At 44.1% G+C, this 67,760-nt stretch overlaps 3 protein-coding genes and 1 long non-coding RNA gene across 7 annotated transcripts in view; 2 read left to right on the top strand and 2 right to left on the bottom strand.

The window, feature by feature from the left end:
* The window catches only part of LOC310762509, a 2,604-nt gene extending 179 nt beyond the window's left edge, over positions 1–2,425 (bottom strand). The window contains exons 1-2 of the long non-coding RNA XR_014548042.1: positions 1,903–2,425; positions 1–113 (exon numbers count right to left, since the gene is read on the bottom strand). The exon at positions 1–113 is cut by the window's left edge and continues 179 nt beyond it. This is a non-coding gene — a long non-coding RNA (uncharacterized lncRNA). The remainder of the gene's footprint in view (positions 114–1,902) is intronic.
* WWTR1 (WW domain containing transcription regulator 1) overlaps positions 1–13,591 on the top strand; it is a 91,418-nt gene extending 77,827 nt beyond the window's left edge. The window contains exons 4-6 of the mRNA XM_083613502.1: positions 3,856–3,992; positions 5,751–5,863; positions 6,965–13,591. Coding sequence (XP_083469628.1) covers positions 3,856–3,992; positions 5,751–5,863; positions 6,965–7,149 — 435 coding nt within the window. The 3' untranslated portion in view covers positions 7,150–13,591. The remainder of the gene's footprint in view (positions 1–3,855; positions 3,993–5,750; positions 5,864–6,964) is intronic.
* A 1,841-nt stretch (positions 13,592–15,432) lies between these two features.
* On the bottom strand, positions 15,433–23,599 carry TM4SF4 (transmembrane 4 L six family member 4). The gene is made up of 5 exons (XM_083613597.1): positions 23,181–23,599; positions 22,058–22,147; positions 21,344–21,480; positions 19,638–19,824; positions 15,433–17,284 (listed from the first exon to the last, which is right to left on the bottom strand). Exons 1-5 carry the CDS (start codon positions 23,349–23,351, stop codon positions 17,267–17,269), a joined length of 603 nt encoding a protein of 200 aa, XP_083469723.1. The 5' UTR covers positions 23,352–23,599; the 3' UTR covers positions 15,433–17,266.
* A 6,007-nt stretch (positions 23,600–29,606) lies between these two features.
* LOC310762367 (glutathione hydrolase-like YwrD proenzyme) lies at positions 29,607–58,693 on the top strand. Of its 4 annotated transcripts, none has more exons than XM_083613325.1 (12): positions 29,607–29,714; positions 32,613–32,710; positions 33,104–33,257; positions 37,547–37,700; positions 38,198–38,404; positions 45,305–45,487; positions 49,887–49,974; positions 51,298–51,469; positions 54,209–54,371; positions 55,530–55,700; positions 56,276–56,360; positions 56,961–58,693. In XM_083613325.1, the coding sequence occupies exons 2-12, from the start codon at positions 32,614–32,616 to the stop codon at positions 57,197–57,199; spliced, it is 1,713 nt and encodes a 570-aa protein (XP_083469451.1). In that variant the 5' UTR covers positions 29,607–29,714; position 32,613; the 3' UTR covers positions 57,200–58,693. The 4 variants fall into 4 exon arrangements, with proteins under 4 accessions (XP_083469451.1, XP_083469452.1, XP_083469453.1 ...); XM_083613326.1 differs by having other exon boundaries at positions 45,335–45,487; XM_083613327.1 differs by lacking the exon at positions 29,607–29,714 and adding an exon at positions 30,496–30,965 and having other exon boundaries at positions 45,335–45,487.
* Positions 58,694–67,760: the final 9,067 nt, after the last annotated feature.

Consider the following 67,760-nt stretch of genomic DNA (forward strand, 5'->3'; position numbering starts at 1 on the left):
AGCAGACCCAAAACACCCCTCATTAAAGTCTTCTTTTGCTGCAAAGCAGGGGTGAAGAAGGCTTTTCACCTGAGGGACGCATTCCCTTCCAGAATAGGAGGTGGGACACATTCCTGCGGTGCAAAAGAGGGTAGAGGAATGAATTTGAGTTCTACCTTCTGTACAGTAGGCTAGTTTCTTCTCTCTCTCTCTCAATCTCTCTCTCTCCTGAATCAGACTTCAGGCGTACAGTCCACACAGGCAGAGAAACACTCTTGAGGTTTTCCCATACGTTCTGTAAACTCTGATGTTGACTAGCCCTACCACGAGGCAGAGTGAGGCCTTGCATTTAAAGCAGCGTCATACTACCACAACTTCCCCCAAAGAATCCTGGGGTCCCCTAACAACACTCTGCACCCTTAACAAAAGCCACTCTGTGAGTGGGAATTTCGAAGCCTGGTCACTTGAATCCTAGTCTAACACTCGATAACTCACCCTTCCCAACAAGATGCTTTGGACTACAACTCCCACAATCCCTTGCTGTTGGTTGCATTTGCTCAGGCTGATGGGAGCTGTAGTCCAGCAACCTCTGGAATGACAAAAGTTGCCCTGTGGCCAGAGTTCTTCGACCTTGGCTCCCCAGATGTTGCTGGACTCAGACCCCCACCAGCACCAGCCTGCATAGCCAGCGGATGATGAAAGGTAGTCCAACAACATCTGGAGGCAGAAGATCGAGGGATGCTACTATAGGCAAGGCTTTCGGCCTAGTTCAAGAGTGCCACAAAGCTTCCACTGCTTGTATTACAGAAGGTACCTGAGCTTTATAGCCACGGGGGTGGGCAACCTGTGGCCCATGACCTAATTCCATGTGAGGGGTTGAGGGGGGGGAAAGGTTAGCAGAGAGGGGGGGTGCCCTGCCCTGTTTTCTCCTCTGGCCCAACCCATCTCTGGCATGTGCCCACCCCCTGAAACATCACCCCCTTAGAGAATGCGCCACTGGCAGGGAAAAAGGTCTCCCACCCTTACTTTAAATGGGGAGCACGTAATAAGGAAGTCTGCCAGCTGAAATTTAGGTGGCAGCCTTTGAACATCATTGTGTGAAGCAGCCCCAGGCAAGCAGACTAGCCTTGCCAGCGATGCAAGCGAGTAACCCAGCCCTACACCACATTCCGCGTGTTAAGTTGCAAATTATTTGTGTGTTCTCCAATTTTGCAAATCTGCGCAACGGAGGCAACAGCCCTGCTCATAGATCCTAGGCCACAGCTTCCCCAAGAGCTCCTGAGAAGAGCAAAGGAAGGGAAAGTCAATGTGTGTGTTGGGCTTGGGGGTGGGGAGAGGCATTGGCTGGCTTCATTTTTTCCCCGTATCGTGATTTTTGCCATTCCTTCTCTTGTGATTTGCTGCCTACTGCAAGGAGGCAGGGGAGAACTGAGCTGGTAGAGGGGCTGCAGGAATTGAGAGAAGCATTGGCTAGCTTCACAGTTTTTCCCACATTGCGATTTTTGCATAGCGCGCGCGCACACACACACACACACACACACACATCATGATTCATAATATATTGCCAGGTCAAAAAATATGAAACCGATATCATGATATGGACTTCAAACCAGTTTGGATGATATATCGCCTAGCCCCCTTCAATTAAAACACAAGCACTTATTGACATACATTAAGTGATTTTGGTGAAAGCATGAAAACGACAGGTTTCTCTGAAGTCTCAAAGGCACAGTTTGAATTTAGCAATCCGAGAGGAGGCTGCCAGATGTACCGCGTCAGCATCCCAAACTAGGTTTGGTTCCCATTTGCATTCCGAAAGCAGCGTCATTAGATTTCCAGGGTGAGAAGTAAATAAATCTGCTCGGCTGGACAACAGGAAATAGCCAGTGATATTATATTTCATATACATACTGTGATACTTACTGCCACTTCATTAGGTGTAGTACACACAGCAGGTTTGAGCAAATGTGAGCCGTCTGATATTCCTTTGTGCTGGGAGAAAAGAAGGGGGAAGCGGGTTTTAATTGTTTGATAGTTACCTTGTCCTGAAGTGGCGAAGAGCTTGAATGTAAAGGTATAGAGACACATGCAACTGCCCCCCCCCCCGGCAGGTTTTGTGTTATTTCTAACTGTTGCTGCTGTTAGTCAACGGGTGCAAGTGTAAAATTATATATGGAGTGAAGCAATAACAAGTATTCAATTGCCCACATTCCCATCATACATTCACAGGGAACTCTGGGAATTGTTGCCCTGTGAGTTTATGCAGGAGAAATTCCCAGTGGATTATGCCCACAGACAAACTTGCAGACCTGTAAACTTAGAATTGCAATGTGCTATATTTTTTAACTTTTCATATTTTTTTTGCTACAATCTGTAGTTGGATCGGTATGCAATCAGTTGTGTAGACGACTCTCAAGAGAAATAGGGATTCTCTGCTCTTTCCTATTACAGTAATAGAAGTTCCTTTTGTATTTTTCTTTAGGGAATACAAGTATAAATGGGAACACACCCTGTGTCATCATCTTTTCCCCCACTTGGTGTCACTGTCACACTACAAAAAACAACAACAACACAGACATTCCTGGCATTCTCTCATGTACTTCCTGTATAGAAGTTTTGCATGCTTACTTCCTCCTTAGTCAGTTATTATATTCCGAATAAAGGAAAGGAAACAAGGTGTGCTGCTGCACATTAACTGTAGGTCATCCTGGCACAAATTGTACCCACTTGTTAGTTCCTGGGTATGAGCGGCAAACTCCATGTATTGAATCAAATGATGCATGCATGCTGTCTTAACTTTCGTATCATGGGCTTCCTGCATTGTCTTACATCAGAAGTTGCTCCAGGAAATAATGATGCACCTACTGAGATCAGTATGTGGACATTTTTTAATGGCTTCTTTGGGACTGCCTGTTGAGAAGCTTATATCTGTGTTAGTGAAATTCTGTAATGTAATGAATCACCTCTTTCCCCAACCCCTCTGCCTTCCTTTTCTAGCCTGTGAAATAACGGAGGGTATTTGTTTCCAGCAAAAGGGGCCAGAGTTTGGAAAAAGAAACTGGGCAGATCTAGCAATCCTAACCTCATTTTGTTGTTGCATGTTTGTTTGTTGTTATTAATTTGATTTATTACCCGCCTTTTGCCACACCGTCCCAGGGAAGGTCACAACGATTTAAAATGCAACATTAAACACAGTTTACGTGGGAGTAAGGCCCATTGAATTCAGTGGGCCCATTAAATTCAGTTAGGATCGCCGCTTAAAATATTTGCAATGCCTTGTAACATTTGTGATCTGCAGGCCGTTAGTAAGTCACGGCAATTTTGTGTATATGCATGTGTATGCCTTGTACACTTCAGCGGTAGTTCCCAAACTCCCCTTGTCCCCACAGATCACTTGGAACATTCCTAATGGACCGCTTACTGATTTTGTTTTGCCTGTTGTAGCAACTGCAAGGTGCAGTGCTAGATCCTGTATGATTTTAAATGGTGCTTTTGCAGACAATGCCGCTGAACACCTGAAAGAAGTTTGTGGACCACTGGTGATCCACAGACCACCTGCGCTGGAGCTAAGATGCCTTGGTTCCTGACTTAGACATTTTATCATCTAGAGGTTGGAGATGTGGGGCAAGCCGAACCCTACAGAATTCTACAGCACATATGTGTCTGCCAGCAGTTTTTTTATTTTTTATTTGTTTAAAGACATGCACAAAATGTCTCCCCAAAGCAAACCAGACCAAGCTGCAGGAAATAGGCACCATCCCTGGTAAATAGGGATGGATGGGGCATACGTGGGACTCGTACTTCTAGAAACCTGTTTTCCAGGCCCCCCCCCCCCGGCCCCAGCACTGACAGTTATGTATTCATTTTCTACTTTAGGAAGCTGATTTGTACAGACAACTTCCCATGGAGTCTGAGAACATGGCTCCAGTTCAGACTGCTGTGAGCACACCTCCTAACATGACACAAGACATGAGGTCTGTTACAAATAATGGTTCGGATCCCTTCCTGAACAGGCAAGTACACTGTTTGCTCACAAACATTTTTTATGTTCTGCAGTGTAGGCCGCATTTGAAATTCTCAAACCTGCTAAGGCATGTGATTTCTTAGCAAAAGCATTTAGCTTTTCGGGTTGTAGTCTGAGACAGAAGCCACCAGCTTTGCTTGTAAGATGCAAACACTTTAATAAAGCAGGTGTTTGATCCTTCTGATCCAGTTCCCACGTCACATTAAGCCATAGTTAAAAGCAAACCATGGTTTAATGTGGCAGTGCAGTGTGCTCATGCTCAGTGCTGAAAAGTTCTCACTCTGATCCTTCCCTGCTCCTGTTGCAGCCACGCCACTGAGATGCAAGCCAGAGTCTGGCTTGTCATGACGTTCAAACTTGGGTTTGTGGTCTGTTCTTCTCCAAACAAATCACAAGCAGTAGCTAAGGTTTGTTCTTGGCTTAGTGATTAAGGTTTGTTTGGAAATATACAAACCATGAGCCGCCGTTTTGGCATCACAACATACTAGGCTGACTTTTTCCCCAGCAGCAAGGGGGGAGTGGAGCGGGATCTTTTCAGCAGCGTCTATAAGCATGCTGCATATTCACAATAAACCATAGTTTACTTTTAACTATGGTTTAACGTTAGATACAAACCAGGCCTCTATGACCAATTCTGATCTTACTGTGTATGACTCACACCTTATAAATGTATATCAGCTGGAACCTGGCCAAAGATCCTTGTGATTTGGGAACATTCCAGTGTGACAGGACAGGACTGGCATCTGTTCTGAGGACAACTTTGGCGTAATTGGGGAGCATGTACACCGTATTAAGAACCTTGGCTGGTCCTAATAAGCTTGCTGGGAACTTTGCTTTAGCAGACCAACATGGCTGCTTTTCAACAGTTGGCATCATTTCGTATTTGTGGAGGTGTGATTCCCTAGCATGGAGATCATTGCTATTGACTCCCAGTTAAAGTACTGGGTGTGGCGTGTCCCCCACCCCCCAAAAAAGCCTTTGTTGCTGCCAAGAGGAGAATGGGTTGGAACAGATTTGGTTACTTGCAAATCACCATGCACTTCTGCTTGCAATGCCTACTTATTCTGTGGATAAGCTTTCTCCTAAGAATCTGGCTATTGATAAATTTGGAATTCTTGGCAAAGAGTGGGAGGGGGAGGGCAGATGGGAAGGAGGGAGCCTGGCCAGAGCAATTGGGACAGTGCAGGTATGGAGAGGGAGCTGTGCAGTGCACAAAGTACAGTATATGAATATATGAAGCTTTCTTATGCCAGGTCAGAATATATGTCCATCTGGCCCAGAATGGCCTACTGCAGAGATGGGGATCTCCTGTGGCACTCCAGACATTGTTGGGCTGCCTCTCCCATCATCCCTGACCTTTGACTGTGCTGGCAAAGGCTGAAGAGAGCCAGGAACGAGAGAGATTACAGGGATCAGACCTGGAACCTTTTGCATGCAAAGCACCGAATTACGATCCTTTTCCTTAACGCATACTTACAGTAGCTCCGTTTGGCTTCTGAGCTCTCGCCATGTTCTGCTCACCTGCCTAAACCACAGGGGTTAGAAGATTTGCTTTTATCGCCCTATTCTGCGCTAGGTAGCAGATTTTAGGCTGGTGAGCTGGAACCCGCAAACAAATGGGAGTACATTCAGGCCTATCTAGGGCATTCAGGCCTAGCTGCAGGCTGTCCTTCCCTAAAGCCATTCTGGTGACATATATCTGATGAGCGCTTCCTTGACCGAGGTTTCTTCATGTTTCGATTCATAGTGGGCCATACCATTCCAGGGAGCAGAGCACAGACAGTGGCCTAGGCTTAGGATGTTACAGCATACCAACTACACCTGAAGACTACCTCAGCAATGTAGATGAGATGGACACAGGTAGGAATGAGAAGCATTTTGATTTTTTGGGGAAAAAATATATACTTCTTAGCAACGCCCTAAGAGATCCTCTTGACTGTCAATGTTACTTTTGCATTTGTGCAGAGCACATGCTTTCGTGTGGGCACAAGAAGACTGGGGTTCTGGGGTTCAAACTTTCCTATACATTATTGCGGGGGGGAGGTAGGGAGGCCCTTAATAAAACCCACAAGTGTCCCTCCTTGACTCCCTCCAGTTTTAACCAAACCATAGCTCCCTACACCCTTCTAAAACTGAGAGCAAAGGGACCATTGCAAAGGTGAAGGAACCCTATTCTGACCCCACCTGTAATTTGAGCTATCAGTCCTTCCATTAACCCCTTGGCATGGGTGGGGCTGGCACTGGCGACACAGGAGTGCAGAACAGGCACTCTGCACATGATCAGAGGTGCTCTCTTCTCCAGCTGGTCGTTTACATGAGAGAACCTGATTCCATGTTCAGCAAGAACTTCTGAAACAGATTTGAGGGTTTGCCTCTGGAAGGTATTCTCCGGCCTACTAGAAATCAAAAGTTGTGATGGTCTTACGGAAATGTGATCCCCGACGGGTCTTCACAGATACCGACACAGGGAAACCTCTGTCCTGTAACTACATTTGGTGTTAGTGAGAAGTGAAGTGTGGTTTTGCCATCCAAGCACTGATTAGGGTGTGAGCTATATCGTTTTGAAAGTTGAGCACCACCAAATATTTATTATTATTATTATTATTATTATTATTATTATTATTATTATTATTATTGGCACTCCACCTTTTCTCCAAAGAGCTCATACATGGTTCTCCCCCTCCCCATTTTATCCTCACAACAACCCTGTGAGGTAGGCTGAGCTACATAATCACCCAGTGAGCTTCATGGCTGAGTGGGGATTTGAGCAGAGGTCTCCCAGGTCGAACACTGTGACCACTAAGCCACACTAAAGTACCCAGGGCGTTTGGATTGGGAGATGGAAGCTGAGAGAGCAACAAAGTCTACCAGTAGCTAACAGTGGCTGATTTGCCATCAAAGGCCGAATAATTTCCTGGTTAAGAAGCTCCCACCTCACTGATTCCTTCTCTTCTTTTGCAGGAGATAATGTAGCACAGACTCCCCTGAATATCAACCCACCACAGACCCGTTTCCCCGACTTCCTTGACTGTCTTCCAGGAACAAACGTTGACCTTGGGACATTGGAATCTGAAGACCTGATCCCCATCCTCAACGACGTAGAATCGGTCCTCAACAAAAACGAGCCCTTTCTCACCTGGCTGTAACTGATAATGCAACGTTTTCTTTTCCTCCTAGCAAAACAAAAAATAAGGGCAGAGCATCCTCAAGCCTCTCAGTTAGCCATCCTTGGTGCCTTACCGACGTCTGCGAGACCCTTTTAATCAGTGAATCTCGGTCTAGATTTCACTGACAGCAACTTAAGTATGAAATATATAGATATATAGATATATATTTTTAAGTAGAACTGCTTATATACGCATCTATAACCTTTCCTCTTTAGTTACATATGAGCGGTTCTCTTTGTCTTTTGGTGCACAGCTGAACTTAACAGCCATCAGTTACACACAACAAGTTTAGCAAATAATAAGAAAAGAAAATAAATCTGACCAGAAGAAGCTTTAGATTGTAAGAAGGCAGCTTAGTTCCAAAAGTCCTGCACGTTATCAGGTTGAGTGCAGTTCTACAGCTGTATTTATGACAATAGTACCAAATGCTTCTCATCTTATATAACTTGAGCTTTAAAAATCATTGCATTTTTAAAAGTGAACTTGTGCTGTATGGAAAACAGATTTTTTTTTTTAAAAAAATCCTAATCAGCCACAAGGCTCCAGATCCAGATTTTTTGCAAATACACAAATAGTACTATTTGCATTTCCTCCCCACCTCACCCCCACAGTATATTATTGAATGGTTTGTAGGTGAAATGTTCTAATTACAATTTTATTTTTACACTACTACAATATTGTAAAATAGACCAGTTTGGTACTAATTGCTGCCATTTTATATATACACACGCACAGACATATATATATAAAACACTAAAAATGTGATTATGAAAGTGTTTTTTCCCCTAAGAAGTACACTTTATATGTAGCTGCTTAATATTCACTACAATTCTGCAACAGAACATGGTTTTCTTGCAGCTTTTAGTCTGCACAAAGCGGACACTCAACAGAACACCTTCCCCCTCCCCCTCCAAAATTCAGGATTAAAAATACGGCACAAGTTTGACACTTCTGAATGCAGTAAGAATTAATTTTGTAAAGCCTCATTATCTTCTCTTTATTTTTAGTAATTATTTTGTCATTGAAATTTTAAAGAAGCTAGAAACAGGAGTCTCACATTATCATATAGGTGATAAGCCAGCATCTATTTGTCAGCCTGGCAAAGTTGCTGAGGATTCTTTACCCAATGGCTTTTTTTTATTCTTGACTTAATGGGACACAAGGCACTATACATGTTGTACTCCATACCTATAATATTCATATATAGGGTTGCTTTATTAAAAACAGCTTGATATGTGGGACTGAGAATGCATCAAGGACTTCAATCTCCACTTCCCCTGAAATGCAAATGACGTCCTGAGATCCTTAAGTATTTTTAACTGATATTATTTATAATTATGAATTTTAAGCTTTTTTTTATATTGAAAAAAAATCATCTTTTTATAGAAGGCATTATAATTGGTGCAAGCCTCTTAATACACAATAGGCAGGGCAGGCAAGAGGCATAGCACTTTGCTGTGCATTAGTTTTAAGAGTAAGAAACCATTGCTGTAGCATACTAACCTTGGCCAACTCATGCTGGCTGAAGCCGATGGGAATTCTAGTCTAAAACACCTGGCGGGCACCAGCTTGGCGAAGGGATGCTATAGCACAATGTTGGACAGTGGATGGGTCCCCTCTGCCCACCCCTCTCTTTGGACTAGTTGAAGAAAAAAGGCAGGTGAAATGGGTGGGGAGGTTGAAGTCGTCAGAATTTGGGCTTGGAAGGAGAATGTTTGTAACGGGAAATAGCAGTGCTGGACTGTTTAGAAGTGCAGGTCGGGGAAACTGACTATATGTGGAACCACCACTGATCAAATCAATACCTGTGAATACTACCTTATGGGAGAATTGTTGCTTGAAGGTAGCTGAACTGACAGCACCAGGCTTGTTAGGTTTATTATTACTATTATTATTATAAATATTTTAAGATGTGGATGATGAAAGGTAAAAAGTTCATTATTTGACTCACAGAGCCAGGGTGGGTGAGAAAACAGGTAGAAAGATAGGCATTTGTGAGTTTCGTTCCTTTCAGCAGATCGTTGCACCCACAGAGTATATTTTCAGTTAATGGGCATTCCCTGTGCCCTTCTTTCAAAGGGCTTTCCTCTCCTTGGCTGGCTTACCGTATATAGTTGGTTATTAACAAAGTAGAAAGCACATCTTCAAACAGTGACCCTGGGTTTTCCTATTATTTATAGATATCGGCCATAAAATGCAAATCAGGCAGTCCTAAGGTGTTTATTCTCTTAGTATTTTTTTGGGGGGGGGCTGAAGATGCTCAGAAAGCAGACAATATCCAGGGCCAGCTCCAAATCTAATGTAAATCATTGTTCTCCAGTTAGGGGCTTCGTGCTCGCTTACAATATGTGAAAACAACCCCATGGTTCCCTGCTGCATCCAAGATAAGATCTGGCCATACTTGGACGATCATATCTGAGATTTGAGGCTTGAATGAAGAGGGGCTGGCTTATCCATGGGGGGTGGGGATCTGACCACATAAGTTTAGACTTGAAAGACCAGCTCCAAATTTTCATTAGCCATAGGAAAAGGGGAAAGGGCTTCACGTGCCGGTTTGTACATCCAAAATACCCACCAACAATTTGTTTCAGGGAGTGGAAAATCCCCTTCGCTCATTTCCCAGAAAGTGTTCACATCTATATAAAGCGGGGGTCAGGTTAGAGAAGGAACTTGGTGGCAGAAGAGGTGCTCGAGAAATTCCGGGTCAGAGGTTGCAACAGCAAGGATAATTAATGTATTGCCTTGTGCCAAGGACACCATCCCAAAGAGGGAGGCAAAATTCAGGGCAAGTGGTGCCATTTCTAGAACAAACCTGATTTAGAAGCAGCATATCCTGTGTGTGAACCACATGGTATGCACCAAGGTCTTTCCCATTCATTTCTGTGGAAGGGACATCTCCATCCCTGCATCCCTTTGACCCAGCAGAGCGAACTCCTCCATAGAAGTCAATGGGGATGTTCATTTTATTATTGGAGCACCTCCAGATCCTTGGACGGGGGGCTGTGAACATGGGAAAACCTGGGAGAAAGTAATTATGCTGTTCTTTGCTCCACTTCCCTCTTGTCTGAAGTAGCTTAAAGTGAAGAGGGGCACATTTTGATTAGGAAAGTATGCTTGGTTTAAGTTTGCAGTTCTAAGCACATTTACCTGGAAGCAAGTCCTGTGGAGCTCAGTGGGGCTTATTTACTTTCCAGTAGAGACGCTTAGGATTGTAGAATAAGGAGTATCTCCACTGGAGAGTTTAGAGCAACCTTCTCCATCCTGGGGGCTGTCAGATGTTTGCTCCAGTCATCCCTGAGCATCAGCCAGGCTGGCTGAGGCTGATGGAGCTGGAGTCCTGCAATGTCTGGAGGCCACCAGTGGGTGGGGGAGTCTCATTCAGAGCTATACTGTGAGAGCTAAGAATCAGGCCTGAGAGGGGGACCTTCTGGGCTTCTACAACCTCTGGTTCCCTGTGACTGTGATTTAAAAGGCAGTGTGTGTTATGCTATGGTGAAAGCTGCAGTTAAAACATTAACTACTATTGTAAAACAACTGCCAGAAACTTGTTTTTTTTTAAAATTAAGTAATGAACCAAACGATAGTGAAGATTTTGAGGGGGGTGTTGTTCTAATATTCAGAGAAGTGTGTGTGTGTGTGTGTTTTAGGGATGGGGGAGAGAACAGGGGCTTTCATTGAAGCCCTCTTTTCAAATACTTTTTTTTTAACTTTAAAAAAGGCTTGCAGACACAGGCAGCCTTGTTTCTAATGGAATCTATTGTTAATTATTTGACAAAACGTTGACATGTGACTTTTGGCTTGTGAAACCCAATTTTAATTTTTTTACGCTACACTACTTGTATCGACAATGAACGGATATGTGACTGGCACCGAGTCGATCAGAAAGGTTGAGTGACTTCATATGTAAATGCTGATTTATATGCAAATGGTGAGGTGCTGATTACTTGTCACCCAGTTGTGCTGTTAAAAGCAGTGGTTTTCAAACGGCGCTAAAGGGAAGCCTGGGGTACCTTTCAGGAGCTCCTCAATGAGACCATAAGTAATGGTGGATGACCCAGCATGAAAGAGAGAAGACCTGCCACCTTGCGTGTAGAGCCAGCGCAGCGTAGAGGTTAGAGTGTTGGACTAGGACTCGGGAGACCAAGGTTCAAACCCCCACTCAGCCATAAGAACTGAAGAATTGTCCTACTGGATCAGTCCAGTTGACCATGTTGTCCAGAAAGCTGTTTTCACAGTGGCCAACCAGATGTCCACAGGAAAGCAAAATCTTGACAGCAACAGTACTCTCCCTTCCAGCGATTTCCAGCAACTGGTATTCGGAGGCAGAACATTGGGGTTTGTAGCCACTGATAGTTTTATCCATGAATTGGCCTGAATTTTTAAAGCCATCCAAGTTGATGGACATCACTGCCTCGTGTGGGAGCGGATTTCATAGTTTTAACTTTCTCTTATCTTTCAACATTCATCTTCGTTGTATGTCCACAAATTCTAATGTTAGGAGACAGGGAAAAACACTTGACGCCATCTACTTTCTCCATGCTGTGCACTTCTATCATGTCGCCTCTTACTTGCAAATTAAAAAGTCTCTAATGCTGTAACCTTTCCTGGTGGGCTCTTGCTCCATCATCTTGATCGTACCGGCTGCCCTTTTCTGAACTTTTTCCAAGTCTTTCGAACTTTTCCCAACCTTTTTGAGGTAACAGCATTATTATAATGGCAGGTTTCATTTCATTTCCTATTGACCTATTGGCATGGAATTTGCTTTCTTCACAGCTGCCACACACTGGGTCAACATTTTCATGGAGCTATCCACTATGAATCCATAGTCCTGCTCCAGTACAGACCCTATGAGTACATATGTGAAATTAATACGTTTTTGTGCCTTTCCACTTGTTTACATTGAATTGCATTTGGCATCTTACCACGGAGGAGGAGGAGTTTGGATTTGATATCCCACCTTATCACTACCCGAAGGAGTCTCAAAGCGGCTCACAATCTCCTTTCCCTTCCTCCCCACAACAAACACTCTGTGAGGTGAGTGGGGCTGAGAGACTTCAGAGAAGTGTGACTAGCCCAAGCTCACCCAGCAGCTGCATGTGGAGGGGCGGGGACGCGAACCCAGTTCACCAGATTACGAGTCTACCGCTCTTAACCACTACACCACTACACCACACACTTCACACACACACCCTTTTTTGTTTGTTTGTTTTAACCACCCTGAACACTTAAATATCATCAGCAAACTAGGCCATCTCACTTGCTCACTCCTTCCTGGACCATTGTATATGGTCTTTGGAGGACCCCACTTCCTACATCCTTCCATATGGAAAACTTATCCATCTATTCTTTCTCCCTGCTTCATAAGAACTTAATAATAGCCATCTGGATCAGGTCAGTGGCCCATCTAGTCCAGCATCCTGTTCTCACAGTGGCCGACCAGATGCCTATGAGAAACCAGGGAGCAGAACGAGAGCCTTCTCCTTTCCTGTGGTTTCTGACAACTGGTATTCAGAAGCACTGCAGCCTCTGACTGTGCAGATAGAAAGCCCAGACATCATGGCTAGTAGCTTCCTGTTACTTAACCAATTCCTGATCCACAAGGGGATTTTGCCTCTTATTCCTTGACTGCTAAGCTTGCTCAGGAGTCTTTGGTGAGCTGTGAAGCACCAGGGGTGGCCTTGGGCCAGCCTAACCTACATCTCAGGGTCATTATGAGGGAAGCTTCTTGAAAGACAACTGGGATGGAAGGGTAGTAAAAAATTAACCCTCCGTTTCCCTCCCCCTGTAACAGAGGAGTATTGGATGAGTTTTAGGGTTCGTTCTCAGGTCGTGTTAAGTGGCAATGAGGTCCAACAGGCCTAGTCTGTGCCCCGTGTTCACTGAGTTTACACCCTAGAATGCTTCCCCAAAATCCTCTGCAGCAACTAGGGGTTATGTAGCAGGTTTGCCAGAGTCCCTCAGCCAACGATAAAAAGGATTCCCTAAAGGCAGAAGTTTGAAAACCGCTGTACTAGAAGGTAACTATTGGGAAAGAAGGCTTCATGAAAACAAATGCGGTTTTTTGTGTTGTTTTTTTAAGAGTTGGGTGGGAGGGACTAGTCTCTGTTTTCAGTAAGGGAAATGGGTGATGAAACACATGTTTCGGTTTTCTTAATACACTACATCCATGTTATGTGCTAATACTTTAATACTTTTTTATTTTATTTACATCAGTTTGTTATGCTATATGCCATCTTGTGTGAGCATTTGTTTTTCAATGTAGAATGATTTGCATACATAGCGTATGCTTCAAAATTCAATCAGATCAAACGGTTGTATCCAGAGTTTGGTTCTGGTTTTTCTTTTTTTTTAAAAAAAAATTTCTTTTAATATTGTACAAGAAAAAAAATAAAATAAAATAGAAATGGATTTAAACTTCCAATCTATGTACTTGTTGATGTAATGGCGTCCAGTCACTCTTGGGGATGGGGGTAGAACTTCATAGGAAACTCCCTTCTATCAAATCAGACCATTGGCCCATTTATCTTGGTATTGCCTTACACTGACCGGCAGCTGCTGCTCTCTATTGCTACAGGCAGGTATATTTCTTAACTACCTAGTGATGCCTACCAGAGAGGTCCGGCATGCAAAGCCAACGAGGTCCAGTCCTTCCTTTCTCTAATTGAGCTTGTATATTGTGACTAGAAAGAAAACAAAGATAATGGTTCTTTCATTTGGCATGAAGCTAGGTCCGATACCTCTGTTTTAGCAACGAGAGCATGACGATTAAAACAATCGTCCGAAGTTTCTCCTGGCAGAGGGGGAAAGCATCTCGTTAATTTGTACGTGACGGGTTGCCATTATACAGGCACAGAAAATGAGACTGGGAGAGAAGAGTTGGCAACCTAATATGTACTTGACGAACTTGTTCATACTATTTTCTGTTTCCCTAATACATCAAGACATGCCTGGAGATGGCTTTGTTCAAGCTGGAACGACTCCTGTGCTCTCTCAACAAGGTACGTTCCCAGGGGTAGAACACTCAGGAAAGCGAAAAGCACCAGAAGATGCTGCCAAGCTAAAACTGACTTCATTTTTATTTATGGGGCCAAGTCACAAGAGGGCAGTACATTTCTTCCTTACCAGCTGTATTGCAATTAAATGTTCGAAATGTGGCATTTCTGAGATCATTATTGCTCAGATGATATTTCTGGGAGCATTTTGGTGACTCTAGGTTATTTGCCTTGTGGCACTGCTGTTGTAAATGGTTTTGCTAGCTGCCTTTGTGATTTGAGAACTTGACAGAAGTCTCTGACTACAGACGTTCATGGCCTCAGATAACCCAGTTCTTAACCATGCAAAGAAAACCTGAGACCTGAGGGAATCTGCTTTTGAAGGCTTTCACCTTCCTGTTTAGGTCTGTTTCTGTGCTTTGCTTGCCAACATGGATAGCTGTCCGAATAACACGAATGCTGGAACAGATTGAAAAATGGGTTGCTTTTCCCTATTCTTCTGTAGAAGATGTTGGATATTTACGCTTGAGCCCTAGACAAGGAGGATGGGCTTTCTCAAGATATCAGATCTCTGTGGTCCACTTTGATGTTAGGCTGAGCAATCCTGTGTTGGGGGGATGTGCGTGAAGTGGCAGAGAGTCCCATTACTCCCAAATCTATGCTGCCATGCACTAGCCATGGCAAGAATAGTGTGTGTGTGTGTGTGTGTGTGTGTGTGTGTGTGTGGTCCCAGGAAAAGGTCTAGCAGATACTTGTTTTAAACACTACACCCCCAATGAAACCAGTGTGAGGAAAGTAACTATCACAGCTCTGGTTAGGCATAGATGGTGGGTTCAGCCCTGGAGCCTTTTGAGTGAATGAAGGGGTTTCAGATCCAGCAAGGCCACCTCCAATCTACTCCAAGATCAGCCAGTTTTGGGGACCTACCATGGAGAGAAACAGAGCTGGCAATAAATCTGTATTGAACTTTCCATGCTCAGTGAGCCTGTGGTGTCAACAAAATTAGGGACCCAGGAACAGAGGCAGCTGCCTTACACTGATTCAGATCATTGGACCAGCTAGTTCTGTATTGTCTACACTGACTAATTTGAATGGGAAACCAGGGTTGATGGAACTTCAGGCTCAAAGTCATCATCCCATGAAGACACTGGATCTTGCAAGTAAACATGCATAGGTATGGGGTGCTCTCAGAAAGACGGATACCAAATGTCAGCGAAAAAGAAACCCGAGTCACAACATTCAGAACACACACAAAGTTTATACCGAAAAAGAAAATTGAAAAACACTTTAATTATTTGCATATCATGCACACAACCCCACCCCAGCACAAAGGTCTTAATATATACAGTGAAATATTTGTGTCACAGAATTGTAATTCCATGAGCATAAAATAAATCGGGGGCAATCATTAAAATAACATCAGAATTTGTATTAGCTGCTAATAATCAACAGAAGCTCACAAATATGTTTGGCCAGAGCTGACAGCTTTCCCCCTTAGTTTTGCTCCCGTGTCTTCAAAGATGCAGAAAGCTGAAGCTTTCCTTCAGCACTTAAACCCTCATGCCAAAGAAGACCTCTGCTTTAGGATTGGGGAACCTATGACCCTCCAGATGTTGTTGGACTGCAACTCCCATCAACTTCTGGCAGCATGGACCATGGCCAAGGAAGACAACAAAGGACCATAGCTTTCCAATCCCTGTGCTATTTCTAGAAGTTCTTTGCAACGCTGCACAGGAGCAAGCCCAGAAATTATCTGGCAACCTTATGAGCAAAAAATCAATTCAAAGGAAGGTTCTGTGCCTATAACAGACATGTCCAAAAGGAGGAGGAGGAGCAGCAGCTTTTCTCACTGCAATACAGCTGCCTCTGCTAAACTTCTCCTGACATGTAGTAATCAAGAGCACAAAAGCCTCATTGGGATGTGGTGTATACAAATATTGGCTCTCTTGGCCACCCCAAATCCAGTCAGGAAGTCTACAGTTATGCTTCAGTTCTGGAAGCATGGGGGTTGTCATCTTTCCACGTGGCAAACAAGACTCAGCATAATTATAGCAGAAGTGGGAAACCTCAGACCTAGGAGGCAAGCGTAACCCTTCAGCCTCTTTCTCTGGCCCTTGGGACTCTGCAGGCCACAACCTTCACTGGGCCAGCTTCACACGCTTTACTGTTTGTCCCTGGCTGGAACGTGCCCTGGACCTTTGACAAGGCCTCTTCCTCGCCTGAGTGGAGAACAGAGGGGTGGCTGTAGAAACTGTACAAAGACGGCATTTACATTCTTGACCCCACCCACTTTTGTCTCTGGCCCTCAACCCACTGGCGTTTGGCCCTCACAAGGTTACACAGAATAAAACATGGCCCTCAGGCTGAACAATGTTCCCCATCCCAGATTTATATTATAAGTGGTGATAGGGAGGTCAGTATTCACGTAAAAGTAACTCCCCCAGCTGGGGAGAAAGAGGAGCAGGGAGATGCTTCTGGGTTGCCAACACTTCAAGGCCATAAATTCTAATTTTGGGGTTGTATCGAAGTAGACAAAAATCAACTGGCTGGCTTTTCATTTTTTAAAACGGCTGCCCAGGTCCTTACACAGCAACCCTAATTAGACCACTGCTCTTGCAAGCACCCCACCCAGCACCCCCCGTTCCCACTGCCTCTCCCTCACTGCAATTAGGCTTAGACAAAGCCTTCTTGCAGTATGGAGGGCATAGTTGGGGGCAGCTGGGAAAGATTAAACCTCTTTCCCCAGCGGCAGTCTCCAGGAAGATTTCTGCCACGGGTCCAGCAATGAGACCTGAAAAGGGCTAAAATGTCTTTATAGGGTCGGGCGGACAGCTGATGTGTCTGCATGCATGTGTGTGTGGTTTGGTAGGGTTGGCCAAGAGGGAACGAAGTCCTTGGGCTGGACATTTTCTTCTCACCCCTGCTATATAGCCCAAACAGTTGCAAAACTCATTGGCAGATGTGAAGGGAAAATGCCGTCAGGGCTGTTTCTAACACCCTTCATTCTAGATGTGCTTAGTGCGGACTTGATTTGGCCCATCATATCAAGGTCTGGCAGGGCATTTTCGGCCTTGTAAGAGGTGATTTCTGGAGTCTCTGTATATTTAAACTGCTCCATCTCCCTAAAAGAAAAGATAAGAAGGAAATGAATTCTTATACACTGGTTGACAAGAGTAAAGGCTAATCATCATGATATTTGGTCATATCTTTCATTCTCTATTTGGCAAAGCTAGGAGGAGCCTTATTTTGACACTTCTCAGTCAGCCTCCAGTTATGCTCCCATGCTGTTAAGTCTTCCGGCAGGGTTCTGTTTTTTGTTTAAATGACTGTTGAGAGTTTGCAACAAACCTGCTTGTGCATATTTGCTATTCCTCCCCAGCTTACACTTTATACTTGCTTAAAGGTAAAGGTAAAGGGACCCCTGACCATTAGGTCCAGTCGTGGCCCACTCTGGGGTTGCGGCGCTCATCTTGCTTTATTGGCCGAGGGAGCCGGCGTACAGCTTCCGGGTCATGTGGCCAGCATGACTAAGCCGCTTCTGGTGAACCAGAGCAGCGCACGGAAACACTGTTTACCTTCCCACCAGAGCGGTACCTATTTATCTACTTGCACTTTGACATGCTTTTGAACTGCTAGCTGGGCAGAAGCAGCGACCGAGGAACGGGAGCTCACCCTGTCGCAGGGATTCGAACCGCTGACCTTCTGATCGGCAAGTCCTACGCTCTGTGGTTTAACCCACAGCGCCACCCGCGTCTCTTATACTTGATTGCAGTGAGACTAAACCACACGTGCATTTTAATGCCTATTCAACTGTTTTAGAAAGATCCTTTTGGAGCTCCTTGTGATCCCTTTTTAGTCCTTACCACCTTGGGACACTTTAGTGCCATTAGCAAACAGGGGCCATCTCAATGCTCACCCCTAGCACCAAGTCATTTAGAAACAAGGTGAAAAGCATGGCTGCAAATACTGATCCTTGGAGGACCCCACTTCTCACTTATCTCCTTTGGGAGAACTATCCCATATGTTCCTGCTCTCTGCTTCTTGATCTTTAACCACTTACTGCTCCATAAGAGGACCTCGCTTCTTATTCCATGACTGCTAAGTTTACTCAGGATGAGAATCCATCAGCTGAAGCTCCCAGCTTGTCCATAGTTTGGGCTCTCATACTAGGTTGCCTTAAATTTATAGCTTTTTAATTTAAAGCTTTGGGGGGGGGTTACTCTATGCTCCCATAGCTGATTTGGAAAGTGGTGTGCACATGACATTGGTGCATATTTATTCCGTATCTTTTTTGTTGTTGTTCCTTATGAAAATTCTGTATTTTGATGAGTTTCCCCCTAAACCAGCCAGCCATGTATACACAGCCCAAATCTTAAGCATACAGTGTATCTAATGGATCACCTCTATCTGAATGCATATTGACTTCATGAAGGGAGAAACATCTCGACGGTAAGAGCCGTGTGACATTGGAACAAATTTCCTAGCAAGGTGGTTGCTTGAGGTCTTCAAGCACAGGACAGGCAATTGCTTCTTAGGGAGGCTCTAGCTCTGGGTTTTCTCCATCAAACAAGGGGTTGGACTACATGGACAAGACCCCCTCCAACTGTTAAATGATGGATAAGTCTGCTTCCCATATAAAGGTCCACAGTATGCTGGGAATTAGAGAACAGCTTGTTCATCCCCTCCTTCCTTGCAATTTCAAGGCTATGGGGAACATTTTGTGCATTTGTTTGTATTGGAAAATGCATGGTTAATACTAACAAACACCATAGGTAGGGCCGGCTCTATCATTAGTAGAAAGGGGTGGGGAACCCCCCTTTTTTTTGCTCCATGGGCCATATTTTAACCCTTGTGGGCCATATTGACAGTTTTGCAGGGCCATCAATCACATGTCACTAAAATGGAGGAAGGAAAATTGTTTTATCATGGGCTCTGAATTAAACAACGTCCTGCTCCAGGAAAAGGATTTCACTAAATCCTAGTTGAACTGAGCAGGATGTAAACCACCACCACCTCAACCAGGAAGCAGGATTTAATCCCCCCATTCATCAGCTGTTAAGTGGGGGGGGGGAGTTAAATCCTGGTGCCTTGGCTGCATGAGTCAATTCCCTGTGAGGAACTGGCATGCGCAACTTAAGAATTGAATCTCATCCTCTGCTCGTTGACTCTCATCATTCAGAGTGATGCCAGCTGATTGACAAGTGGGTGATGTTTTGAAGGGGGGGAAGGCACTGCAGGTGAAACTGGGATCCGTGTGGGTCAAGACTGGCCTGCAAGCTAGAGTTTCCCTACCGCGGGGGAAGTGCGAAGTAAGGTCAAATGGTTGGTTGGGTCAGCTTCAGTATGTCTACTTTGCCTTGGGCTGCAAAATGTCTTAGGCTGGCCTTGACTGTAAGCAGCTGGTTAACCCAATTGGCAAAGGGGGAAAGGAACCAGGAATGCTCATACATGTTGCTACCAACGAAAGCATCTTACCCCACAGCATCCGCATTTACAGTCCCCGCACAGCGTTCCGAGGAGTCCGTTGATAACTTGGATGCCACACAGCACCAATTGAGCTCCGCTCATTATCAGCAGTAGAGAGAACAGAGTCAAGTTCCAGGGCACGATGGACTCTGGAAATGTGCAGTCTTCCCATAACTTATGGTCCGTCAGATACTCCCTGTGCCCGAAAAAGAAGTTTTATTGATTTTCTATTATATTTCTGTCAGTAAGGCTGTCATTGTGAGGGAACACCTGGCCAGCACTTTCAGAAATGGACAAACCTCTCAATTTAACTGTCCGTTTCTCATATTCCCCCCCCCCCAGTCAATCTTTAATTCAGCACTCCACATTTCTGCAGCAATTTTTTCTTAATCCTCATGAAACTCCTGCGTTTCAGTGCAAATTTTCCCCGATAAACACATCTTTGTTCAGTTTCTCCTAATATACACATTTTGGCAATACGCTTTCCATACCATAATGCATTCCTATATGCTATTTTCAAGCACGTATGCTTTTTATGCACGCTTCCCTGTAAGATATGCATTTTTGTACACATTGTTTGCCTTGGAGAAGTGTGCTGCAAAGAGAGAGAGAGAGAAGTGCGAATTTTGAAGGATAGCTGCTTTAGTTTGCATATTGTTTCAGGAAATGCGGAATTAAGTAGTTTCTCATTAAAATGCAAGCAAATTGTTATCCTGTAATATTCAGTGGTGTGTCATGTGTCTCAGGTAGGTTAAAGGAAATAAGAGGCAGGTTGCACTTCTAACGGAGACTGAGAGACACACAAATAAGTGAGTTCTGGATTCTGGAAGGATTTGGGGTGCTGGCTGTCTCTCTCTGACATGGGAGTAGTGAACTTTGGCTGTTTAAGCTGTGCCTCAACTATACTCAAGCAGTACACTTGTAAATGAAAACAATATATATATATTAATTGGGAGTAATGCTCCAATGATTTCTTCTCATAGGTATCCAAAGCTGGGTAAGCACTGCTCCTCTGGCACTTCTTGCCACCTGTAGGAATGGCTCGTTTCACCCTTGCACTGTAAAAACGCCACTCAAGGTGCCTTACAACTTCAAACACTACAATTTATGAAACAAGGATGGAAGAGACACAGGTTTTGCTGTCTTAAAATGTTTAAAAGCATTGGGTGGTCTCTAACAAAGTAGCCCATGACAGAACTTTCCCTTCCTCTCCTCATGTGCCCTTTCAGTCTGTTCCTCAACCTTCTGGAGCAGACTTATGGGGAGGGGGGAAAGAGGGCACATGGGGACAGGAGAGGAGAAGTTCCATTGTGCACGTAAACATCTAGTGGAAGCATTTTATGGATGCCGCCCATTGTCTGCTTCCTAAACTACAAGCCAGGTGGAATAAAATAGTCTTTAGTAACTAACTGGTGTGGGGAGAAGTGAAGGTGGGGGCCAGCTGCAAGGCATTTCATAATCTTGAGTGCCACCACTGAAAAGGCTCTGCTGACTTTGTCCACCCAGACTATGAGGAAAACTCCTACCGCCAGTCAGAAATGTGATTACTCAGCCTTACAAGTTGCTCTTTGAAACACTGATGGTTGGAGGCCATCCAGTGGCTCATAATATTTGGTAAGCACTTTGCTGCAGGATTTATAGATCAAGACGAGAAAGCAAGAACCCTTCCAGTAGAGATGGAGAATCTATCCAGAGGTTGAAAAAAAACATCTTACCCGTTTTCAAAGGGATACATCCAGGTGCTGTTTGCTACCTGACACTTAGGGCCTCTGTTCATGGCGACAGCCGACACAACAAAGCTGTATCCAGCCCCCACAACTCCAACTGCCGCAAATATTACGGAAGTAAACATCTGCCAAGAACGAGCAAAAGGTCAAAGCCAAAGTCCATCCTAAAAATCCATCTGGCATGTTTGCAGTTTTGATGACTCACAGATGGCGCACAGGGAAGTGCATCAGAGAGTCACCTTATCCAAATCCACAGACTTCTCCTGATCCTGTGGGCAGGAGTGGCTCAAGCACCAACCTCCTGGCGCCAGGAACACCAATGTCTTTCCTGCTTATCAGGAGATAAATGGTGTCGAGGCCAGGACTGTGCGAGCGGAATGAAAGGAGTGGCACCACCTGGGCACACGGACAACCCTGATCTTACCCCTGCTCCCCCCACCCCCTCAGTAAGTGGCATTTGTGCCAGTCCTCTTGCTGTGTGTCTCCACCTCACCAAACCAGCTTCTGCCCCTTGCGAATCCTACGCTGGCAGAAGTCACAAGTGAGGTTCTCAACCCTTTGGCCTTGAGAGAGCTGCTTCGGTGATGTTAAGGGCCAGCCCTATCATTAGATAAGAGTAAGGCAGCCGCCTCAGGAGGCAAATGCTAGGGGTGGGGTGAGGAATGACAGCGAGATGTTGGAGGGCCTTGCTTTTATACTTACCGCAAACCTCTTTCCACAACCTTCATTACCACAGCACCCGCAGCAATCGTTATTCTTAAGACCCAGGAAGACTAAAGCAGGAAATACCATCTGATGACAACAGAAAATGCACTTTGAGGCTCGGTCGTTCCTAAGATCACTGTATTTCTTCTAAAATGTCTACCGTCTTTTTCCAGACCCAGCATTTGCATCTGGCAGGTCTACTCTCAGAGGAAGCAGCAGGATCACTGTAGCACAATGGAATCCTCACCAAATTTCATTTAGGTATCGGTGCCGTGGAATGCACTGGGACTTACTTCCAAATTTTACAAGATACAAAGCTCGGCTGCAAATGTCTCAGCACCCAAAGAAGTAATTTTAATTAAGAAACCTCAGCTGTATTGGCTATTGCTGTAAACTAAGTAATGCTGTACTGGTAGGAATGTAAGACCAGGTCACCTGAAAGACTGTCTCAGGATATTCAACTCTGTGCCCAAGAATATTGTAGGGTGGTGACCCAAAAACAGGCATTTTCTGTCATTGTCCCTGTACTATGGAATGCCCTTCCCTCTGCCATAGACAAAGAAACAACCATTCGTTGCTTCAAACCTCTAGGAAAGACATATATTTTTGCCTGACCCTGATATTTGCATTTGAATACCCCAATTTCTTGCTTTTATTTATTTTCATGTGCTGTTATACTACTGTTATACTGGTTTTATTTTGTATTTTTCTTTTAATGATATTGTTCATTTTTTATGTTGTACATCACTTAGAAAGATCTTTAAAATATTAGCATATAAAAGCTTTCAATCAATCAATCAATCAATCAATATCCATCAATCAATTGAAACACTGGTCTAATCTCGCAGAGCAATGCTTATGGACTTATTAGAGGCAACTCAGCAGTACATGTCTGTCTTGTTTTTAACATAATAGGCAAGTGGTCTACTTTCGTAATAGACTATTCAATTAGTTTTCAAGTTAATCTGTTTGAATTTCCAGCTTGCATACTCAACGCATTGGCAATCTAATTTCCAACACAGACTGTCTACCACACCCATAGTGTAGTCGGATTTCTGCTCACTGTAAAGCTCAAGGCAATAATAAAAAGGAGAAGAACATAATGCGTTGTCCTACTCACCAGTACACCAGAACCCAAGATCCCTCCGAAGTACCAAACTTCATCTGAAATATGGTCACTGGTTTCGACCTCTCCTCCGGGGAAAAACAACAAAATATTAGCAAGGGTACATAGCACGGCCAGAGGAATGAGAGTACCTCCAAGGCACTTTGCACACCCTCCACAACACATGTTTCCAAAACTATAGCGCAGGCACCACTAGGGAAGAATGAGCAAAGAAATAAAACTTTCCCTGGATCCCTTTAGTATTGAAAGACAAAAACTTCTTGGTTTATTTTAACCCAATCCGCTTGTGTCTCCAATTCCCACTTGGTACAGTCTCCTTCACAGAGGTTGCAATCTGCCAGCTAACTCGTGCTCTGATCATTTATATGCCGACATTGTCATGATCTCATTTTTCTGCATCTCCCCTCCACCCCCCAAATGAGATTACGTGCAGAACCACCTCTCATCTTGCCATGACAACCAGATACCTCTGTTAATATTTTACTAGCATGGACAAGACAGCCAGTGGTTTGGAGCTTGATTATTGGAAAATGCCCTTTCCAGGGATGCAGACTTCTTTTGGGTGATGTACTTTGACCCTCCGCCCCCTCCTTCAAATGCTTCGTCATGGCAGAAATAAAAATGAACAATTCATCGGTGTTTCATTGCATCGCCCAGCCTAGGTGATTTCATAGGGAGTCCCCAATAAGTTTGCATGGGTGAGTGCCCTGATAATGAATCTATGCTACCTTGAGAGTAAGAACAAGATAAAAGCTGTAAATCAAACAATGCGTGACTTTCAGATGAACCATGGAAACTGTGTAAGCGGAGCAAAGTTTGGTCATCATCATCTCTGCAGGGTACAATAGCCATTTTCTATTGGAAAGCATTCGCTCAAGGGCAACCTGCTAGAGGCAATGGATAGAACCAGGCACAACTATAACTAATTCAGAAAAGGATGCTGTGATTACTAAAACCCAGCATAGGTTTCTCAAAAAAAAAGTCATGCCAAGTTTCTTTTTTTGATAGGGATAGGGTTTCATGCTTGGTGGATCAGGGGAATGATGCAGATGTAGTGTATTTTGATTTCAGCAAGGATTTTGGCAAAGTCACCCATTATATTCTTGGGAGGTAAAGGTAAAGGGACCCCTGACCATTAGGTCCAGTCGTGGCCGACTCTGGAGTTCTGGTGCTCATCTCGCTTTATTGGCCGAGGGAGCCGGCGTACAGCTTCCGAGTCATGTGGCCAGCATGACTAAGCCACTTCTGGCGAACCAGAGCAGCACACAGAAATGCCGTTTACCTTCCCGCTGGAGCGGTACCTATTTATCTACTTGCCCTTTGACGTGCTTTCGAACTGCTAAGTTGGCAGGAGCAGGGACCGAGCAATGGGAGCTCACCCCGTCGCGGGGATTTGAACCGCCGACCTTCTGATCGGCAAGTCCTAGGCTCTGTGGTTTAACCCACAGTGCCACCCGTGTCCCAACAGGGTTATGTAGGTAGGATGGAAGCATGGGGCAGCTTCACAAACGACACCTGCTGAAATTAAAGGTGTAGGGACCTTGCCCTCTCTTGCATCTGGCCACAGGCTGCCCACCCATGACATGACATCGTATTCTGTGGACTAATCTGTAGTGAATCTTTCAGATGACAGCTTTTAGCAGACTTGATGGAGCAAAGACAGAAAAATCACCACCTGCGGGGTACATCCTACATTATTTTGTTCCACTGCCACCTCGTCATGGGTTCCACAGGTGTTTGAAGCAATACAGAGATCTGTGAAACCTGTTTTCTAGAGGTGAGGGCTGGTTGAATGCATACACCCCATGAAAAATGATGCCCATTTCATACGTGCTTCAATTCTCTGGGGGCAAAAGTAGCAAATTGCATCCTATCTTTCACACCCTCCCTCAATGCTGTTCTCAACACCTTGATATGTGAAAAGAGCAAAACATCACCATACATAGTTAGAGTAAGGTTGCCAGATTTTTTTCAATGAATCCAGGGACACTTTTCAACTTCAATGGATTTTGTATAGGGACTGATTTGTAAATCTGGGGACTGTCCCCAGGAAACGAGGACATCTGGTAACCTTGTATACTAGCTGACAATATCGATCAGTTCTGCTGTCTTGGAACAGTGTGGGGAAGAGTCTGCTGTAAATCATAATCATAATGTGATTCTTGGGAGGTAACAATGTGTTGTTTCAATCTTTGCAAGGTTTTATCTCTTGCATGCAGTGTTTTTTTCTGGGGAGGGGATGATGACGCAGGGGTATGCATACCTCTTAACATTTTGTGAATCTAAGTTTGGCCTCATTGAGGGGCAGCATTTCAATGTGAGTAGGAAAACAAGAGTACTCCTAAACATTTTTTTTAGGGGGGAAAAGCACTGCTTGCATGTACTTGGGAATCAATTCCACTGGCTGTATGAAATGCGTGGAATATTAAAACCCAAGGCCTTGTTACATGATACTGGATAGTGACCCACTATAAACATTAGATAAGGACAAAATGGAAAACACCCACTGATTAATGCATGAAGCATATATACTCTGATAAGGATAAGTGCTTTCTGATAAAGCAGAAAGGTATCTTCAAAAGATAGCAAACAAGCAACAGTGAAAGTCGAAGATCAGTGCTCTTTAGGTAACATTAAATAATGGTTGGGTGAACTTTCTATGTCACCTTTCATCAATGGCTGTGCTGGTTGAGATGGGGGAGAAATTTGTTCCAGTTCGTGTTTAAAAGCAAATTTATCAGATTTGCACTTTCCAAAACTGTGCAAGCAGAAACAAGAGTTATCCTTTGAAATTTCCACATACAATGGTACCTCGGGTTACATACGCTTCAGGTTACATACGCTTCAGGTTACAGGCTCCGCTAACCCAGAAATAGTGCTTCAGGTTAAGAACTTTGCTTCAGGATGAGAACAGAAATCATGCTCCGGCGGCGCGGCGGCAGCAGGAGGCCCCATTAGCTAAAGCGGTGCTTCAGGTGAAGAACAGTTTCAGGTTAAGAATGGACCTCTGGAACAAATTAAATACTTAACCCGAGGCACCACTGTATCTGAATTTTGGGATGCAGTACTCCAACCAATGTTTACACACATGAGGGAAATATCATCTGTTGATTCCTATTTTATTGTGTTTGCTCCCAAGAATACAACCGTTTTCTTAAGGTCACAGGCCTCAGTGCAACAAAGCCCAAGGAGACTTTCCTGAGGTTTGGAAAGTAGATTAGCAGATACGTTTATACTGGAAACGTTAGGGATCTGTAAATGGCCACGAAGACTTCAGTACAAGAAGCCTGCATTTAGAAAGCTATGATTCATAAATGAAATCATGATGCACACTCCCTGCCCTGTGTATTAGTTCTAGATATTTAATCTGCTGCTGTGGTCTTCCCATCCTGGCAGCCAACATCGATCAATACAGGAAACCTCCCAAGGACTTCCAGCTTTAACCCTGTACATAAATGATGAGGAATGATATGGTTGCTGATAGCCTGCGATGACTCCCTGGCCACGCCTGGGAATGCCTGTAAACTTCCAATGACATAGGACAGAATGCATGCTTAGAAACCCTGCTTGAAAAACACATTGCCAGCATGACACAGTTCCCTTAACCACGTCCCTGGAAGTTAAAATGAGACCTTACTGGGGGTTATTTGCAGGTGGGATTCATTCATACGCCAGCAAATTCAGGCTTCGCAATTATAGTGGTTGAGGCCCAATTTGGCCCAATTCCTCCAATTGCCTTAATGCCTGATGAGACTGTGCAGGGGTTGGGGTGACAAGCGCTGCCCCTTCTAGGTCCCTGGTGTCACTATTCAGAGTACTCAAGCACTTGTTGTGGAAATAAAGGGGGAGAAATAAGGGGAGCACTTATCGGAAATCAGTTTTGTCACCTCTTCTCCCTCAAAACCCCGGGACAATGAGCCTTTGCACTATTAATGGGGAAAGTTGCAAATTGTATCCCTTCTGGTTTCTATTGGCAGAAGTTGTTGCATTGTTGCAAGAAAGTGTCAAAATTGTATCCCCTTGTACTTGACCGTGCTGATGAAAATCGCATAAAATCAATGCCATAACCAATTCTCCCCATTTCGATGACATTTTGCTTCAAAAGGAAAGGCAGACTTGGACACCGCCTTCCTCCATAATCCTCTAAGTGACAGGTCACATACTCAACTTGGATACCACCCTTCTCCATAATCCTTGGGATATACAGTCAAGTACAGAGCACCCCTCCCTTGAGGGGAACAATGAACATCCGTTGATGGGTTTCCTGAGGCCAGAAGGCAAAGATATGCATAGATTCTTTAGGTGGCGGGTTCTTAAGGTGTTGGGAACTTGATCTGATAACTGGGGCAAGTTGATTAACTTGGGTAACCTCACGACTCCCCTCCCTCCTTGTGGCATGATGTTGATGTATCAGCAATGTATCAATGTTGGTTCTGGAAATGTATTATGGGGAGGAAGGGAAGGTCTTCAAAGAGCTTGTAACCCATGTTTGGGGTTCTTACTCTGTGTGGAGACCTGTTGTGCAACAATAAAGATTGTGGTCTACTGACCATAGGGACCTGCAGGGACTTTCCCCCCTGACAAGCTGGGCTGTTGAGTATCCTCACACCCCAGAATTTTCCAACTCAGAATCCAGAGCCGGAAGGCCCAGAGCCAACAACCAGCTGCACAGCCTTCCCCAGCTCAAGGGTCAGGTCAGTAGTGGTACGTGCGGCACTTTAATCAGTGGGAGAGTGTGAGTTGGGGGCCGGCTGGGGCAGATAGACTAGGCAAGCAAGCTCCCCCAAGTCTCTTCCATTCCTTCCCTCCTCCTTGGCTTGAACAGAGCAAGGCAAGCACATATGATTGCCACTGGCCCCACCCCTCCCAGGCAGAGAAATCTACCTTTCACACTTCACAGAGCCCTGTTGGTGCCTGCAGCATGCCCTGAAGATTGCCCACAGGCAGAGAGAGGCCTTGGGGATCATGGAAGGCAGCAGTGGGAAGGGATCCTCGGAGGGATCCAGAACTACCTGTAGAAGGCAGGAGGCCAGGCTGCAGGTTGGTAACTGGACCTCATCCTGACTCTGACATTAATGGGAAGGGGGAGACCAGGCTCCAAGCTAAAAATCTTTTGCAGAAAATGGAAGAACTGGAATCTGTGTTTATGCTGCATCTTTGGACCCGTGTGCTAGGTCATTTTCACAAGGTCAGCAAAGCCCTTCAAAAACCAGACCTGTTATTGAGTTCTTGTGCAAGTTTGTACAGTTCACTTCTGGATTTTTTAAGGAAAATTAGAGATAATTTTGATGAGCTTGAGAAACAAGCAAAAGTCACTTTGCCAAATGTCAACTACAAAACAAGGAGACAAAGAGTGAGGGAACGGCAAAGAAATGACAGAAGTGCACCTGATGCCTTAGATGCTCTTTCTTCAAGAGATAGGTTCAGGATAAAATCTTATTGATGAACTTTTGCACTTTCACCTGTACGTGACACAAAGCCATAGGCCTACAGCAGAACACGCTCTGTCTCATACAGACCTTTATCAAACTAAATACAAGGAAAAAATTCAGATGGCCTTTCCTAATGTGGAAGCAATCTTGCAGCTATTTCTTAGCCTTATGGTCACTAACCGCTCAGGAGAGAGGAGTTTTTCAAGACTCAAAATAATTAAAAATGAATTAAGGGCCACAGTGTCTGAAGAGAGGTTGTCTGCACAGAGCATTCTGTACACTGAAAGTGACAAACGTAGACAAACAAATTTTGATGAAGCTGTGGATGATTTTGCTATGAGGAAGGCTAGGAAAAAAACATTTTAGCCTTACTATATTTGATGGTTGTCGTTTACTTCTTAATATGTATTTAAAAACTGACTTTTTAATGACAACATAAAGATGATTCTAAAAGTGCCACACTGTCAGGTAATCATGGTCATGTTATTTACACTTCCCAGGTAATATAATTTGTAATCTCAATGTGTGGTTGTTGTTTTTTTAAAGAATAACATTACAACTTCATTCCCCTAAAAATTAATGCTTATTCCACAAAAGGTTTACGAAGTTCAGTTATTGCAAAAGTTTTCAGTGTTAATTTTATGCATTTTTTAAAATCACCATGGTATTTAACAATAACATCTTACGTCCTTTAGAGGAGAAACTGAGAATCGCATAATTTTAAAATACCCATCATCATCCTTGGCTTTGTTTCATTTTCTTCTAGTCCTGAGGGTGGGGGATTGGGAGGGGCCTCACAAGTGGAGTAGCCTACCTAGGGACTCTCTTCATCTAATTCCGGCCCTGCCCCCACCCCTCAAATAGCCCTAAATGTTGCAAAGCAGCGTCCATTCCTGCGCCCAAATAATATCTAGCGAAGGGACCAAAGGGATTCAGAGCGACACTTCTCTCCTCGGATGGTACCAAAGGTGCGAAGGGACCTTGGCTTCGGAGTCACGTGCTCCGCGGTCACGTGAGGCGAGCCCAAAGCGCTGCTCCTTCGACTCCCTCAGGACAACGTTGCTTCTGCTGCTTCTCCTCTCCAAGCGCGCGCCAGGTAGGAGGGGCGTCTGGGAGGGCGAGGAGAGCGCGCGCGCGCGCGCGCGCATGAAAGAGACCCCTGGCGGCTGGCTCCGCTTTTGTTTTTGTTTTCACCCCCTTCTGTTTTCTGTCTCCTGCTGGAGAAGTAGGTCCCTTAAAGGAGACGGGCGCGTGGCTGGAGCTGCCTGGGCGTCTCGGCACAGAAGGAGGGGCAACCTTTGCCCTCGGGGCGCGAGAAGCGGCTAAGCCGTGGCAGCAGCTGGCAGGGCTCGGCTGAGCCACGCCTTGGAAACCCGAGCGCTGCTTGCCTCCGCTTCCTCGCCGCCCCGTTCCTGAGGCTTCTCCTCCGTTTACTTAGCTTCGGAAAGAAAACCCCCACATATCCAATTGAGTGTATAGCCTGTCGCCCGCAAGGCGATGGACAGCTGCTATTTAAGCCGCAGAAGTTGGACGTTTCAAAAACGAAAACGCTCTGCAGAACTGCAGAGTTGGAAAGGACCACGAGGATCATCAACTCCCAACTTCCTGCAATGTATAGGGTGTTTTTAATATATATATATATATATATATATTTGCCCAACGTGGGGCTTCAACCCATGACCTTGAGATTAAGAGTACAGTGGTACCTCGGGTTACATACGCTTCAGGCTACAGACTCCGCTAACCCAGAAATAGTGCTTCAGGTTAAGAACTTTGCTTCAGGATGAGAACAGAAATCGTGCTCCGGCGGCACAGCGACAGCAGCGGGAGGCCCCATTAGTTTCAGGTGCTTCAGGTTAAGAACAGTTTCAGGTTAAGAACGGACCTCCGGAACGAATTAAGTACTTAACCCGAGGGACCACTGTATTCATGTTGTACAGGCCAACTGAGATGCTTTGTCCAGCATCTCTCATGCACAAAACTCCACTTCTGGCAAAAGTCCCCAGGCAGGACTGATTGGCTGGACTGTCTAGTAGGGAGGCGGTACTGTTTCAGGGCGAGAGAAGCTTTGGTGCCGCAGATGCTGCCAGGCTACAACTCCCATGAGTCAAGGGTTAGGGATGATTAGAGTTGCTATTGAGCAACATCTAGAGGACCAAAGGTTCCCCACACCTGTGAGCGTAATCACTAGTGACTAGTTTCTAAGAGTGCTGTGTAGACTCTGGACCACCTGGTACGCAGGCTGAGACACTACCTGCCCACAGACTGACTCGCCAGAGTGGTGCATGCTCTGGTTACATCCTTCTTGGACTACTGCCATGTGCTCTGTGTGGCGCTACCTTTGAAGGTGACCTGGAAACTACAACTAATCCCGAATGTGGTAGCTACGCTAGTGACTGGAAGTGGCCGCCAAGACCACATAACACCGGTCCTGAAAGACCTACATTGGCTCCCAATACATTTCCGAGCACAATTTAAAGTGTTGGTGCTGACCTTGAAAGTCCTAAACGGCCTTGGCCCAGTATACCTGAAGGAGCGACTCCACCCCCATCATTCAGCCCTGACGCTGAGGTCCAGCTCCGAGGGCCTTCTGGCGGTTCCCTCACTGCGAGAAGTGAAGCTACAGGGAACCAGGCAGAGGGCCTTCTCAGTAGTGGCACCCGCCCTGTGGAACGCCCTCCCATCAGATGTCAAGGAAATAAACAACTACCTGACTTTTAGAAGACACCTGAAAGCAGCCCTGTTTAGGGAAGTTTTTAATGTTTCAAGTTTTATTCTGTTTTTAGTGTTCTGCTGGAAGCTGCCCATAGTGGCTGGGGAAACCCAGCCAGATGGGTGGGGTATAAATAATAAATTATTATTATTATTATTATTATTATTATTATTATTATTATTATTATCTCTTCTCTTCTCTTTAGGTAATAATGTGCATTACGTCACTTCAGAATGTGTTCAACCCTCCGTACTGTGTTTGGCAGCCCCTCCTTATTCTGCTGAGTGAGACTGTGGACCTCTGCCCCCGTCCATATGGCACCACTGATACCTTCTTTGTCCTGAAATGAAGGATTTTTGGAGTGGTGGGGGTTGCAATTGCTTCTCAACAAGTACCTGCACCTTTCTGCTGGATCCCTGTGATTACCTGAAAGAAAGGCACTTTGGATACACACATTATTACAGAACAAGTGGGGCCTGCTCTAACAAACTGTTGCAATAGGAATTGTTATTATTATTATTATTTGCATAGAATCAGAATTGTAGAAGTGTAGAGTTAGAAGGGACCATGAGGGTCATCTAAGTCAACCCCCTGGAATACAGAAATATTTTACCCAACATGGGGCTCAAAACCCTGACCCTGAGATTAAGAGTCTCATCCTGTACCCACTGAGCTTTCCCTCTGCATGGACAGATGTGCTGCACTATATCAAGCAACAGAACCACAATCCGAGCCTTTGGATCAGCACATATAAGCAACTGTGTTTGCACTGTGTTACTGCTAAAGCCCAATTTTGGTAGACGGAACACAGCATTCCCGTATTCAGAATTCTCAGGTTTGAATAAGAAGCCATCAGGATGGCTTTGAATCTGACACAGCCTAACTTCGGTTGGTGAAAATCGTGTGTGTGAAATTGTGGATCAAGTTTGTTCCTCAACTTGAATTTTGAACCTGGGGGTGGTGGAAATTACACTCATTTAATTAACAGTTGTATTGTTGTTGAATTCAAGGGAATTGATATTGCTTGGGGAGTTCCATTTCACTTGCCAAATGAAAACAAGGGATTTACATAAAATATGGTAAGATGATGTAACTTCAGTATATATAAATGTAAGCTATATTGGACACAACAATTTGAGTTTTGCAGAACTCTGTGAAGTTTTATATGGGTCCATTTTCATGGATTTGATTTTGGGGTTCGCATTTATTTTTGTACATTTGTTCAGGTTTTCCTTTTAATACCCATTTCTTTTTGTGTGTGTCGTATATTCTTCCGAAAAGGATGCCACATCTTAATTTCTGTTCTCGGAGGTCCCCGGTGGTTTGCAGTAGTGCTTGCGTTGCGTCAAGCCAGCCTCTCGCAACAAATATAGGCCTCGGTAATTAGTTCCGCTGTTATTTTAATGGGTGAAATGTTGGTTTTCCCTTTGTGGGTCGTATCTGACATTCAGTGGGTTGGCTCCAGACACTTAAGTTGGTGCCTCTTTAGACCCTTGTGACTAATCTGGGGTGCAGCGCTATACTGAAGATCTCCTGGCTGAGGTTTCCACAATTTAGGAAGTGTAACTCACTCGCGCTTCCTCTCTTCTGGCATACAATCATTTCAATTACAGCTGAAAATCAGCATTCCCATATCTTTCTTTAATTCTTAGGATCCTGTGGTTCTAACACTTCCTAAAGTGGCACTCCCTGATTTGGTTTGCATGTCACTATTAGTTTAGAGTTGTTGTTGTTGGTTGTTGTTCTTTTTAACGAGCGTATCTCTGTTGCAGATATCTTAAAGAATGGTGGCAATGCTGCAGATGCTGCTGTAGCAGTAGCAGCTGCTTTAAATGTTACTGAACCATGCAGTACTGGCATAGGTGGAGACTGCTTCTGCCTCTATTATGACGCAAGCACAAAACAGGTACATGGTCTCAATGGAAGGTAAGTACCAGTGAGAGAGCGCGCGCGAGAGAGCGCGCGCACATGAGCAGTTGTTGTATTCTGCTATGTACTAGGGCAGAGAGTTGTTGTATTCTGTTACATATTAGAAAATATAGTTGTATTCATTTACATGCTGGGGTAAGCTGTGCATTTGGGATTTCTCTCTTTGTAATTTCTACTCCCCCACCCACCCTCCAAAACCACCTTTTTGCTGCTGGTTTGAGAGTAGGGACCAAGAAATGAGAGGATTAAGGCTGGATCTAGACGCATCAAAAAAACATTTCAGGAAAACGTGTTATAACCTCATAATTGTCAAAAGATGGGACTCCACAGCGCCATCTGGTGTCAACAGTGTTATGACATACAGTATTTGAAACGCTTAAAAAAAAAACCTAATGTAGCTGAGTCCTAAGACAGTAGTGGCGAATCTATGGCATGTGTGCCAGAGAGGGCACTCAGAGCCCTCTCTCTGGGCATGCAGGGCCGTCACTTCTGTGCTGGGGGGTAGGGGAGAAGGAGGAGAGGAGGGTTCATGCGTACTGTCCAAAGCCTGTGGCACCAGGGCCATAGCTTCTGTGCCGGGGGGGGGGGAGGAGAATGGGCTCGCACCATTCAAAGCCTGTGGCACCAGGGCCTGGAAAGTGAGTGAGGGGCTGAGCAGTTATTGACTTTTGATGTGCCCGGGCTTCCCGCCAGTCTGTTTTTCCTACTCGGGAGCAAGCCGCCTTGAGTTCAGAAGGGCTTAACTCCCAGGGTCAGTAAGCATATAAAGACTGCAGCCTAAGAAGGGGCTGCTGGGTTTATATGTTTGCTGGGCTTTCCCGCAGAAGCCAACAGAGAAATTCACTCCGTGGAGACTGCAATCAAACGGCAGCCGAAGAAAAGGCAAAATACAATAATAATAATTATTATTATTTATACCCTGCCCATCTGGCTGTTTATTTATTTATTTATTTATATTTATTTGTACGTGCGCACACAAACAACCATTATTTTCTCATATTAAAAATTGGGAGAGGGTGGCTCTTAGTATAGCCCTCCAGTGTACACTAGTGGCCAGAATTGTGGAACCTTCTAGAAAAAATGTATTTCCCAGGTTTGATGGCTCATAACACCACTTTGTTTTGGAGTAATACCAGTCCTTTTTTCCTGTGGGGACGCAGGGGGATGCATACCCCTAAACATTTTGTGAATTTAATGGGAGAAGAAATTCACTGTATTTATTTTTCCCCTGGTGGTGATTTTCTTGAGTCAAAACGAGAGTATCCCTAAACATTTTTTTTAGAAAAAAAGCACTGAGTTATACCATAAAATTATATCTCAATGGAAAGATAATTTAATGAAGAATGTAATGCAATAACCTTTTTGAAGAATTATTTATTAAAACATCAGTCATAAAGAAGAAGCGTGAAACACACAGAAAAAAATGAGATATACAGGTAAAATTGCTGTGTTGGCACTTTGTGATAAAGAAGTGCGTTTTGGGTTGCAGTTTGGGCACTCGGTCTCTAAAAGGTACACCATCACTGTCCTAAGAAAACTCCTCTGTGAATGGCAGCCAGGTTGTTGAGTGAAGAGATGCCACTTCATTTTCTGACATCATACATTTTATTGTAGGTGATACTACTACAGGAAACAGAATGCTAGACTAGGGCTGCAGTCCTATGTACTCTTTCCTGGGGTTAAGTCCCATTGAAGTAGGATAGTTGGCCAGCCAAGATTATGTGACTTGCTTCATGACACACAATGAATTCAAAGCACAGGTCTGAATCCAGGTTTTCCGGACTGAAGCTCAACCTTCTATCTGCTGGATCACACTGGCAACGATGGGAAGCTTGGGATGGGGAGTGGCTGGAAACTCTGGCAAATGGAGAGTCATTAAAGCACAGCAAACCAGCTTGTTGCCACTAGCTTGACTGCTGGAAAATAAGCAGATATAGATTACCGTACTTGGACAGAATTTCTCAATGGAATTCCACATATATAACGGGGCTCAGTTTAGTGGTTTTGTTCAGGCTTGCCACACTTATCAAGAGCCTGTTTGCAATGTATACAAATGGTGTTTGTCCAGTTTTAGTGTGTGCCTTCAGGCTTGTGTGCATAATGTCTCTTTGTTTTTAAGCTGAACTTGATAATGATTTTGTGCAAACATCCTGGTGGACAGAGTGTCTGCAGTTCTGGTTTCATATGGGGAAGACTTTCATTTTAATCAGGAGGTCAGAATCCAGCTTTGCACCTCATTTCCTTTTCATTTTGTTCTGATTTTCCTACATTCATATGCTATTCAACTTTTCGCCGCTGCAGAGGAATAGCTGCCCTTTAGGTCTAAGTTGAATATTAATAGGAAGATGCTATAAAAGGATAGCATCAGGTCCAGGTGCTCTTCAGTTCCTGTTGCTGTAGTCCAAGGGCAGAGAGCAGGACATGCTGAAATTCCTCTGATTATTTTTTTCCTCCCAGGAACCTTTCACAAAGAAACAGGAAACTCCTTAGAGCAACATTGCACTAAGTGGCGCATGCATGTGGGGAACAAGGTCAACTTGTGCAACAAGACTTTTCCACCCTCTTCTCCCCCACATGACCGCTAAACCTGTTCTGGTGGTTCCCTCAAACTCGCAGAGCAGATTTAGTCTGTGCAGGGAGAAGTCTTGTTGCGTGAGCGGACCTCATTTTGCAAATGCAATAACTTAGTTGACTCCCACCCTTGGTTTGTGTGCTGTGACAGTTTCTGTATTAAGCCATGTTTCAAATATGAGTGTGCCTCCCTCCTGCTGCACAGGCCCTATGCAAATTCTCCCTCCTCCCACAGCACTCACGCACCTCAAACAAGCCATAGTATGGCTTGTCATGTTGTCCAAACCCAGATCATGGCTTGTTTGTTTCAACTGAACCTTCAACTGAAGGTTCGTATCTTGGTTTATTTCTGGCTTATCACTCATGATTTGTTTGAAACAAACCACGATCTGGGTTTGGGTAGTGCAACAAGCTGTATTGTGGCTTTTTAAATGTATACAGGAGCCATAAGGTGGGGCAGTGAAGGGCAGAGAAGCCATGTGGGGATCTGTGCATCAGGGGCAGACACATTTTCTATTAAAAGCTCATACATTCTCTTCCTCTCTGCTAGCTGGAGTGTGTGTGTGTGTGTATGTATTTGTATTGCCTTCTTCAAGCTTCTCATTCAAACACATGGGAGAGATTTCCCACTTATCAGCAAACCGCCTTCTATCAGCCATCGAAACTGGGCTATGTGCCTACACAGGAATAGTCAGCCAATAGCCACAGTTGCCAGATCAAAGGACTGCGGTGACAGAAGATGGCAGAGTGTTCCCTTTTGAGTAGCTTTTAAAGCAGGTCGGCTCGAGGGCTGCATTCTATCTTGACCAACCTTCTGGGAGCCTCATGCAAGTGGTGGGAATACACAATGCACTTCAACTCACATGCATACATAAGTAAATACCGTTTCTCCCCCAGCAATTAGGTTTTGGGGGAAAGTCGTTTCGTTTCATCCCCAAGTCTTATTTCATGGGGAAGGGGTGATCTTCCTGGAGACTGTAGCTGCGGAAGGGAGACTTAACCACCCATAACTCACAACAATGAGGCATGGGGAGGCAGCTGCCCATCGGAGCCAATAGATTTGTTTTCAGGCCAACAGGGCATTTGGGGACTTGGTGGGGCATTGTTGGCAGCATGAGTAATAGGAAAATGATTACCTTTCCCCCCTTCCAGCTGTGACACACACTCTGAAAATGCCTCCATGCTCTACTGTTAGGCTTGAAAATATCTATTGGCTCCAGCCAAAGACTTCTTTTTTCCAAGTCTAGAGGGGACACTGGGAGGTCCCAGGGGCAATGTCTGGCCCACAGGCTGGCAGTTCCTGACCCGTATATTACTGGTACAGAAGCTCTTTGAGGGTTTGGACCTAACAATTCTAGTTCGTAGGGTTAAGAGCATCGTATGGGTTAAGAACATCTGTTTCTGTGTTGCTGAATTAATGTAATATCTTGAGAATAGTGGTTTGAAACAGACCATTTTAAGAAGAGCGATTGGTTGGTGTATCTAATAAGAGTTTCTGGAAATAAAGATGGCAGAATTTCAGCCTTTGATGAATCATTTCTGTGAAAATGCCATGGAAAATGTTCAACATTATTTCAGGTTGTTGCCAGGAGGAACTGTAGCACCATCATCAAACTTTTTTTTTTAATAAGGTCAAATGGATGCTCTTTTATCCCTTTTATCTTTTCAGTATGCTTGTAATTCGGTTTCCATGTGGATCTCTGTTTGCTTTGCAGCGGTCGGTCTCCACAGGCCCTGACCCTTGAGCTGCTAAAAGATCACGGCTTCTGCGAGGCAAATCGTCCCCCTCCACTACATGCACACAATGTCACCGTACCTGGTGCGGCAGCTGGCTGGTGCGATGCTGTTGCTCTGCATGGAAGCAAAAAGGTGAACCCCAAATGAACATGCAGATTCAGGAATATAGCATAACCAAAACTGTTTATTTTTGGCAGATTTTTTGTTCTTTTAAAGCAACTATATTTTGCACTTTTAAAAAAATATATAATAATCTGAATTTGCTAATTTAGTTTATCATGCACAATTTCTTCCACTCCTTCCAGATATACGGAAATGCAAGGAGAAATAGAGGCCACGGAATCTCCTCCCCCATCCCTAGGAATGTTACCCCACCTGACTTCTGAGATTTTGCCAGATTTTCAGCTTATTTTCAAGCTTATATTCACAGTCATAGAGACCCAGGAGTGTTTTGGTTGCTTAATATTTTCTCCCACTTTACTATTTATCGATAGTCTACTGAACAGCTTTGTTTATAGGGTTAATTTTTGTAAAGAGGAGGGCCTTGGGAATGTTTTTAATCAGACACACGTACATTTCAAATGTTGCATCTATATGGAAAAGTAATTGCGCGATCTTTCCCGGTCCAGCTTTCCATGCGGCAAATTCTGCAGCCAGCTATAGACCTGGCTGAGAAGGGCTTTCCAGTCTCAGAGATTGCTTCCTACTGCTGGAAGAAAAATGCTCATGCTCTTCAGGCGCCTGGCAACCCACACGGGAAGGACCTGCTGATTGATGGCCAAGCACCTGATCATGGACAAGTCTTCTGCAATCCTTTTTTGGCAAACACTTTTAAGGTGAGCTGAACTGTCTTGAGCCCAGTGTCCTCAGCTCAGAACTATGGCTGCATTCAAACAGCAGGTTATTTAGTTTCCCCAACATTTCCCCAACCGTTCATTTCTGCATTATATTTGTGCTTTCGCACGGTGTAAAAGCTGCTTATAGAAATACAGCGGAATGTAGCACAAATTCGGTGTTCGTTTTCATGTTATTTGCTTCCAGAAAAAGATCTGTTCACAAATAACATGGAAACGAGTTCCAAACCAGACCTGTGTTCCACTATATTTCCAGAAGTCATTTTTAACGTCGTGCAGAAACTCAAATATAATGCAGAAATTAACAGGTAGGGAAATGTCAGGAAATTGGAATAAACTGCCGTGTACATGTAGCCTGAGTGCCATAATCGCAGAAATCCTGGCAGCAACCAATGCAATGGCGGCAGCCCATTTTTACAGCTGTTGCAATCTCAGGAATCGCTTTCAGGTGACTCTGCTTGTATCCATGCATGAGATGGGATGTGTATTGCTGTACTTCCTGCAAATGTGTTCTAAGGAGATACAGTTGTACCTCGGGTTACATACACTTCAGGTTACATATGCTCCAGGTTACATACGCTTCAGGTTACAGACTCCGCTAACCCAGAAATATTACCTCGGGTTAAGAGCTTCGCTTCAGGATGAGAACAGAAATTGTGCTCCAGTGGTGCGGCAGCAGTGGGAGGCCCCATTAGCTAAAGTGGTGCTTCAGGTTGAGAACAGCTTCAGCTTAAGAATGGACCTCTGGTACGAATTACGTACCTAACCCGAGGTACCACTGTATCAGGTGCCATGCAGTGTGGAAACTTCTGATGTCAATGCTGGCTGGCTGATAGTACGATACTATACTGGCAACCCTTTGCAAGTGTGGAACTGCTGGTGGATGAACTCTTGGTGCCTGAAGTATTTCTTGGTCAATCACTTGAAAGATTTCAGGGATCACGAAGAAGCTTTTCTTCCAAGCTCTTCTAGAACAGTGATTTCCAAACTGCCTCCTCTCCGCCCCAGATCTTTTGAAAAGTGCCAAGAGTCTTGGCAGACTACTTAATCATTTTCCGCCTCTTGTAATGTGCTTTGCTAGATGCTGTATGAATTCTAATTGTATCTTTACTCCTTCTATTTCACATATAGTGTGTTTTACTGTATGGCAATTTGAATTCCATATAATTCAGTGTGGTGTAGAGGGAATAAAGCTGTTTAGTGTCATGGAACTTAAGCCTACAAGGTGCGCTGCCTCAAATCTCAGTATTTTAAGTGCACGATTGGTTCAAAAAAGGAGAGAATCAAGGGTCAAATTAGGTGTTATAGCAAATGCATCTACTGATTGATTGTAAAAACAAAAACAAAAAAACCCTCAAAGTGGTTTATAATTAGAAATCACTACATATATACCGTATTTTTCGCCCTATAGGACGCACTTTTTCCCCTCCAAAAATGAAGGGGAAATGTGTGTGCGTCCTATGGGGCAAATGCAGGCTTTCGCTGAAGCCTGCAGAGCGAGAGGGGTCAGTGCGCACCGACCCCTTTCGCTCTCCAGGCTTCGCGGACCTCTCCGCAAGCAGCGGGAGCGCTCCCGCTGCTTGCGGAGAGTTGCCAGCATGCTGAAGCCTACGTGCGCTGAGATCAGCGCGCCCAGGCTTCGCGGACCTCTCTGCAAGCAGCGGGAGCCAGCGCTGGGCTCCCACGGCTTGCAGAGAGCTGCCTGTTTGGGGGCTGGGGTCAGGGGAAGCTCGGGCCTCCCCCGCCCCAGCCCCGCGCCTGGGGGGGGAAAATAATTTTTTCCCCTTTATTTCCCCCCCAAAACTAGGTGCGCCTTATGGGACGGTGCGTCCTATAGGGTGAAAAATACGGTGTGTGTGTGTGTGTGTGTGTGTGTATATATATATATATATATATATATATATAGGATTGGTGCAGAGGGGCCAGTTTTATTGGGACTGCAACACACGAGGTGAGATTCAACCCTTTCTTCCCCAACCAAGATTTTAAGGGAAAAACCACCCCACCCACGCTGCTATTAGCCTTAGAAAGAAAGTTGTAGCTGACACTGGTGGGGCCTCCCCATTAGAAGGGGGTAAGAGCAGTAAGGGGGTGAGGGAAGGACTAAATCTCCCCTCTGTGCATTCTGTGGTCTTAATTAAATTGATGTTTAATTCTCCCTTCCTCATACCTTGCATCCCCAGTAAGAATCAGTCTCTTCTGGCACCTATTACTATTTTTCTTTTTAAATCCTAATGTGATAGCTCAGTTGGTAGAGCATGAGGCTCTTCATCTCAGGGTTGTGGGTTTGAGGAGAAAAGGATTCCTGCATTGCAGGTGGTTGGACTAGATGACCCCCGTGGTCCCTTCCAACTGTACGTTTCTATGATTCTATACAATCTTTCTAATGGTGCATTTCATGTTGTGTCTTCTTTGACCCTTCGTTTCTGCCCTGGTGCAGGTAATTGACTCATATCCTTTTCCTGCTCTGATCTTGAAGGGATGTTGGGAGCATGCCATCTAGGAAGTGGTATTTTGCTGACATGTTGAACAGAGAAAGGATCAGATCAGGGCAGTACTCATTGTGGAATTAGACCCCATACTCCTTCCCTTGCCCCCTTCTCCATCTGTGCTTTTAGAGAGGAAGTGAGACGTGTTGTCCATGGGAATGATGAAGGCTGGTATTTATCATAAGAGAAATGTTTCACGCTATGCAAGGAAGTTAGTGGGGAATGACAGTAATGTACATCAAATTTAATTTTATTTCCGCAGCAATTGAATTTGCTTCCAGGTTAACTTGGTTTCCACTAAGCATAAGAGATTTGGAGGCTGTATCTGAATATTCTTCAGCAACATCTCCCTTTCTCATTTTTTCTGAAATGTCAGTATGCTGCAGGCTAACAAATACTGCCTCTTAACCTTACCGAGGAGCTAATGTAAGGCTGAGAAGCTGCTCAGAGTCCAATCTCATAGAAATCAGTAAACAGAACACTATAGGCTGAGAAGATGGATTCAAACTAATCACTTGCCATGCTTAATTCCCTTCCATTGCTCAACTTGGATTAATGTAATGCATTTAACCTATACTTCATAACCAATTTGGGTTGTTTCCTCCACCCACAATGTATTCATTTCCCTACGCTCAAGAGTTGTGGATAACATTTATCCACAGTTTTAAAACATGCAAATATAATTTAATATATGATTAACATATGCACAGACCATGGGTTGCAGGTATATTTGGTCTTCTCAAAACTGTTCACTTCTTCGAAAGACAGTCCCCTCTGTCTTTCTGTATCTCTTGATGCCACTGGCTGAGCTGCTTTGATGTTGCCTTGGGCTTTCACTGGTGATAGCAAATGGCCCCAGTAGCTGTTATTGACTTAGCTGCTGTGATGGCATGGAGAACTGGGAGGGATCTGGGCCAGGTAGCTGAATGCAAAGGGGAAATGAAAAGATCTTAGCATTTAAATTCTACGTTCAGCAGATTTAAACCACATATGGGCCTTGAATTATATGTTCTTGGTACAAATATTCCAGTTAATTGCAGAGCCTTGTAGTGAGCAGAATCATCCAGCCGATTGATGAAATGTTATGCTCAATAAAAACTCAAATCCCACAGATGTATGACCCTAAAACAGTGAACGTGTGAAGAGAATTGACATAGATCCAAAGAGCATGTCCAGTGAGATTTTTTTTTTGGGGGGGGGATATTTTCTCTTTGAACAAAATTCCATGTTACAATCTCCTTTGGAAACTAAATGTGAAATAGAAGTTCAGCATTGCTGTTGCCATGGCAAATGATTTGTGAGCTTCTTGTTTGCCGGCCATAGCCTTGGTCACATTTGCTTAGATCGATGTGTGCGGTGCTTGATACTGCTTGAATTCAGAATTGCTATTCACTCACAAAAGGATGAAAGCTGTGAACAGTGAGCAACCTGGTATACAACCCTGTTTTCATCTGAAAAAGTCAGCTGTCACCTAAGGGAGTCCAGGCCTCCATCCCTGTTTTTGAATATCTCCGAGGCCGATTTTGGATCTCTTACAGAGAACTGTATAGAAATGATGAAATTAGCCTCTGTTGGATACACTTCACATGAGATAATTTCCTCCCAAATGAAGCTGGGAGTACACAAACTGTGCATTGTGATGTGTGTCGAACATATTGTCTATGCATGCTGAAATAGATAATTATACAAAGCAGTCTGCAGAGAACTCTTTGTTTCCAGCCAATAACTTCAGGTATTTCTGTTTCACTAGGGGGTGTTGTGTGCGTAAACAACAATGTCTTAGGCATCTACTTTCTGTCGCAGGAGGTGATGTTTCAAAAGTGCAGCAGGGAATACAGTGCATTTTTCTGCTACATAAGCAATGTTGTTGTTGTTGGGAATTTTGGAAACCATGGCTCTTGAGTACAGCGAAAGACAAACATCTAACATGATAATAAGTGCACAAATGACACATAAACAACAAAGGATATATGGCTTTCAAGAGTCAGTGCGTTAGATGAGAGAGATCCCTCTCCTACATGATTTATCTCACTTGAGGAATGAGCCTTTCTTGACCTGCCGATTTCATCTGTTAATATTTAACAAATTGGTGCCAGGTGGTAACCTGGTACGTAGAGGATGGTACGCTATTTGCTTAAACACGGGGAATGACACATGCCCTTTTGTCTTGTTGGTGCCTGGTACCAACAACTTAATATCCCCTTTGAATGACTGGTGTTGAAGTTGCTCTTCTTTGAAATCGCGTCAGGAGTGACAGGCAGTTTCCTTTTGTGTACATAAGTGCCTAATTGTGCTCTCTTTACTTCTGAAGCTACTCATTTATTGTGCATGCTATAATTTTAAAGCGACAGCTCACCCTTGCTTTCTACATACACCCTTCAAACAAATATAAAAATGCTGTAATATTTAATAAAGTTACTACATTTTACCGCCACATGAAAGGACGGTTCTGGAATGGTTGGTCTTGCCAGCTATGGCTTGGGCCACCAAACGTTCAGAGCACAATGGGCAGCATTCATTTAATGCAGCCCATCACCTCAAAGACTCCGCCCTTCTCCTCTGCCATGTGCCCTGTGCCCCTCCAAATTGTGGGGGTGGGTGGCCAGGAACAGTTTGTGGGAGGGAGAACGGGGTGGGGAGGATGATTGTTCTGTCTGGCAGTCTGCAACACTTGTGCAGATGGAACTTCCATAATAACGTGACGTTGAATTCCACCCTGAGATACTACTTTTGTAGTTATGGCTTCTCCCAAAGATTTCTGGAAGCTGTTAAGGGTGCTGAGAGTTGTTTGGAGACCCCTGTTCCCCTCACAGAGCTTCTATTCTCGGTTCCCAGGGTTCCCTGGGAAGAGGGGTTGATTGGTAAACAACTCTGAGAATTGTAGCTCCATGGTGTGCAAATTGCTTAACCCTGAGGGCCCTCTGGTCCAATCCCCTACAATGCAGGAATATACTTGCAGTCTGTGAGTGTAATGTGCAGCTGATGTGTGTTACAAGTGACCAAGGCTTTGCCGAGACAGTCATGGCACCCTTTTTGAACACCTCATCATTTTGGTATCCATAGTTATTTCAGCGCCTAACTGAAACAGCCGTACATGTGCGTGCACACACACACACACAGTGCACAAGGATCGAGAAAAATGATTTCTCCCTCCTTTCCACTATCAGGATTACTAATTCCCGCTTCCATCTACATAGATTCTTGGTTAGTCATTGCCCTCTTTTAATGAAAGCCATTGATTTTTCAGAAAACACTCTTGAAATAATTATGATACCAATACCACCACCGTTAACTTCTTGCTCTCTTTTGCCAAAAGACTACAAAGGACTGCATAAGCAATATTTTGAGGAATATTTATTCCTCTGCTTATTTCTACATTGCTTTTTTAAAAAGACTGACTACTAGTCATGATGGCTGAGCTCTACCTCTACAACTGGATGCAGCGATGCTTCTGAATGACAGGGGCTGGAAGTCCTGGGAGGGGAGAGGGCTCTTGCGCTCGTGTTCTGTTGTCCTGGTTTCTCTCGGGCATCTGGTTGACCACTGTGAGAACAGGATTCTGGACTAGATGGGCCATTGGCCTGATCCAGCAGGCTCTTCTTATGTTCTTAACTACCAAAGCTTTCCATTCAGTTACTTAATGGCTCAAATTATTTGTGGATTTAAGCCTTGACTATTTTGTGTGTTTTTTGTATATAATTTTTATTAGTTTTTCAACATACCATTTTCAACAGTAATTAAACATACTTTCATTTTTTTGACTTCCATCAATCACATCTGAAAATTTTCCAATCTATTCACTAAATATACATTTCTTACTTCCACAGTTACGTTTAATTTATAACTAATATCTCTATTCTTTCTCTACTTTGCAATGCTTCGTACATTTCTCCTTACAAAACTTCTTGTAGTCCTACTAGCGTAATTTGTTGATTACAGTTGCTCTTCAAATAGTTCGTATATTTCTTCCAATCTTCTGTAAATCTTTGGTCCCGCAGGTTTCAAATCCTTTCTGTCGTTTTATCTAATTCTGCACAGTCCATTAATTTTGTCTGCCATTCTTCTTTCATCAGAATTTTTTCTTAGCCTCGACTATTTTGATTAACCTTCACTACTGAACTGTGACCTAAGATGATGTTCAGGTCTGTAGTGTATTCCTTCAGCAAACCAGACACCTGAGAGCCAAATTACCCAGCTAATAAGCAGCAAATGGCACAGTGCAACTAATGTAAATTTTATCTTTGTTCATGTTTCCTGGTTTATATATACACTCATAGACACCCCGTCCCCGCTCTGCCCTCCAGCCAGGCAAGCAAGCGTCACTGTCAGAATCCAAGGTCACATTGCATAGTATTTCTGCCCCCACCAAAAACACACTTTTCTTTTTTTGCAGTTTCCAATCCAGATTATTTTCTTCTTCCAGGAGTTGGCAGAACTTGGCAAACGAGGCTTCTACGAAGGCCGCGTGGCCAAAGCTGTTGTGGATGTTATTCAGAGCAATGGTGGAGTGATGGATTTGGAGGACCTGAAAAGCCACGCCACTGAAGAAGTCAAACCTATTGTCACAAATTACAAGGTAAGGCGGCGATTGCAGTGTTCCAAAATGAATGGAGTTTGTGGAATTAATCACGGGCAACTAGAGCACAGTCTCGTGAGTCCCTAACAGAGATATTGGTGAAACTTGGATACACGGTACCTAGATACAGAGAGCTCAGAGCCTCCGAGGTTTGTAATGCTCTCCTCAGTGTGATAATTAGGAACCCTGAATTCTTCTCCGAGTTTCAATCTGAACCATAGAAGTATTCCTGTCTTGCTGTCCAACCTCACACTGGAAATGGCCATCTTAAAACACACACACACCTTACTTGAGCCTAAGTCTCCTTATTTAAAAAAAGAATCAGGCTCCATTAGCCTTCATAACAAAGCATCCCATAACTAGGGAACAATGGCTGAGAAGCCTCTGTTCCATTCCCCGGTGCCTCTGAAAGTACCTTTTAACAAGCCTTGAGCCTTTGATATCTAATGCTTATATTAAAAATTGGACACATGTCCAGCCGCACAGCTGAATTCTTCCAGTAATGGAAGAATTGGGAGTATCCACTACAATGGTGGTCCAGCTTTTGCATTCTCTGTCCCTCCCACAGAATTTTCTGTGAACGGGAATGCCTTTTCACTCAATGTGTTTCTCTTTATACTTCAAAGCGGTACTTTCCAGTGGCACAGCCAAGGCTGGAAAGAAAATGGGATTTCCTTGCCAGGTCATTCTTGGGATTTCCCCCCTCCCCTTTGTTTTGTAGCCTCTGTTTTTCATCCTGTAATTTTCATATGGTAATAAAATTGCCTGGCGGACTCTTACCTTCCTCCCAGACCCACCCATGCCATGAATACAGGCTCTCAAAACTGAACTTGGCTGTGGTTGTTTCCTTTGAAAATAAGGGGAAATACATTGAGGGGTGTCCAGTTTTTTGAGGGAATGTGTGCAGAGAGCGAGAGAGAAGAGGTCAAATGAAGTGTTTGTGAGAGGTGGACTTAAACACTAATTTGTGCCTCTAACATACTGGGCTCATGATTGAAATATCTGATGAGGTGGTTACTTTCTTTATGTGTACCCTCAACAAATTCAATTTAAGTGCTGTATAATCTGGTGGCATACCATGTGAATTTTGCCCCTCTTTTTTCTAGTCAGTAGGTAATATGAAGGCACCTAGGGCTTGTTGACAGAATCACAGGTCTATTAAAATTCATGGTACTTCCCAGAGAGCTAGGCCTCTGAAATTTGGTTCATACAGACAACCTGTTTACTTCACTTCCCTCTCGATTTGCTTATGTGGAGGTTAAACTATGTCCTGTCCTTATTAAGCATTTGTTCTGATTTGTTTTCAGGGAGTTATATGATAAGAATGTTCATCTTGAATACATCTTGATTTGCTTGTGCAGTAGTTATACACACTCCCCGTTAATCATCTGTTCATCTCCTGCTTTTTAGCGCGTTTCCCCATCACTTTCCTAACTGCAAAGAGTTCGTTTTTTTAAAAGGGGATTTGCTGCTGTGCAAGGGCAACAGATCCACTTCAGTTGCACAAACCTAAATTTCCAGTACTTGTGTGAATCCTTGCCACAAAATACTGTCTGGGAGCGATCATGGTCCAAGGCACCCCAATTACAAAAATAAAGATTTGGATTATTTTACATTTGTACATCCTAAAATGCAAAGGAAACAAGTTCACATTATACTGAAGCCCTTTCACTATTGCAAAACTCCTTTGAAAGGGAGCCATTTGCACTGGAGAGAGGGTGCGAAGGAGAAGACAAGCTGAATTGGAATAGAGAAAGGAAACCAATGCTTAACTTTTCCTCTGGCAATTATCGCCCCCCCCCCAAAGCCCCCTTCCCTTGCTAGCTGCTTGATTTGGGAGAGAGCCAAATTTCGGTAGCAGCTACCAATAGAAACATGTACTTCCCCAATAATTAGTTAGTTCTGTAGGTGCTCTGCACTAGGAGGGAGGGAGAATTTCAGTTCTGTTCACATTTAAAGTCAAACCCACACTTTCCAAAAGAAGACGCCAAGCTATCCTTTGAAATTTTCACTTATTCAGATTTTGCGATGCAGTTCTCCAACCAAGCAGTGTTTACAAAAAAATCATATATTAAAGTGAAATGCACATAAAATGTAAATATTGGGGAAAATAATATACAAAAAAGCATTATACGGTATTTGGAAAATTGCTTCCAAAAATGTGAAATTAGTTGTATATTAGTTAAAACTGCAGACAGATATACTAAATGTATATTAGTTAAAACTTCAGACAGAGAGAAATTTATGAGAAAAGTGCACCAAAATGCCAATGAATTTTTTTTTAAAAAAACACCAAATTGCTGCAGAAATGTGGAAAACTGGTTGATGCTTGCTGTCGAAATTGAAATAAATAGAGCTCTGCCACATGGCCCAGGGCTCAGAAAATTGGTATAGTCCAAGGCAACCCACTTAAGTGAAATGTTGAGTTCAATGGGTCTTTACTCCCCAATAGGTTTGTAGTAGATGATTGCAGTCTAAAACTCCTGTAGTATTCAGAAGCTGGTGTTTAACCCTCTTCAAGCCTCTACCTGGTTGTTAAGAAGTCCATCTCTTAACACACAGCACAGGTGAGCGGCGGTATGGAAAGAGAGCATGAATCAAACAAGAGATGTTTGCACATAGACATACATCACTGAGTGGCAAAACCTCTGGAACCCCTTTCTGACTGGGTAGCGGGGAAAGGAGAGACATTGCAATCCCGCATTTATATAACCTGGTCAAAGCTCTTTACACTGCAAGTAAAATGTCATCAGGTATGGATACCTGTGTGACACTCAATGAGTGTCAAATAATCTCAGGGCAGTTCTGAGAGTGTCTGTGCCTGAGGAACTTGTGATGGCAGAGTTCCCACATAAGAAAAGGAGAAGCTCAGATACCATATTATTAGTGAAGGTGTGTCACGTTTTGCACTCGTGCCATTCCAGTACCGCTAATAATAGTACCTTTCTAAGCCCATACTTACTAATAAACCTATTAGTCATGTTGGATGTTTACACACACACACAGAGAGAACAATGAGTAATGTGTTTAAACAAAGAAGCAAAAGTTAAATATACATGCGTTATTTATGTATCTTCACTCAGACCCATAGTCCTTCGAAAATCTTGTGTCATTGCTTTCACTCTAGTTAAGTATTTCTGAAAGGTTTTTGAAAGATATATTAGGAATGTAGGAAGCTGCCATATGCTGAGTCAGGCCATTGATCTGCTTTTGTCAACCCTGACTGGCAGCAGTAGATTTCAGTTCTGGGGCAGGATTTGAACCTGGGTCTCTTCTTTATGCAAAACAGATGCTTGATCACTGAACTATGACTTTCCCCTTATTGTTTCCCACCAGCAAATATACTATGCGTATGAAATGGTCTGGAATTTTTTTTTAACTTTAAGAGTTGGATGTAGACGAGGGCAGTTGTTATAAGAAAGGATTTGTGTGGTGAAGGTATGGGAGCAAATCAAACTTATTTAAAATAGTATACAGTCAAACCTTGGATGTCAAACATAATCCGTTCTGGAAGGCTGTTCAGCTTCCGAAATGTTCGACAACTGAGGCACGGCTTCTCATTGGTTGCAAGAGCTTCTTGCACTCAAGCGGAAGCCGTGTCAGACGTTCGGGTTCTGAAATAGGTTGAAAACTGGATCATTTACTTCTGGGTTTTCGGCGTTCGGGAGCCGAAACATATGATAACAGAGGCATTTGGGAACCGAGCTTTGAACCACTGCATACTTAAGTGAAGTTGCTTGCCAAATTACAGAAGTCACCTCTGCTGTATGTTACTGCATTTACACGCATTTAAATCATACCCCAAGGGACGCAGGTGGTGCTGTGGGCTAAACCACAGAGCCTAGGACTTGCCGATCAGAAGGTCGGCAGTTCGAATCCCTGCGATGGGGTGAGCTCCTGTTGCTCGGTCCCTGCTTCTGCCAACCTAGCAGTTCGAAAGCACATCAAAGTGCAAGTAGTGCGGCAGGAAGGTAAACAGCGTTTCAGTGCGCTGCTCTGGTTCGCCAGAAGCAGCTTAGTCATGCTGGCCACATGATCCGGAAGCTGTACGCCGGCTCCCTCGGCCAATAAAGCAAGATGTGCGCCACAACCCCAGAGTCGGTCATGACTGGACCTAATGGTCAGGGGTCCCTTTACCTTTTAAATCATACCCCAAAAAAGAATTCTGAGAACAGTCACTGACCTCTCACAGAGCTACAACTCCCAGCACCCTTAACAAACTTTAAATGTACGGTGCTTTAAATGTTTTGTGCGTACACAGTTTTGGTCTTGATTCAGCAATGCAGGAAAGACTTTTATACTGAAAATCATCAGTGTCTTGCATGGAAAGTTTTCCTTTTCTTTATTGTTCCTTTTCTGGTGTTCAGTGTGTGAGAAGTAACCACTATTTCTTCTCCAGGGTCTGAATGTATGGGAGATCCCTCCGAATGGGCAAGGAATAACAGCGCTATTAGCTCTGAACATTTTAGAAAATTTCAGCTTGAAAGGTATGACCAGCATCTAAAAAAAAGTCCCATTACTTCTTGCGCAGGGGAAGAAACATTCCAATTGTTTCAGCTTTAGGAGAAGAAAAGCCTCCATTCGAAACTAAAGCTACTGTTAGTCACTGCACTAATTGTTAATTGTTGTTGTTTTTTAAATTGCAGGTGACTTTACCTTTTTTTATGTACCAAAATAAATAACAGGGTAGGAAGTGTGAATGTTTTCTGTTCACTCTGCATCACCATTTTGTCTCAAGACACTTTTAGCTGAGCAATCCAAACTCTGCAAACTTGTCACACAATAGCCCTCAAACAATTGTTTCCAGCGAATGCCCTCTAGCTTGAAGCGCTGGCTGCTGGAAGAATCCCGGGGCCTTGGAGGTGGCATTGCTCAGGAGCACATGAGATGAAACATGTTCAGGGTGCAGAAAGGAGACTGGCTTGGGGAGGAAAAGGAGTGGGGGCGCAGGGGGAGGGAGCGAGGGCAAGGCAGTAGTTGTGTACACACTCACATTCACTCTGCACATGACATTTGCCACAATCCACATCTATCCTGCAGTTTCTTGAGGAATACTGCATTTTGATGTGTTCTATTAGATTTCAAAGGGACGCGGGTGGCGCTGTGGGTTAAACTACAGAGCCTAGGACTTGCTGATCAGAAGGTTGGCGGTTCGAATCCCCACGACGGGATGAGTTCCCATTACTCGGTCCCTGCTCCTGCCAACCTAGCAGTTTGAAAGCATGTCAAAGTGCAAGTAGATAAATAGGTACTGCTCCAGCAGGAAGGTAAACAGCGTTTCTGTGCACTGCTCTGGTTCGCCAGAAGCGGCTTAGCCATGCTGGCCACATGACCCAGAAGCTGTACACCGGCTCCCACGGCCTATAAAGCGAGATGAGCGCCACAACCCCAGAGTTGGCCATGAGTGGACCTAATGGTCGGGGCCCCCTTTACCTTTACTTATTAGATTTCAAAACCCACATGAACAGACAGTGGACGACTTGGAGGCACATCCAGCCAAACTGATATGCACAACAATGTGCAAAGGTGATTAGAAACACAGGTGACAAAATGGCCTCAGTGCATTTTAAACCAATAATGTGTACATAGCCAAATGTGGATGGTGAAGGAGGAAGAGAATAGAGGCAGGGGAAAAAAAGTTATATTTCTCCCTTTGGCGCACTCCACATACTGCAATGTATCTTAGGCCCTTATATCTAGAACATAGTCTGTGAATGAATTCAGTGCAATTATTACTTGTGTAGTCAATTGTAGTTTTCATGGGTGAGTGATTCTTTTGACCTGATGCTTGTGCTGGTTTACTTTTCTAGAAATGGGCCATAATACTGCTCACTATTTGCACATCCTCATCGAAGCTGTCAAAGTTAGCTTTGCCGATACTTTATGGTTCTGTGCAGATCCAGAAAAGGTAGCTGTACCCACAACAAAGCTCCTTTCCAAACCTTATGCCAGAGACCGTTCGAAGCTGATAGATTTACAGAGGTAAGGGGTCATCTCTTGACTGCTTGTATTTATTTCTTATTGCATTAATCTTCCACCTCCCCTCCAAGGCTCTCAAGGTGACTTAAATGTCTCTATTCTCACAATTACTCAGTGAGGTAACTTCAGCTGAGGGTTGGTGACTGGCCCAGTGTTATCCAGTGAGCTTCATGACTGAGCAGGGATTTGAACGCTGGTCTCCACGGCAGTGGCGTAGCGTGGGTTGTCAGCACCCGGGGCAAGGCAAGTAGTTTGCGCCCCCTAGCCCGTGGATTTGCGCCCCCTAACCCGTGGATTTGCGCCCCCTAACCCGTGGATTTGCCCTAACCCCAGATGTTGCGCCCGGTGCGGCCGGCCCCCCCTGCACCCCCCACGCTACGCCACTGCTCCACGGTCAGTATCTAAAGCTCTAACCTGTGTACTTCTATAGTGTTCTGATCCTGAAATATGGAACAGTTGTTTTCTTTGGCCTTGGCTTTCTTTCAAAGTAGCTGCTGTCTTCTTGATGTTTACACATCAGATTATAGCCCTCTTTTATTTGCAGTGGCCAGGATCCAAAGAGTTATTTCAGGCATTTGGGCATGCCCAGTGGGATTTTTGACATTTTTCTTTGAACAGCAGGCTGCAACACAATATCAGAAGCTTGCTTTTGAAAACCCGTTCAGTTTGAAAGTGGCTTTTGTGGAATGGGCAACAAACTTTTGTAAGCATCCAGAAATAGTTGCACAGTTCTTTGGACCCCAGCCTATGAAGTCATGGCGATGCATTACCTAGTTTGGGTGAGGCATTCAGGCGAAAGATAAATTATTATAGGAGAGCCTGACGAAAACTGCAGAATGCTTGTGGGCATTTGTTTATTTGTACGGAAGCAAATGGAAGTGTGTATGTACATGTGAGAGGAGAATTGCTTCTGATTGGGGTTCAAGGCTGCTATTTATTACCTCCCAACTGGTGCGTTCCACTCTAAATACCACCATTTTCCCTTTCCAACCAACACTCAACATTCTGTGGTTATTTCACAGAGTTATTGCACATGCACTATCTTCATTGGGCTATTTGGGGTTTTATGCCTCTTCTAGGTCATTTCTTTTCGTTTTCTTTACTTCTTCCATGAAGCATATGAAAACCTATTTCTTGCTTCTCAGTAACCCTGGCTACATAAATATTGGCACTCACCACTTGAGTATGCTGTTGCAGGGAGGAATGCCTATTCAGAAATCCATGCAAAAAATGTTGCTAGGATGGTATCCCAATGCAGGGCTCAAACCCACGACCCTGAGATTAATGTTAGATAAACAAACTTCTCACTGTTGTAAATTGGCGAGCCTTCATGCCCACAACACCAAGGTGGATTCTACACACATATAAAAAAAGTTCAGAAAATGCTTTTTTTATTATTATAAAAAAGTGATTTAAAAAATATATTAAATTCTCCATAAGGCTCACCATTGCCGTCTAGTGTCACATTGTATATTGCACTTAAAACACACTTAAAACGTTTTATTTGCAGCTGTATAGCTAAGTCCCGCCATGTCTTCAGTCATATACTTAGAAAACAACAGGCCTTGAAAACCCAAGGGACTAAGTGCCTAGAGTAGGGCATACCTGATTATATGCATGTGGCATTTTTAAAGTACCCATGTGTGTTAGCCTCCTATTGTGTACTTTAGATAAAAGTGTTTGTTTAAATTTGTTGGCAGCGTTGTGTTTGGGTTTCACCTCATAAAATAATGCGGTAACCCCTTATTTGATCTGGTATTACCTGACCATAAAAAGACTTACAGGCACTGTTCCTTTCCTGTGTCGCTTCTGCCTTATCTTTCTGTGACATGCTATCTGCTATTTCAGCTGAACATTACCAGGGGAAGGGAGCAGGGAATTTCACTAGGAACTTGATGCAAGGTTGCTGGTGAGTGAAGCTACAATCTCTATTCTACTAACATAAAACTCGCACAGTCACAGGCGTTACTGCATCTGGGCTCATTAAGAAAGTAAGAAGAAACATCCTCTGTTCTCACAAAGGCCAACCAGATGCTTGAAAGTGAAGCCCACAAACGCAACATGAGCACAATGGGATGTAATGTAATGTACACCAGTGTGGTCTCGTAATCTGGTGAACCGGGTTCGATTCCCCGCTCCTCCACATGCAGCTGCTGGGTGACCTTGGGCCAGTCACACTTCTCTGAAGTCTCTCAGCCCCACTCACCTCACAGAGTGTTTGTTGTGGGGGAGGAAGGGAAAGGAGATTGTTAGTCGCTTTGAGACTCCTTAGGATAGTGATAAAGCGGGATATCAAATCCAAACTCTTCTTCTTCTTTATAAATAAGCACACCTTGTTTAAACCGGCTTATAGGCGAACTCCCCACTTGTGCAGGGGTTAATGTTTTGGGCCCCCGTACACATAAGTAAAATTATGTGAAATGGGGAACACCCTCTAAACATGTCCCCTGCTGCTGTGTCTTCAATCCAAACCAAAATGGATTGGGGCCAGCTGGAGGCAGCATAAGGAAGTGGCGGCTGTGGCTGCGCTACCCCATGTGTCAGCTGTTAGGTGGGGAGGCTGAGCAACTGAAACAAAGCCCCGCTGCGCCTCCCGTCTTTTTGGGGCTTCCACCACCCTCACTGACATCCTCTTTGGGCTCTGGGGAGGTTCTTCTCAGAAAGAACCCCTATGAAATCAGATATTTGGGTTTATGACTTTTTTTCTGTGTGAAGTTATTGAGTTGTTGTTGTTTCCTTCAGGGCAACTGCCAAATATAATCAAGGAAATCCTTTCCCGGTTGGAAGTGACACTGTTTACTTCACAGTGGTGGATACCCAAGGCAATGCCTGCTCTTTCATTAACAGCAACTATATGGGATTTGGCACAGGGCTGGTACCAGATGGCTGTGGATTTACATTACAAGTGAGAAAATACTTTCAAGCGTGTGTGCATGCGGGAATGGAAAGATATGTCACTTTTGCTTCTCCCCCTCTTAAATTCAGTTCACACTTTGCAGCAAACTGCAAATATTTTTTTAACGATCCTCATGAAAATTCATGAGCATTTTAACGTGAATTACTCACAATAAACACATTTTTATATGCTGTTTTGTCTAATGTACACATGTTTACAAGCAATTTCCCCTAATACCATGCATTTTGTATGTAATTTTTACTAATACAAATTTGCCCCTGATGCAGTGGTACCTTGGGTTACGAACTTAATTTGTTCCGGAAGTCTGTTCTTAACCCGAAGCGTTCTTAACCCGAGGCGCACATTGCCTACACTGGCCTCCTTCGGCCCCGGAAGCAGATTGCGTTCGCAACCCGGGGCAAAGTTCGCAACCCGGGACACCTACTTATGGGTTTGTGGAGTTCGTAACCCAAAGCATTCATAAGAAGGACTGTTCATAACCCGAGGTACCACTGTATATGCATTTTAAATATTGTTTGATTGGAGAGCTGCATTGAAAAATAGGGAGGAGTGCAAATATCAAACAATAGCTGTGTTTCGGTTTGCACGTTGTTTCAGAAAGTACAAAGTAGATTCATCTTGAGATAAAAATTGAAATGAATTTCTCCTCCATCCATAGTGGAGAGAGAAAGATTGCTTTAATATTAATTGGCACACAGTGCTATCCAGTATATAATATTGCTATTTCATGTCCTGGTTGGCTTTAAAATGTTATTTACATTAAATTAAATCAAATCCGATCAGATCTTGTTACAATAAGTAGAATATGGGAAGGGTTGTCCCTACATTAATGGAGGGAGTCATTCATTTATTTGCTGTGCAGTAGTTTGGGGAGGTATATTTACCTAAGAGGTTACACTAGGGAGATGGTTCAAAGTTTGGCGATTTTTCACCTTAATTTTAAAACTGTATATCTGGTATATTTTGCAGTAACGTCTTCTTAATTTGTAACTGGCTGCTATTTTAGCAGTGTATGTGGGTTTGTTTTGCTATTGCCTTTATTAATAGCCTTAGGTAATTCCACAAATTGTTAGGGAATTGTCCTATTAATGCCCCCGGGGCAGTTTTGCCAACCTCTGCCTTTTACTGTACTGACTTGTTTTTTAGAACAGAGGAGCCAATTTTTCACTACAGCCTGGTCACCCAAACTGCTTGGCACCTAGGAAGAGGCCATATCACACAATTATACCTGCTCTGGCTACTGATGCTGATTCAGGGGAGCTTCTGTGCTCCTTTGGAGTAATGGGTGGATTCATGCAGCCACAAGGGCATGTTCAGGTGAGCCTCTGCATCTTTCAAATACTTCTCTGTAAGCGTGTCATTTACAAACCCTACAGAAGATCCTTTGCAGTCCAAGTGCAGAATCAATAATTAAGACGCGTGTTTGCAAACATTTAGAATTTATGTGTTTGAGGCTGTTTCAGGGTTTGGGGTTTGCTTGGTGGTTGTTGTTTTTTTACATTGGATTGCCCAACTGTATGCCTTCCTCTCCACCTGGCGCACCTCAGAGGTCTCACCTCTGAGACCTGCACGTGGGTATGCAGTAATACCTGAATACAGCATATCTGGCATAAAATCCAGTGAACTTCACAATCGACATCCTAAATGAAGTGCTGCTTCAGTACGGTGAAACCGTCTTTGTTTTTCATAATGAAGATAAAATATTACTCATCTTCAGTTGCTTTGTCAGTCATGTTGTGATTTCCACCATTTATGTGAAGACATTAAAAAAAAAACTATTTTGCCCAGGCTGTTGCTGCTCTGTGAATTGATGACTTCCTAAGGATGTATCAAATTTATGTAAGAAGCTTGTCTTTCCTTGTTCATCTTATCCCATTCTGTACCCCTTGTAGGTACTGCTCAACATGTTGGAATTTGGAATGAACCCACAACAGGCTTTGGATGTGCCTCGTTTTTGTGTTGAATATGACAAAAAGGGTAAGACATGTTTTTAAACGCACATAATGAGCATACAGACACCGTACAACCTCGTCTTATTTTAATAGCTGTGGGAAATCTAACATATGTAGTTCATCAGATGCAGGAACACAGGGAAATGCTTTATTCTGCATCTAGTTTGGTGCACACATGGACAGAGATGCAACAAATAACAAATGTCACACTAAGGTCTTTCTTTCTTTCTTTCTTTCTTTCTTTCTTTCTTTCTTTCTTTCTTTCTCTCTCTCTCACACATAGATACATTTCGTTTTTTGCAACCTGTGGAAATGGGTTGGAATATTCTTTTTGCCTTTCAAGGGATCATGATTTAGATCAGGCTTCCTCAAACTTGGCCCTCCAGATGTTTTGAGACTACAATTCCCATCATCCCTGACCACTGGTCCTGCTAGCTAGGGATCATGGGAGTTGTAGGCCAAAAACATCTGGAGGGCCGAGGTTGAGGAAGCCTGATTTAGAGCTATGAATTAATGCTTTCGTTCAATCCAAGTCTTTTGGGTTGAATGGCATTTATGAAATCGATTAGTATTCCTGCAGTATTGCATGTCCAGTTAAATCCTTGAATGCATTTCTTTTATACAGTGGATGCATGGCTCGTGTCCCTGGAAGATGGCATCCCTCAGAACATCACGGAAGCACTGATAGCCAAGGGTCATACGGTCGTGGCACCCGTAACTGGGCACAACAGGAGCATGTTTGGACGGGGCCAAATTATCACCAAAGGAGACTGGTGGAGGCACTGGAGAATCCTGCCTTCTTCTAGCAATGTATTCTGGGCAGGGTCTGATCCCCGAGCTGATGGCTGTGCATTAGGATATTAGCACGGAAGAAAGAATTGGCTGTGTGGGTTAAAAAAATCAATGTCCAAATCGAAACTCAAATCTGAAAGGGTATAAACAATGACAATATGGGCAAGGGGAAAATGGATCAAAATCTGCTTGAGCCATAGCTTGGTAATAGAGCAAATTCTTTGCATGTAGAGAGCCAGTGTGGTGTAGTGGTTAAGAGCAGTAGACTCATAATCTGGGAAACCGGGTTCTCGTCTCCGCTCCTCCACATGCAGCTGCTGGGTGACCTTGGGCCAGTCACACTTCTCTGAAGTCTCTCAGCCCCACTCACCTCACAGAGTGTTTGTTGTGGGGGAGGAAGGGAAAGGAGAATGTTAGTCGCTTTGAGACTTTATCAGGTAGTGATAAAGCGGGATAGCAAATCCAAACTCCTCCTCCTCCTCCTCTTCTCCTCCTCCTCCTCCTCTCAGGGATGGTCAGAGGCATCTCTGCCTGTGACTGTGGAAGATGGTTCTGCTGCCAATCAAGTTGGATGAAGGGTGGGGGATGTAGCCAAGGTCTGCATTCCCTTATAGGCAGCCTTCCAGGGGAGCTGATTGGCCAGAGGCCAAGGTGCTATGGACGGGACTCCTACAGGTGTCTATATTCCTGCTCTCAGTCGCACAGCTCTGCAACCAGGGCTGCTCCTACCATTAGGCAAACAGAGGCCGTCCGATGGTTGGCATGGGTGGCAGTGAATTTCTGACTCCCCCCCCCCCCCGCCCTCCCATCACCTGGCTGTGCTGCTGCCTGCCCACCTTCTCCCTAGCTCCAGGAAGGGCCAAAAGATTGTCCTTCCTGCAGTACAAAGCACTTTGGGCAGGCTGGCTATGAAAGTGCCTGTTCTGGCATGGTTTGCTCTGGCAGCTAAAAACGATGCCTAAAATTAGGGCAGAAAGTTTAATGTTGTTGTTGTTGTTTTACAATAGTCCCGAGTTTTGCCCTCGTGACAAATGTGTAAACTTCTCAATAAAGACAGGAGGAAGGGCAATCGATACCAACATTATTAACACTGACTGGCAATTTCTTCTCCCGACCTCTTAAACTTTTAAAAATCATGTTTACAGCTTATATGTATTTCATAGAATCATAGAGGTGGAAGGGACCCCAAGGGTCATCTAGTCCAACCCCCTGCAATGCAGGAATCGCAACTAAAGCGTCCATGACAGATAGCCATCCAGCCTCTCCAGTGAAGGACAGTTCACAACCTCCTGAGGGAGTGCATTACACTGTCGAACAGCTCATGCACTTCTATTGCATTTTGATACAATTTTGGTATTGTTGATTATTACACAGCCCTCCTTGTTTTGTTCTGTTTTAACTTAATGAATTTTAATATCTAAGGAACATCCAATCAGTCAAAAAATAATAATAATGAATCTGCTACAAAACCTTTCTGCATTGATTTGTCCATGATTCTTAACGTAACCTTTCTGTTTCATAGCATATTTTGGTACAATTGTTACTTAATAAATAACGTTCTATTAATAGTGCTGCGTGTATCTAGTTATTATTGCAATAAGCAGTTTGTTGTCCTTGTGTGGATGACGACAACGGAACGGCTTAACCAGCTTTGTGCACCCACAGGAGTGTGGGGCCTGAAATTCTCAAGTTGCAACCATCCACAGTAGGAACCTTCCCCCAAACCATAATAATAATAATAATAATAATAATAATAATAATAATAATAATATAATTAAGTATTCCCATGTCTGAAGGCACATGGTGCAACAATTTTGTTGAAACTAAGCAGTGTCAAGATGGGAAATTGCCTGGGAACTTTATGTATGCCCCCTAGAGCTCCACGAAAGGTGAGATACAAATTTAATAAACTAATGGACACAGAAATGATCTGCCTTTGGTGAACAGCACCAGTAGGGTTAAAATCCAGTTTTATTTATTTTTCAAATCAACAACTGTGGGCTGCTTTTGAGGAAGCTGAAGCTGGGAGGGAACCTTTCAAATGATTTACACCTAGGTGATTTACACCACCACTTCCCCTTTTTAAAGCACCTTATTTGTACTGTACATTTATTTACTTCATTTTTGCCTTCGCAATATACAAGAGTGGAAAGAGTCTTTGTAAACAACCACTTGTTTATAGCTGTCCAAGCTGTCATTTCCTTTTCAGTTGTGAGCCTGGGAAAATGGCTAGGTTGCAGATACTGTGGCTAGACAAAAACATTGAATTAAAAGAACAGATTTATTTAAATCGGTGTAAGTGAATGGAAAAAATACAGTGTTGCATTAGCCTGAAAGAATCAATCTCTCTCTCTCTCTCTCTCTCTCTCTCTCTCTCTCTCTCTCTCTCTGAGCTACAATATATCAGAGGGTGCTTCCAGACTGTCAGTACTTTTGAGTGGCATTCAGTCACCTGACAAATTCAGGTTGTGGAATTACAGTTGATTTGGTGCACTTGCACAATAAATCCACCTCCCTCCAAAAATGGGACTTTTTCCATCAAGGAAAGTGATGGGGCAATTAGCTGGAAAGTGTGGGATAAACAACTGTTTAATATGACGTATAACTTCCCCACAAACATTGTGCAAAAATGAATCTCTCTCCGTCTCTGACTTTGTTTCTTGGATACAGGGTGTAAAATGTTATTAGTGCACATTTAACTGGTAGCTTTTTGCTGGTCTGATGGCACAACTAAGAAGGCTTGCTCCAATATCTCAGTGATCTAATGAATCCATAATGGAGATTGTTTGAATATACAGTGGTACCACGGGTTAAGAACTTAATTTGTTCCAGAGGTCCGTTCTTAACCTGAAACGGTTCTTAACCTGAGGCGCACTTTCGCTAATGGGGCCTCCTGCTGCTGCTGCACTGCTGGCGTGTAATTTCCGTTCTTATCACCACCGGGATGAAATTTACGGCATGTAATGCCTTAAGAGAAAACATTATGAAAATGATATATAGGTGGTACATAACCCCAGTCAAGCTTGCAAAGATTTACCATTTGCCTGACAATAAATGTTGGAAATGTAAAGAAACTGAAGGTACATTTTTTCATCTTTGGTGGACTTGCCCGAAGATTAAGGCATTCTGGGAAATGATCTATAATGAACTTAAAAAGGTATTTAAATATACTTTCCCCAAGAAACCAGAGGCCTTTCTCTTGGGTATTGTCGGCCAAGGGGTGTTAAAGACGGATATAACTTTCTTTATGTATGCTACAACAGCAGCTAGAATACTCATTGCGAAGTACTGGAAGACGCAAGAGCTACCCACACTGGAAGAATGGCAGATGAAGGTGATAGACTACATGGGCTTGGCAGAAATGACGAGCAGAATCCGAAACCAGGGAAGAGAAGCAGCGCAAGAAGAATGGAAAAAATTCAAGGACTATTTAAAGAAATATTACAAAGTTAATGAAAGTTAGAATGATGTTGGACTGGAAAGTAAATGGTTACTATTAGCAATGGTTAAGACAAGGAGAATAAGGAAGAATAGTCTAAATTTAAAATTAAAATAAGGGAAGATTTGCTGAACAATCGATAAGAATTTGGAATACAGAAAGGGGAGGCATGAGGAAGTCGGGGAAGAAAGGTATAAGAAATTAGGATATGAAATGATACATGTTTTTTGTTCTGTTTTTGTCTTTGTATGTTTATGTTTGTTGTGTTGTGTTTATATGGAAAAAATAAAAATATTATAAAAAAAAAAAAAATTCCGTTCTTATCCTGGGGCAAAGTTCTTAACCTGGAGCAACCACTTTCTGGTTAGTGGAGTTTGTAACCCGAAGTGTCTGTAACCTGAAGCATCTGTAACCCGAGGTACCACTGTGTATGGGAAAGGCAATCTGGTTTCAGAGCCCTTTGTGGCCATTATTGTGGCATTTCATCTCTTGACTGAGGTAGCTAGCCTGCAGCTGCAAGCCAGTCATTTTAACATTTTCATTAGGAGCTTTTTAGGAAACAGATCCTGGTGGGTGTGCGGCGGGGGACCCTCCTAGACACATCTACAAACTGGTCCTATGCTTGTTTACATGGAAATATGTTTCACTGCAATGATGCGGAAACCAAATACATGTACGCGGAAATGCAGCCTTAACTCCCATTGGGCAGGCCAGTGGTGAAAAACGATCAATAATAAAGGTGAGTGCATCAGCTTTATAGGGAGTTAGATTTATTGGCTTCTCTGCACAGTATTGGTTTCTGTTTTCTGTTTCTATTTACACCTAGGCTGCATCAATTACTTTTTCAGGATCAAAATTCATCCAGCCGCTGCAAGCTGTCAGCAACTGAGTCCCACGATCATTATCCTATCATAGTTTTATAGGTCCTAGTCCATACTTAAAGATGCTTAAAAGGCTGCTATTATGATGGGCAATTGTGGAATAATTAGTCAATTGCTGAATTGGTTATATTTAGCTTCTTCCCTTTTTTATAGGGGGTATAGGCTCTCTCTATGAACTAGAGAGAGCTGCTTATTCATTTGACCTGTTATTATAATTACTTCTTGCTTATGTTTTTGACCTCAATAATATCTTCTAGCAATGAGTAGCACGCTCCCAAGAATTTGGGGCTGAGGAGTTGTCTATTTCAATGGACCATATTCTGGATTTGCCACTAACTTGCCTGATCCTCCTTCTTTTCTATGCCCAGATGTGGCATGTACAGCATCCAACCCCAGGTGGTCCAGATGATAAAACTGCTGCAGTCACCGAAGAGCATCAGTTGCTATTGAGCCCCACATCTCCTGCCCATACTATTTGCATAGGGTTCCATTTGTTTATGTAAACTACCGGTATTTCTACCCCACCTTTCTGAAACTTAAGGTAGATCACAGTTAGCCATTAACATCAGAAGGCAAAATCATGGAACAGCTAGGAAAATTAATAAATCCATATAAAGTCAAAGCACAGCAGCAAGAAGCAGGCATTGCCAAAAGGCTTTCAGGAGTGGGGAGGATGGAAAGAGTACAAGGACATAATGGGGTAGCATGGGGGGCAGGCGGGCCATGGCCCCGGGCACAACATTCTGAGGGGGTGCAACCAGATGCCCCCAGGCAGGAGCTGGCTTCCACAGGATCCCCACTCTGCCCTGCTGAAGGTGGCAGAGCAGTTCAGGTGCACAGTGAGTGGGCAGGGAAGGAAGGAGACAAGGGGTGACCCCAGTGCAGGCGCTGCGGGGAATCACTTGCTAAGGACTGCGTCAGCCAGCCAGGCTCCCCCCTGTGCAGGAAGGCAAGGCAGCACAGCACGGCCCTGCTTGACTCAGGAGCGGGGTGGCTCCGGTGGCATTGGCAGCTGGTCTGTTCTGGGCACCAGCAACCAATGCTACGCTGCTGCAAGAACTATGACTATTACTACTGTTGCTGTAAATTATGATTCGCATAAGCATGACCCTGCCCATGACGATGCAGGCCCCCAACACGTTATCTCCAAGGGAATGTGGTTTATGAAGAGCTAGAAACTTGTTTTAATTTAATGTAAGTAAATAATGAAACATGAGGTTCTCAGGATGCTGAATTATGCCTCGAAGGCTAATATTGCTGCTTGCGCAGAACTGCAAAATATGAGCAACTCTGTCAAAAACCCCTTAAGATGTGTCATTGGAGAAACTAGTATTTTTATCTTATTGTATTTATTAAAAAAACATTTCTGTATTGACTGCTACATCTGTCTATTACATGGCTGAAGTCTCTGAAGGAACCTTGATTGTTTGAGTTACAGATAGGTAGCTGTGTTGGTCTGCCATAGTCAAAACAACAAAAAAATTTTTTCCTTCCAGTAGCACCTTAAAGACCAACTAAGTTAGTTCTTGGTATGAGCTTTCGTGTGCATGCACACTTCTTCAGATACACCTGTATCTGAAAGGTGTATCTGAAGAAGTGTGCATGCACACGAAAGCTCATACCAAGAACTAACTTAGTTGGTCTTTAAGGTGCTACTGGAAGGAAAATTTTTTTTTGTTGTTTTGATTGTTTGAGCTATTGTTTGGTTATTGGGTGCATTGCAGACATGGTACCAGGCTCATAGGACTCCACACTTTAGCAGAGGTTGCTGCCAAGAAGGAACTGGAAAGGAACTATTCCAGACTGCCTTGACACTAATTAATTTCCATCTCCTGTGCAAATCTCATTTGGCAAATGAATGATGGACTTCTTGTCTGCTGGAGAGCAACCATCCAGCTTTTTTGTAAAAAAAGTAAAACAGACGTTTGAGCAGTAGCAAAAATCCTCTTCCCACAACAGCACTGACAATGCCAAAGCCATTTTTCGCTACTGAACAAAACATTGTTTCCTTAGAGTTGGGATGTGCAGGACCCAGGGTTTGTATGGAGATGTGCAAACACATGCAAAAATACGGTAGCACTGTGCAAGAATTCAAACCCAGGTTTCTATGGTCCAAATAAAATATTCCTCATCACAGCATCCTGGTTTTCTTTTGGCTCCATTAACTTGGTGCTGGTTGTTGTTGAACCCAGAAAACAAAAAAGGGGGTTATGCTGTCAAAATATTTTTTTTTGGGGGGGGGTGTTGGTCTGGATGATACGCAGGAGTCCCTTCCAAACCCATGATCCTCTGTAGGTGAAGAAAGAATATATAAGAGGAAACCAGACAAACCAGTTCCTCCTTTACTGAGGTAATGGCCTTAGCTGGCCACTTAATTACTGACATTTACATTAGAAAGAAGTGGCCCTGTTGCAATAGAAACAAGTGAGGGAAGCAACATCAACTTGCAAGGTAGCAGAACAATAACCAGGGAGTTTTGTGTGGGTGTTTTTGCTGATGCTGGAAGCCAGAGAGACAAGAGACATGTCTTGCTCTTTGATGAACCCAAAGCTGAGTTTGGAGCTTCTCTGAGAAGGCAGAGAAGGAGGCAACCCTTCCATCCTATGCTTAGGTTGTAAAAAGGTAAAGGTAAAGGGAACCCTGACAGTTAAGTCCAGTCGTGGCCGATTCTGGGGTTGTGGCGCTCATTTCACTTTATTGGCTGAAGGAGTCGGCGTACAGCTTCCGGGTCATGTGGCCAGCATGACTAAGCCGCTTCTGGCGAACCACAGCAGCGCACGGAAACACTGTTTACCTTCCCGCCAGAGCAGTACCCCTTTATCTACTTGCACTTTGAAGTGCTTTTGAGCTGCTAGGTTGGCAGGAGCAGGGACCGAGCAACGGGAGCTCACCAGTTGCGGGGATTTGAACCGCCGACCTTCTGATAGGCAAGTCCTAGGCTCTGTGGTTTAACCCACAGCGCCACCCATGTCCCTTTGTAGGAAGGTTTAAATATTGTAAGTCTCTTTGGATGGGCTTGCCCAGAAAAGTGGCTTCAAAATAAAGGTAAAGGTAAAGGTACCCCTGCCCGTACGGGCCAGTTGTGTCCGACTCTAGGGTTGTGCGCTCATCTCACTCTAGAGGCCGGGAGCCAGCGCTGTCCGCAGACACTTCCGGGTCACGTGGCCAGCGTGACGAAGCTGCTCCGGCGAACAGGCACCAGAGCAGCACACGGAACGCCGTTTACCTTCACGCTAGAAAGCGGTACCTATTTATCTACTTGCACTTAATTGTGCCTTCGAACTGCTAGGTGGGCAGGAGCTGGGAGCGAACGAAGGGAGCTCACCCCGCCGCGGGGATTCGAACCGCCAACCATGCGATCGGCAAGTCCTAGGCGCTGAGGTTTTACCCACAGCGCCACCCAAAATACCTTGCGATAAATAAATACCGTATTTTTCGCCCCATAGGACGCACCACCCCATAAGACGCACCTAGTTTTTTTGGGGGGGAAATAAAGAAAAAAAAGTTTATTTCCCCCCCAGGCGTGGGGCTGGCGCGGGGGAAGCCCGAGCTTCCCCCGACCCCAGCCCCCAGAACAGGCTGCTGCCAGCAAGCCTTGCGAGCCCGGCGGGACCTCCCGCCCGGCGCGCAAGGCTTGCGGACATCTGCCCGAAGCACGGGGTGTCCTCCGGAGGGCACCCCATGCTTCAGGATGCAGGCTGCCTCCGCAAGCCTCCCGCGCCCGGCGGGAGGTCCTGCCGGGTGTGGGAGGCTTGCGGACACCTTTCCGAAGCACGGGGCATCCTCCGGAGGGCACCCCGTGCTTCGGGATGCAGGCTGCCGCCCCAAGCCTCGCGCGCCCGGCGGGACCTCCCGCTGGGTGCAGGAGGCTTGCGGATAGCTTCCTGAAGCCTGGAGAGCGAGAGGGGTCGGTGCACACCGATGCCTCTCGCTCTCCAGGCTTCAGCAAAAGCCTGCATTCGCCCCATAGGACGCACACACATTTCCCCTTCATTTTTGAAGGGGAAAAAGTGTGTCCTATAGGGCGAAAAATATGGTAGTCCTATTGAGCTTTTGTGGCTGTTAATGTCCAGTTAGCCAAGAAAATGAAGTATTATTATTACTCGCATTTTCCAACCGATCTTTTTTTTCTTGGCTCTGGCTTTTATTTTGTGATGCTGCAATCAGTCTATAGGACTTTTTTTTTTTTTTTACACAGACTGAGTGCCCTCTGCTGTCACAAAGTAAAAGTAAGATTTACAAAACAGGCAGCTACTGCCAAATGCCTAACAATATTATACATTTAGGCCAGGGGTCAGCAAACCTTTTTCAGCAGGGGGCTGGTCCACTGTCCCTCAGACCTTGTGGGGGGCTGGACCATATTTTGAGGTGGGGGGGGAATGAACGAATTCCTATGCCCCACAAATAACCCAGAGATGCATTTTAAATAAAAGGACACATTCTACTCATGTAAAACATGCTGATTGCCGGACTTTCCGCGGGCCGGATTTAGAAGGCGATTGGGCAGGATCCAGCCCCTGGGCTTTAGTTTGCCTACCCATGATTTAGGCTGAACTTCTATGCACACTGTACCTGGAAGTAAGTCCCAATGAAAACAATATAGCACAGTATGTTATACTTTAAATTGTTAACCAAGAAATGCAAGAGTCTGCAACCTGTATAAATTATTTCCATATATTTTTCTTATTGAGCATGATTTATAGTTTCTGCTACTTATATGTAGAAGCCCTGCATATTAGAAATCCCGCTCAGAATTCCCTCCCCACATAGCATCCTGAAATTTCACCATGCATTGTCTTTGCAGTGGATGAGAGGTAGGTAGCCACCAAAAACTTGCAGTTTCTCATCTGTTTTTACAACTAATCATTTCACTGTTTTCACCTCGTTCAACGTAACTGAAGCCTGATTGTGTTATAACTAGCTAAACAAAACCAGTTCTGATGTTTAGACGTCACTGAAATCTTATACTGAAGCAAATTATTTCTGACGTCAGCTATTGAAGGGATTGTTTTTTTTTTTAAAAGTGCACACACAAACAATATAATAAAGGAAATTCTCGCCAATTGGATATTCAGCTGGATAGGATATCAGCTTCCACTTCTGTGGAGGAAACCCGGTGGCTATGTTTACATTTGACTTAAATTCATCAAAGCCCAAACCCTGTCACTTAAATCCTGCCTAATCAGATAAGGTTGGGAGGATATGGTCATGTTCTGGAGGAAATCGCCGAGGCCAACAGCTACAGAACTCCGGACAAATGTTCCTAAGTGTTGTCGTAACATTTGGTGCAAGATCAAAACCTGACTTCAAATAAAATAAATCCTTTTCCAGTGAAAGCTGCCATTGTAAGCACATGTTGGAAGGCAGATCTTTTCTTCTTTCTTCGACGATCACTCGTAGCCGAGTAAGATTGTCTTCCATAAACACAGTTTTAACAATGAGTCCGTAAGTGACTGTGGATACCAATTCTGGATCCACACGTCCTTCCACAGTGGGGACATTGGTTTCCGGGCGGCAGTTGATCACAGTGAGGGTTAGCCAAGCATGCCTTCCTCTTAGTATGTTTCTCCCTTTGGTCCTGAGTTTGAACGTCTCCAAAGGCCATGACACCTTTGGTAAAGGCTGTTCTCCAATTGGAGTGCTTGCAGGCCAGTGTTTCCCAGTTGTCGGTGTTTATACTACATTTTTAAAGATTTGCCTTGAGAGAGTCTTTAAACTTTTGTTGACCACCAGCATTATGCTTTCCATTTTTAAAGTTCTGCCAAACTTAAAAATGGCAGTCCTTTAAACGTACAGTGGTACCTCGGGTTAAGAACTTAATTTGTTTTGGAGGTCCGTTCTTAACCTGAAACTGTTCTTAACCTGAAGCACCACTTTAGCTAATGGGGCCTCCCACTGACGCTGCGTGATTTCTGTTCTCATCCTGAAGCAAAGTTCTTAACCCGAGGTACTATTTCTGGGTTAGTTGAGTCTGCAACCTGAAGTGTCTGTAACCCGAGGTACCACTGTAGTAGAGCTTGTACTTGAGTAAATGTAAGATCAGACTGCAGATCAATAAATCAGGGCTATATAGGGCAAGCCCACTGACTCACAATGATGGTTCATACTAAAGAGGTGAGGATATATATTCACAGAAAGAGGCTCTATAATGAGTCAGGTCATTGGTCCATCTAGTTCTGTATTACTAGTCTGGCTGCAGGTTTCAAGGTCTTTTCTTGACTGTGCCCCCACCCAACAGCTCTGATATTAGCGATTTTGAAAGAACTGGAGCACCGTGCCTGTCCTGGAGCTGGTGTAGCTTTTTCCTCCCTGA

The sequence above is a fragment of the Podarcis filfolensis genome (assembly GCF_964270895.1).
Source record: "Podarcis filfolensis genome assembly, chromosome: 5".
Lineage (NCBI taxonomy): Eukaryota > Metazoa > Chordata > Lepidosauria > Squamata > Lacertidae > Podarcis > Podarcis filfolensis.

What these genes read in the sequence shown, in the direction of transcription:
- TM4SF4 (XM_083613597.1), bottom strand. Translation starts at nt 23,351, where the DNA reads ATGTGTTGTGGAGGGTGTGCAAAGTGCCTTGGAGGTACTCTCATTCCT. An exon ending in TCTTGGGTTCTGGTGTACTG is followed by an intron (nt 22,148 to 23,180) that starts GTGAGTAGGACA and finishes TGTTGTCATCAG; the next exon opens with ATGGTATTTCCTGCTTTAGT. An exon ending in GTTGTGGAAAGAGGTTTGCG is followed by an intron (nt 21,481 to 22,057) that starts GTAAGTATAAAA and finishes CGTTCTTGGCAG; the next exon opens with ATGTTTACTTCCGTAATATT.
- LOC310762367 (XM_083613325.1), top strand. Translation starts at nt 32,614, where the DNA reads ATGCCACATCTTAATTTCTGTTCTCGGAGGTCCCCGGTGGTTTGCAGT. An exon ending in CGCAACAAATATAGGCCTCG is followed by an intron (nt 32,711 to 33,103) that starts GTAATTAGTTCC and finishes TCTCTGTTGCAG; the next exon opens with ATATCTTAAAGAATGGTGGC. An exon ending in TTTTGGCAAACACTTTTAAG is followed by an intron (nt 38,405 to 45,304) that starts GTGAGCTGAACT and finishes CTTTTTTTGCAG; the next exon opens with TTTCCAATCCAGATTATTTT.